Source organism: Podarcis liolepis (assembly GCF_965112155.1).
Source record: "Podarcis liolepis genome assembly, chromosome: 6".
NCBI lineage: Eukaryota > Metazoa > Chordata > Lepidosauria > Squamata > Lacertidae > Podarcis > Podarcis liolepis.
Genome location: NC_139559.1, coordinates 1,887,378 through 1,958,511, shown reverse-complemented (window position 1 = coordinate 1,958,511; position 71,134 = coordinate 1,887,378). Strand labels below are relative to the sequence as shown.

Below are 71,134 nucleotides of genomic sequence, written 5' to 3'. Positions count from 1 at the left end.
TCACTACACCTGCTTATTTCTTAAGAAGCTCTCATCTTTATCCTAAGTCCATCTGCTTCAGGATTGTCTCAAATGACTGGGAAGATTTCAGTTGGGGGCATCTTCAGCCCGACCTGGAGGTGCCAAGGCTTGAACCTGCAACTTGGCTACTCTAGCAAGGGTGATTGCGCTGCTCTGCCTCCAAGCTTCGGGATATGGGTTGCTGGAAACCGCAGGAGGGGAGGGGGCTTTTGCACGCAGGCCTTGCTTGGGGGCTTCCCATAGGTATCGGGGGGGGGGGGCAGATGGGCTACTGGCCTGATCCAGTAGGGAGAACTATCTAAAGGTAAGGGTTGTTTGACAATGGGACGGACAACTTCAGAAGGTGGTGGGGTGACCTTTAAGTTTTTGCCCAGAGGTTGGATGGCCGTTTGCCAGGGGTTATTTAGCTGCAATTCCTGCACTGCAAGGTGTGGGAATAGAAGACCTTTGGGGTCCCTTCCAACTCTATAGTTTTATGATTCTATGATGCCAAACAGGTGGGGTTTTAAAACATCCAATTTTGCTGAATCTCAAAATTCCATATGCTGGAACTTTTGGTGGTGGTGGTGGGAGAATAGTCTTGAACCTGTTAGGATATTGATGTTCCGTTCCACCTTAAAAGGAACAGACATGATTGTTGTATGTCACATGTCTGTTTACTCTCCAGCACTGCTTGCTGGGAACTTTGGTTTGTGTATAGCTTTTGCTTATGTTTTCTGTTTGCTTGGACACGAAGGGGAGAAGACATGTTTTTCCCTTTGTCCTGATGCTGAATTAAATGCCTGTAAATATGCTTTACACAGCCTCTATCTGCCACTTCTGTTGTGTATTATTCACTCTGCTGATTAGAGCGTGCTCAAGCTTCTGAAGGCTTCTGAAGCTGTGAGTCGCTGTTTGATGCTGTGCGAAGAACTGGAGATTGTCCAGCTGCCGACCGGTGGGCTGGAGCCAGCTGGGGGCCTGCAAATTGCCCCCGTTTCCTTGGACGCATCTCAACAGAACCAACAGATTCAATTTATAAGAAAGAAGATTCTGACTGAACATTAGGAAGAACTTTCTGGCAGTAAAAGCTATTCAACAGTGGAACAGACTCACAGAATCCTAGAATTGCAGAGTTGGAAGGGACCTCACTTCCACAAGAAGTGGTGGACCTCCTTCCTTGGAGGTTTTTAAGCAGAGATTTGGTGGTCATTTGTCATGGGTGCTTTGGTTGAGATTCCCGCCTTGCAAGGGGGTTGGACTAGATGGCCCCTGGGTTCCTTTCCAACTCTACAGTTCTATGCTTCTACCACTGAGCCACATCTTCCCATCTCCGCTACAGAGGCCAAAACTAGGACCCTTCTCCATCCTCTGCTAGATCCTTCCTGATTCAGCCTGACCCTCCCTGCCACCGCATAGCGAAGCATCCATGTCTTGCGCAGCCTTGATGGGAAGCTCTTGGTTTGCATGCCCGCAGGCAGCTGCAAGAAGGGACGGGAAACAAATGAGTCTGTTTATGGAGCCCATAATGTGACCGGCCAAACAAGTCGCTCAGCGAAGCGTCTCCAGCCCTGTAATGGGAGGTTATTTACAGCCATCCCTTCTGGGTGCCAGGCAGGAGCGGCTGCGGAGAAAGACACCCGTCTGACAGTGCGCCAATGTCACCGTGAAGGAGGCTTAGCTGCACATGCAGACACACAAACACCTTCCTGTCCTGGGAATGAGAGAGGGCTCAGCAGGCGGGGGGGGGGGGTTCAGGTGGGGATGAGGTTCTCTACCGAGCGTTGATGCCAAGACCACTGTTTGACAGTGGAACAGGGTCCTTCAAATCATGGTGGACTCTCCTTCCTTGGAGGTTTTTCAGCAGAAGTTAGGTGGCCATCTGTCTGGGATTCTTTAACTGTGATTTCTGCATTGGAGGGGGTTGGAATAGATGGCCCCTAGGGGTCCCTTCCACCTTCCATGTGATTCTGTGACTGCCTATTCACCAGGAACGGCCTGCCTCTTCTTGGGCACAGAATTCAGGCCAGCTCACTTTTCCTTGTCTTCACTTGAGCCCACCCTCTCCCAGGCAGCCACCCTTCAGACCTCATCTCTTGAATTTCATGGCCCCGGCCATCACCACATAGGTGCGCAGTGAAGAACCAGGGCAATCCTAAGCTTGAGGGGCTCTGAAGGTCGTTCATTCATGGCATTGTGCTTTCCCCACTTCCCTACCAGTGGTGAACAGTTACGGATATAGTGTTGGTCACCTTTGGGCTCCTGCGGAGGAGAGGTTGTGAGGGGAATAAGGTGTTTCTGTATTTGTTGTTGTTGTTTAGTCATTTAGTCGTGTCCGACTCTTCGTGACCCCCTAGACCAGAGCACACCAGGCCCTCCTGTCTTCTACTGCCTCCCGCAGTTTGGTCAAACTCATGCTGGTAGCTAAGAGAACACTGTCCAACCATCTCGTCCTCTGTCGTCCCCTTCTCCTTGTGCCCTCCATCTTTCCCAACATCAGGGTCTTTTCCAGGGAGTCTTCTCTTCTCACGAGGAGGCCATGGAGTCTCAGCTTCAGGATCTGTCCTTCCAGTGAGCACTCAGGGCTGATTTCCTTCAAAATGGAGAGGTTGGATCTTCTTGCAGTCCATGGGACTCTCAAGAGTCTCCTCCAGCACCAGAATTCAAAAGCATCAATTCTTCAGCGATCAGCCTTCTTGATGGTCCAGATCTCGCTTCCATACCTTTTCCCCCAAATATATAAGTAGGACATCAATGAAGGAACCATGAGAGACTTTTGCCAGACAGTCTGCCTCTCCTCTACATTGGACCTACAGAGAGAGTCCTTGGACCTCTAAGGAGCCAAATTGACAGCTACGGCTATCTATTACAAACACCCCTTAAACAGGGCACTCCCCTTATTTTCTCCGGGCTCTGATGCCTCTCTCCTTCTGAGGGATCTCCAGCTATCAGAAGGACCACCACATAGAAGAAGGAGCAAGCTTGTTTACTGCCACTCTGGAATGAAAGATCCAAACTGATGGATTCAAATTCCAAGAAAGGAGATTCTGAGTGAACGTTGAGAAGAACTTTCTGGTGGTAAGAGCCGGTTGGCAGTAGAATGGACTCCCTCGGAAGGCAGTGGCTCTCCTTTGTTGGAGAATGGATGGCCCTCTGTCAGGGATTCTCTAGCCTTGATTCCTGCATCGCAGGGGGTCAGACTGGATGACCCTTGGGGGTCCCTGCCAACCCTACCATTCAATGATTTGCCAGTGCTCAGCCCTGGATGGCCAGAGTTTCAGCAATATCTCCTTCTCATCTTCTTCCATAAGCAAGATATGAGAGAAAGAGAGAGAGAGAGAGAGAGAGAGAGAGAGAGAGAGAGAAAGAGAGAGGGGGGGAAGGCTATTTCTGTAAAATTCTGCTGCCTGTCCCACCGACAGCCAGAAAGAACAAAACAAACCCCTTACCTCCTTCATCTCTTTCCTCCTCCTCCTCCTCAGCCACCCAGAGACCGGAATAGATGGCTGTGGAGCTGAAAGGCTCCAACTGTGGAGGTTATATCCCGGCGACAGCCGCATCCATCACCAAATTTTCATTATTAAGAAACATTCTGTACACAGGGACAGATTTCGCACCTTATCTGAACCCAGCAGCTGTGCCCTAAATTCTGAGCATGGCACTTGTCTGGAGGAATTCACTTGCCCGTGTTTAAAATTAGTGTTAGCATCTATCATTTCCCTGCACCAAATGGGTTTGTGTCGGCCGCTGGCAGCCCCCATCTGTCACCAGAATGCTCTGCTGCCCGCCTCCGCCCCTTATCCATCACTGCCAGCTCCTGGGACCCTCAGGTGGGCAGCTGTCACCCAGAGGGCAAGAGACTGGCCAAGGGTGCAGCTCCGAGGGGCTCCTTAGGTGTCCAGGGAAGCAGGTTTCCCTTCTCAACACTCTGGACCAAGACATACTATGGGCTCTGAGTGGGTTAACTGGCTGCGCCACAAATAGGGGTCTGGTGAGGAATCAATGTGAGCTCCCAGTGGCCGCACCACCAGTGCCTTATGGGTGAAGTCGCAATACTGACATCTTTACAGGAGAATGATAATGCTGCAACATTTAAAGCCCCAGAACTGGAGGTGCAGGGAGCTTCCAGACAAACCATTTAGACCATTTCCCCCACATATCCTTATGCTCAAAATAACAGCAACTACACAGGTGGTGCTGTGGGTTAAACCACAGAGCCTCTTGGCTTGCCGATCAGAAGGTCGGCGGTTCGAATCCCCGCGATGGAGTGAGCTCCCGTTGCTCGGTCCCAGCTCCTGCCAACCTAGCAGTTCGAAAGCACTTCAAGTGCAAGTAGATACCGTAAATAGGTACCGCTCCGGCAGGAAGGTCAACGGTGTTTCCGTGTGCTGCTCTGGTTCGCCAGAAGTGGCTTAGTCCTGCTGGCCACATGACCCGGAAGCTGTACACCGGCTCCCTCGGCCAATAAAGTGAGATGAGCGCCACAACCCCAGAGTCGGCCACGACTGGACCTAATGGTCAGGGGTCCCTTTATCTTTACCTTTACAACAATAATGCATTTATATGACACCCATCTGACTGGATTTCCCCAGCCACTCTGGGCGGCTCCCAACAAAAAATAGTCAAAAGCACAATACAACATCACACACTACTCAGCTTCGCTGAACAGAGCCTGCAGATGTGTTTTAAAAATCACAATATTAAGAACAGGGCAACCACAATATATCAGCCTTTTGCAATTCTCCTGCATCTCTTCTCCCTGTTTTTGATCCCTCCCAACACAGAAAATCCAAACTTTTAGGAAGGATCAGCAACACACACACACACACACACACACACACACACGTGTGTTTGGATCTAGGCCAGGGGAGGACTTTTTCGAGGCCACATTCCTTTTCTAAGCAAACTCGCTGCATTTCAATGGTGGGCGGGGCTGGAAGCAAAAGAAAGAGGAGAAATGAATGCAGTTTTTTACCTTGCTACAGCAGGTTGCTTCGAACACACAAAAGAAATGCAACTCATTATTTTCCATCCAGGCAAGCAAACGTCATGGTCAGCATTCAAGGACCCATTTTAAGCAGACCAGAACACCTGACTTGTGGGGCAGGAACAGCGCAGGATGCAACCAGGGTTGTGGTCTGGGAAGAATCCCAAGAGCCAGACAGAGAGAGGTCTGGAGGGACACATTCGGAGGGACAACCCCTGGCCGGCCACCATGCTCCTGTCCTCTAATACCCATGGCGGGGTAGGAGACCTGGAAAGAATTCCCATATATTTTGCATCTGTTGTCTTTATCCATGGAGTTTTCTTGTCAGGGATACTGGAGTGGCTTGCCAGTTCCTGCCCCAGGTGGTTCACATTTAGTCAAAACTCTCCACTATGGCCTGTCCTTCTTGGGTGGCCCTGCATGGCATAGTTCATAGCTTCTCTGAGTTATTCAAGCCCCTTCACCATGACAGAGGACGAGATGGTTGGACAGTGTTCTCGAAGCTACAAACATGAGTTTGACCAAACTGCGGGAGGCAGTGGAAGACAGGAGGGCCTGGCGTGCTCTGGTACAGGGGGTCACGAAGAGTCAGACACGACTAAACAACTAAGCAACAACAAATTTTGCATCTGGCAACTAAACCGCCTAGAGCAAAATATACATAGGTCAGAATGGAGTCTACACTTCTAGGTAAAGGTAAAGGGACCCCTGACCATTAGGTCCAGTCGTGGCCAACTCTAGGGTTGCGGTGCTCATCTCGCTTTACTGGCCAAGGGAGCTGGCGTACAGCTTCCGGGTCATGTGGCCAGCATGACTAAGCCACTTCTGGCGAACCAGAGCAGCGCACGGAAACGCTGTTTACCATCTGAAGGCAGCCCTGTTTCGGGAAGCTTTTAATGTTTGATGTATTATAGTATTTTAATATTCTTTTGGAAGCCACCCAGAGTGGCTGGGAAGGCCCAGCCAGATGGGCGGGGTATAATTAATAAATTATTATTATTATTATTATTATTATTATTATTATTATTATTCCCACCAGAGCAGTACCTATTTATCTACTTGCACTTTGATGTGCTTTCGAACTGCTAGGTGGGCAGGAGCAGGGACCGAGCCATGGGAGCTCACCCCGTTCCGGGGATTCGAACTGCTGACCTTCTGATCAACAAGTCCTAGGCTCTCTGGTTTAACCCACAGCGCCACCCGCCACTTCTAGAGTTAACGCTAAATACCTTACTTCCAGAGCCACTAGAGGGCCATGGAAATTTGTGTCCCAGGCTTTTTTGACTCGTCTCCCCATGTACTACCTGAGACCAAAGGGGTGCATTGGTTGCCAGATGTGAAATCTATGGGCATTATTTTCAGCACTCCTACCCCACTATTTCCCCAAACCTGGATCTTGGCATCTAAGAATTATGCCTTGATTTTTCTCTCCCTCTCCTTGCACCAACACTTTTTACCTGCAATACATTTCAGGGGTTAGGGAACGTTCTGTCGTCTGTCAAGTGTGGTCGCGAGTGGGTCAGGAGGGCCTGGCAAACCAGGCGCCAATTCTAACGCTCAGAAGAAAGGCCTTGAGGTCTTTTCAAGGACTGTGGCTGGATGATGAGATGGTGAGGTGCTGGGGTGTCAGAAGGTGTCAGAAGAGGGGTGGCTAGATAATGAAACAGCCAAGATGACACATTCTGCCTTTATGGCAGGCATGCTAATAGCAATGCTCTTGGGGCAGTAATGCATTATTGAATGAAGTCTGACTAATTGGGAATTTGGTCTGAGTCTCCGTACTGAACTCCCAAAGGGAATTTTCTCCCACAGCTGCCCCACTCACTGGATGGAGCTGCCTTGTGAAGAATTTCCAAGATCCTCACAACTCAGGGATGTGGTGGAATGGGGCTCCCTTTCAGAAGGGTCATGCTTCAAGCCCCTCACCCCACAGAGCACCCAGACATCTCTAGGTGAGGGGTGGAGATAAGGGGAGCTGGCAGAGGCATCTGGACAGTGGTCACATACCTTCCAGAGAAATCGATGGTTGGAAAGGATGCTTCAATCAGCAAATGGTTCGCTGGTTTGAGATGTTTAATCTTCCATTTGACCTTATCAAAAGCTTATTTGCACTGGGATTTAAAATTAAGTTTTCTTAAATTATCTGCTCCCGATTTTACACCGTATTAATTTCTCTTCAAGCAAAAGGGACTTATTTCCATACTCCTAGAGACAGGGAAGGGAGAGTGTCTATTTTCACCTCCCCATCTTCCAGCGAGGGGGCTGAGGATCGCTCAGCACCATTTTGGGGAAAGGGTTGTCTACGCAGGGCTTGTGTCCGAGGAGTTATTTCAGAGGGTGGTCCACTCTGCCCAGCCTATGGCCATTTCCCTGCTTTACTACTCTGAGATCCCTTCACTGGAGAGGCCACAGATGAAAGCTACGCTCAGGGCACTGCAGAGGGTGAAACTCTGGCATGCTAGCTATGGTCATTGTCTCTGGGTGGACATTTCCCTGACCAAGGGGGGCTGGAGCATGTGCCTTCCAAAGTGATGGTGTGCTCATGTGGTTTTCAACAAGGCACAGCTGAGCATGTTGCTTGTACATACAAGATACCCAGTCCAGGTTCAAGCCCTGGCTTTTCCAGCTAAAAGGATCTCTTGGGTCAGCAGTCCGGGAGCTGTCATTCCTTGAGATCTCAGATCCTTCCGTCATGAGTCCCACTGAAATGTCTTGGAGGGACTGGTCAGACCTGGATGTGGAATGGGAAGTGATGGAGGCTGACAAAGAAGGCAACTGACAAGCTGGAAGGTGTGCAGAGGTGGGCGACCAAGATGATCAAAGAGTCTGGAAACTAAGCCTTGTGAGAAACAGTTGGAGGATCTGGGAATGTTTAGCCTGGAAAAGAGGAGACTGAGAGGAGACACGATAGCCATCTTCAAATATTTCAAGGGCTGACACTTGGAAGATGGACCCAGCTTGTTTTCTGCTGGTCCAGAGGGGAGGACCTGAAGCAATGGCAAGAAAGGAGATTCCAACTAAACCTCAAAAGCAATTTCTGTTGGCAAGAGCCATTCAAAAGTGGAAGGTGGTGGAATCCCATTCACTGGAAGTTTTTAAGCAGAAGTTGGGCAGCCATCTCTTAGGGATTCTTTAGCTGTCATCGCTGCATCACAGGGGTTTGGACTAGATGACCCTCAGGGTCCCTTCCAAAATGCAGTTCTTTGATTCTATGTCCCCAAAGGAGGAGGAGAAACAGCAGCAGCAGCAACAACAGGGGCTCCTCTGCAGGAATGGGAGACTCAGATATCCCACCCCCCACCCTTAGGTGGTGGAGTTGGGGAGACAAATGCAAGTGATGAGTGTTGGGGTGCTGTGCCTGAAAGTGAGGCCCCAACCCCCCTGCAATTCTTGGGCTGGAGCTGTTCCTTCCTTGCCGAAGGCAGGGCAGTGGCTGTGAGTACCAATGGGGCAGCCTCCCCATGGCTTGTCTTCGCCTCCATTATCTCTCAACTTTGAGTGGGTTAGCAGCTAATGTTTCTGAGGAGCAATATCCTTCACCATCTCCTGTTGCCAGGCAACCAGCCCAGGTGAGCTCTTGAACTTTATCTGGAGAGCTGGAATTTACTAGGGCGTCATGATGCAGAGGACCTCTCCCTCCATCACCAGCCAGAGCCACAAGCTTTCGCCAGGGCTGTCTGCTCCATTTGCCCAGCGGGTGCGAGATGCACCAGTGGCAAAGAGGTGATGGGATGGCCGCCTTCAAATATCTCAAGGGCTGTCCCATGGAAGATGGAGCAAGCTTGTTGTCTCCTGCTCTGGAGGGGAGGACCTGAGCCCTTGGCTTCAAGTTACAATAAAGGAGATTTGGACTAAACATCAGGAAGAACTTTTTGATTGTAAGAGCTGTTCAACCGTGGAAAAGTCTCTCTGGGCAGAGTGGTGGACTCTCCTTCATTGGAAGCTTTTAAGCAGAGGCTGAACGGCCACCTGTCATGGATGCTTTAGCTGGGATACCTGAATTGCAGGGGGTTGGACTAGATGACCCTTGGCTCCCTTTCCAGTGCGACAATGCTAAGAATATATGAAAGCCACAGAGCTTAATGCCAGGCTGCCTCTCAGTGCACACAGAAGCTGAGGAGCAAAAATAAGAAGGTTCTGCTTCCTTCTTTGCTCTTCTCCGTCTTCTCCTTGATTGACACTGTAATTGGTCTTTGCCTGCCACGGGCTAATTGAGGTCAGCGCTGATTGCAGTCTGCGCCTCCTGCACTTCTCTGCTCATCCAGTCATGCTGACATCTCCTCACTGCCTGGCACTCATCCTGCTCCTCACCTGGTTCTTCCCTGCAGTCCTGAGGTGCTAGGCACCCCCCTGGGGAAACATCTGTCCTTATGTGCAAGCAGCACTAGGCAAAACCCCACCACCTCCTCCTCTCCTCCATCAAGGGACAGGGCCAGCTCTGGCCACCCAAAACAAGAAATGGGGTTTGTGAGCTGGAGGAGTTTGCATGCCCGTTTCTGAGTGGCAAGGTCTGCATCTTCAAGGGTTGCCTTTGGGCCTAGTTCAGCAGTGCCAGCTGGCGCAGAAGGAGGCTGCCCCATTGCTGATGGGGGCATCTGGCGGAGAATATGTGGTGCCCTTGTTGAAACAGCTGTGCTGGCTGTCCACTTACTGCTGAGCCACGGTACCTCAGGGACCCCTGAACCAGCGGTTCTCAACCTGTGAGTCCTCAGATGTTGTTGGACTACAACTCCCATCATCCCTGAGCTCTGGCCTTGCTAGCTAGGGGTGATGGGAGTTGTAGTTCAACAACATCTGGGGACCCACAGGTTGAGAAAGGCTGCGCCTGAACCCTTCTGTCCCAGCTCAGTCACTGGGATCATCTGCATGAGCACCTCCGGTCGTTCCCTGCATTCCCAGTGCATCATCCCAGTCCTGTGGAACCCTCTGCCACTAGAGATTCAGCCAGAGTCTTCTGTGCCCACTTTCAAATGCCTGCTGAAAACTCTTCTATTCCTTCAGGCCCAGACAGGCAATTCAGAAGACACCCTTCCAAAAATAGTTAGCTGGTTTCTGAGTTTGACGATGTGCTTTTTATTATTCTATTGCTTTTGCAGCTGTTGCAAACCACCCTGATATAATATACTGTATATGTTTATGAATACTGGTGTACAAATATGTTTTCATAAACAAACAAATAAAGAAAACCATGTGTGAATCAGCCTGAAATCTGTCTGCGTGTAGAGAGCACCCAGCTGGGGGTCAGCTCTCTGTCTCTCTCTCCCCCCCCCCCCATCTCTCTATCTCCCTGAAACTGAGGCAGATCATACCTGCTGGCAGCCCTTCTTCCAGTGATTGAAGGAGCCCTCGATGAGGTACCTGCCAAAATGTTCCGGAGAGAGAAAAGGAACTGATGATTGCCTCCTCCTCAGAGAGAGAGGCCAGCTGCACGGTGGATAAGCAGAGGAGGAACAGGAGAAGGAAGAGCTCTGTGACCCCAATCAGGGAGAATGCTATTAATGCCTCCTTCTTCCCAGATACACCTGAAGATTTGCATTGATAGTGATTGTGCCCATAATGAGGCCTCCTGACCTCTCTTCTCCTCACTCGCCGGCCGTCTCCACCACATCGACCGCAGGGCTGGCAGTGGGAGAAGGGGCTGCTTGCGCCAAGTTCACGGCTGCCCTGCCCTGGCAGGTGTGGGGGTGATGTCCCCAGCTTGGCCTTGTCAGAGCAGCCACAGCACCAGCGTCAGCATCTCATCGGGCAAAGGATGAAGGGGGGGGGGGACGGGACTTTGATTCGCATGCCTGAGGAACTGTACGCAGAATATGGCACAAAACAAAAATAGCAGTACAATGGTACCTCGGGTTAAGAACTTAATTCGTTCCGGAGGTCCGTTCTTAACCTGAAACTGTTCTTAACCTGAAGCACCACTTTAGCTAATGGGGCCTCCTGCTGCTGCTGCGAAGTCACAGCGCGATTTCTGTTCTCACCTTGAAGCAAAGTTTTTAACAAGGTACTATTTCTGGGTTAGCGGAGTCTGTAACCTGAAGCGTATGTAACCTGAAGCGCATGTAACCCGAGGTACCACTGTATATCTTTCTTAATGAAAACACACAGATTGCCCAGGAAAAGAGCAGAGGGCCTAATCGTGCCAGAACTATGGATCCATTCTGGCCAGCTTCTTCCACTTAGCCGATGGGCTTTCCAGAGGGGCTGTACCGCAGTGCCTGGCGGTCACATTGTCGAACTAGAGACCTGAGTTCAAATCCCCACTCGGCCATGAAGCTCACTGGGTCACCTTGGGGCAGTCGCTTTCCTCTCAGCCTGGCCCACCTCACAAGACTGTTGTGGGGATTAAACGAGGAAGGGAGAAAACCATGTGCGCTGCCTTGAGCTCCTTGGAGGCTGGGAAGTGCAATACAATTAATTTCAAAAAAATAATTAAATATTTGATCAGCTTTTTTGGCAGAAGCAGATGCTCTCAACTGGGTTGCTGCGGACCAGGAAGGATGCGAGCAAAGGGGAGCGCCGGGGGGGGGGGGAGGGCTGGGGTTGCGGGAGAAGCACATTCCCCCCCCTCCCGTGGCGCCAGAGAGGATGCAAATGACAGCCGCTGAATGATGTCTGCCGAGACGCTTCATTTGGGTGATGCATTTGAAAGGGGCTAATTAGAATGCTATTAATATTTATGGGGCCTTATGCGAATGCCGATAGTCGCTATTGGGAGGTATTAAGCCTTATCGCCTTGGCCAGGAGTTCGCGGGGTAACGGGAGGCAAATTTAATTGTTCCGCGGGGGGGGGGGGCGGACCCTGATAACTCCAGCACAAAGCCACCGGCAGCCAGCGCAGGGGGATCAGCCGGCCAAATGGGTTTTACGGCGGGCTCATCAGGCGTCTCTGGGAATTAATTAGCCGGATCACCCGCCAGCGGGCGGCAGGGGTGGTCTTCTCAACCCCTCCGACAGGCCCATAAGCTTTGGGGAGGACCCAGAAGGTCCACCTTGCACCCACGCTTAGTGCCCTGCCTGCCGGCTGCAATTCAGGCCCCAGGCGTGGGAGGGCTCGACGTGGAAGCGGGGGTCCCGGGTGCTGGAAGGGACCCTCTTGTGGAGAGCCTGCCAGTCAGAGGAGGAGTCCTGGGGCTGGTGGGCTCAGGGGTCAGACTCGGCACAAAGCAGCGCCCCAGGTTCCCCCGAAGTCAACCCCCAGGTCTGCCCATAAACCTCAAATCAAGTAAATAATTTCCCAGTAGTGATGTATGGAAGTGAGAGCTGGACCATAAAGAAGGCTGATCGCCTAAGAATTGATGCTTTTGAATTCTGGTGCTGGAGGAGACTCTTGAGAGTCCCATGGACTGCAAGAAGATCAAAGCTCTCCATTCTGAAGGAAATCAGCCCTGAGTGCTCACTGGAAGGATAGATCCTGAAGCTGAGGCTCCAAGACTTTGGCCACCTCATGAGAATAGAAGACTCCTTGGAAAAGACCCTGATGTTGGAAAAAGATGGAGGGCACAAGGAGAAGGGGACGACAGAGGACAAGATGGTGGGACAGTGTTCTCGAAGCTACCAGCATGAATTTGACCAAACTGCGGGAGGCAGTGGAAGACAGGAGGGCCTGGCGTGCTCTGGTCCAGGGGGTCATGAAGAGGTGGACACGACTAATTGACAGAACAACAACAACTAAAAGTAGAAATAATCAGAATATTGAAATTGAAAGGACAGGTAATTTTCTGAGCACTTGGGGGTCAAAGGAAAGTGATTTAAACAACTGTTGTTGAAACGTTTCGATCCAAAGCTGCTAGCTGGGCAGAGCCAGACAGAGGATGACGACAGGGGGGTGTCCTTCCTGCCCCCGATCCCAACATAAATCCTGGCTGCGCCCATTGTCCCATGGAAGAGAGCCGGTGTGGTGTAGTGGTTATGAGCGGTGGACTCGTAATCTGGTGAACTGGGTTCGCTTCCCCGCTCCTCCACATGCAGCTGCTGGGTGACCTTGGGCCAGTCACACTTCTCTGAAGTCTCTCAGCCCCACTCACCTCACAGAGTGTTTGTTGTGGGGGAGGAAGGGAAAGGAGAATGTGAGGCGCTTTGAGACTCCTTAAAGGGAGTGAAAGGTGGGATATCAAATCCAAACTCTTCTTCTTCTTCTCTTCTTCGTGACCCCCTAGACCAGAGCACACCAGGCGGTTGTCTGTCCTTCAGAGGTTGGGTGGCCAGGGATTCTGCAGCTGTGATTGGGCTAGATGGCCTTTGGAGATCCCTCCCCCCTCTGCAGCTCTGTGTTTCCAGCAGGGGCTAATGAAACCCACCCGCGCAAAGCCCACCTCCTCTTCTGGGTGCTGCTTAACTCCCCCCCCCCGCTGCATCCCTGGCTCCCCAGCCTTGCCTCGTTAATGCTCTGATAATCCATAACGAGGCCTCTCTTCACATGCTTGCTGACCTCACGATGGAGCAAAGTTCGCATCCATTTTCCTTCCCCTCATTTGTCTGTAAACCATGAAGAAAAATCGCCACCGTCTGCCCGCATCAGGCAGCCACTTTGATGTATGGCTGTAATAAAAAGCCCATTTTCGGCTGCCTGCCTGCCTGCCTGGTCGGAGGGGCGGAGAGCGGCAACCGGGCAGGGCCAAGAGCCCTCGGGTGGTATGGAGGGGAGGGGGCAGTCGGGGCAGGGCTGCGTGTGCCCACTCTGGTTTGGCAGAAGGGCTGACAAGAGGCAGGAGGTGACTCTGGGAAGAGAGAGAACAGATTCTGGAGAAGCTCAGCTTTAAGAGCAGAGCAGGCTTCCAGTCCTCATGAAGGAAAATGTATGTTTAGAAGTGCGTGGGCAAGGACTGTGGAAATCTGAGGAGCCAGAGGGATGGCTGAATAATGTTTGTTTGTGTGACTAAAAATTATGATAATAGTAATAATAATAATAATAATAATAATAATAATAATAATAATAATAATGGTTCTTTGGTTGCTATGCCCCTTCTGGGGAAACCCCGCCAGATGGGCAGGGCATAAATAATAATTATTATTACATCTTATGTCCAAGAAAACACAAACAAATTATGCAAACCAAGAGAGAACCGTGAAAATGTGCCTGATCAGTGCAGGTGGACATTGGAGCTTGTAGACGGTATTGGTTTATTTATTTAATGAAATTTATATACCACTTGATTGTAGGAAAAAACCTCAAACAAAAAAAGTAAAATAATAAAATCATCGGTAATAATGTATCATTTAGAATCCTAGAGTTGGAAGAGACCACAAGGGCCATCGAGTCCAACCCCCTGCCAAGCAGGAAACACCATCAGAGCACTCCTGACATATGGTTGTCAAGCCTCTGCTTAAAGACCTCCAAAGGAGGAGACTCCACCACACTCCTTGGCAGCAAATTCCACTGTCAAACAGCTCTTACTGTCAGGTAAGAACATACAAAAAGTTTAAACCACAAAAGAATAGACCAGCAGCAAAGTACAACTCATGCAAACTTTCTGAACATCTGGGCGGGCTTGTCTAAATGTCTTCAGCAGGCGCTGAAAAGAATACAACGAAGATGCCGGCCTGATAATCAAGAGGCAGGGAGTTCCAAAGTGTCGGTGCTGCCACACGAAACGATCCGAGTTCTTAGAAATGCGGTGCAGAGATTAAGTGTTACCTGCAAAAGGACACCCAGTGAAGCCAAACATTGGAAGATTCCAGAGAGAAAGAAAAAAGTCATCCTTAATGCAGGGCAGCGTTAAACTATGGAACTCCCTGCCACAGGGAGGCAGTGACGGCCACCAAGCTGGAAAGCTTTCAAAGAGGATTGGACAAATTCGAGGAGGAGGCGAGGGCTGTATCCCAAGAGGCATAGGGCTTTGTGCCGCAAAACCAGCACCTTGAATTAAGCCCGGTAGCTGACTGGTAGCCAGCTAATTGATAGCATTAAACATGTTTCATTTACAAACAACAGCCCACAACTAATCACTCACCGAACATTTTTACTAATAACAAGATCTAGGAGAAAGAGGGGATGAACCATCAATCTCAAAAGTACATGTTTTATTTGTTGTTGTTTGAAATGAATTGTTTATTACCCAAAATAAAGTGGTAAAAAATAACAATGAGTGGGTGTCTTTAGCCCAGGGCCAAATTGGACATTAGGAATTGTGGGAACAGTTTTTAGGAATAAGCAGCAGGGGCACCCAGTGGCGAAGCCCATGCCAGCGCCACCCGGCACCAAAGGGACCTCAGCCCCCAGAGCAGGGGTTGGCAACCTGCAGCCCGTGGGCCACAAGCAGCCCACGGGGGTCGTTTAAATGGCCCATGAGCCGCCCCCGAACCAAGCCGCCAGTTGGTGAGTGCCCACGTGCTGCGCTAAACCAGTGCAGCCCGGAGCAGGGACTCACTTTCGTGGTGCTGGAAATCACAGAATGACTCCCAGGCTGCGCACCTGGTCCTTCAGGGGCCCAGTTGCCCCATGCAGGTCCAGTGGATGGAAGAGGCCCCTGCCCCTTCATTAAGGCTGCATTGTCAGGCTGAGTTTTGGGCTGGCGTTCAATTGAATCGGTGCAACATTCCCCACACCAAATCCCCATGCCAGGTAAAGCTGCACCGGTGGAATTCCTTCCTGTCGTGAGGATGCTGAAGGCACCCGAACGGCAGCTCAACCTGCAGTAACCAAGATATGTATATGTGTGACACTGCTGCCCTCTAGTGGACTCAGGCGGAAGTGGCCAGAGACCAGAGATCTTGCACTCTGCAAGTGATTCTCTTCCAGTTGATGTGGCGTTCTTGTCACAGAACGGGCTTTTGTGGCATAAATGTCATCTTTCAGATTTGAAAATAAGGGATCAGCAGCCTCACCTGTCCCGGGGACAGTCTATGGGATATCTAACAATCCTCCCCAACCATTTATTAAAAACAACAACACCGAAATAGAGCTTGGAGTAGCCTTCGATTTTCCTTAACTATCGTTAAAATCCACCCAACTTGGTGGTCATCATTACACCTGGTAGTAGCATATTAACTACATGCAACATGTGAAGACGTCCTTCCTTTTCCCTTTCCTGAATCTGCTGCTCTCCAGCTTCGCTGGGTGAGCCCACTGGCTTCCAGTATTATGTACAGAGGGTCAGGAGGGGGGCAGTGAGCATATCCCAGTGGGCGTGTGCATGAGCACACACAGGTGTGTTTTCACTGGGTGGCCTGTCTGAATAGAATTACATGCAAAAGCGGCCTCCCACCTGTCTGCAGGAGCATCTGAAACATAGCTCAATGCTGCCACCTGCTGACCAAAGGGGACACAACCTCCTTGGCTGCCCAGATTTTCCCACTGTACGTGAAAGTATGGTCTCATTCACGCCACAGACCAAAAACACTTTTGTAGCACTTCAGTTAGTCACAGATTCTCCCGAAGAATGCCAGGAACTGTAATTTGCCCCTGAGAGATCTGGGATGTAATCCACTGGGAGCAGTCAAGTATAACATTCCTTGTTTTGCTAGAGTGGACATGCAAGGGAATGTTTGGTCCAGCCAGTCAGAAGTTCCTGCTCCTCCTGGCCTGGAGCATCCTTCCTCTTGCATGTGACTAGCAGGTGGGCTTGACCTTTCCAGACCTGGTAAAAGGCCAAGTCACACGGCCACCTTTCTCTTTTTGACCTTCCTGTTCATCCTGCAAACTTCCAGGACTGCCACAGCAGTTCCCCAGGTCATCTCCCATATGGGGTAAACCTGTTTGTACATGCTTGTAACTTTAAGCCTGACGCCTGCCTTCAGGGATTACACTGTGCTCTGCCTGATCATGAGCAAACCTACTTTTTGTTGTTACTTATGAATAAGACGGTGAAGCCTTTATTCTTTTAGGAGGGATTCAAAAGGGGATCTTACCAGGAACACACAATTCAGTCTGAGCTAGATTGAATTGTATAACAGTAAATGGCTCAGACGAGTCAGCAACTTGTTTTCTGCTGCGTGAAAAGTGGAATGCACTCTGCTAAATGAAGGAACTTGCTAGTGCCAGTTATTATAGAGGCTTTAGCGAGCCTGAGCTAACGCATCCGCTGTGAGTTTAAAAAGGGGGATGTTACTCTGCTAAATTGTGAGCTTGTTAACACAAGTTGGAAAAGGATATAATCAAACAATATATCCTCTCCTGCATCCCTGAACATTCCCACAGAGAGGACAAGCCCAGTGTCATTAGGACCTTTAGGAAAGGAGAAGGTCCACCCCAGGGCCTGCAGCCAGCATGCCAGGTCAACCCCAGCATTCAGCCCCAGGACTGGATCTCAGCCTCCGCTCTGCTCCTCTTCCACCTTAGCCCAGTCCTGGGAACGCTGACTCTGCAAGGTGGTAGCAGCAAGGACACAGTCTTCTCCTCAGCGTGTCAAAGAGCTTTACCCAGCAGCTCTAAGGAAGATTTGGGAGGGCTGCTGGGACCATTTCAGGTGGGCGCCTGGAGCTAGGCTAGCCCTTGTTCTGGAGATGCACCCACCCACCCATTTCACCTCCCTGCTACAGATACCAAGAGCATTCCCACGAACAAAGGCCAACTGTGTCACAGAATTAAGGAGGAATCTGCTCTTGGTCCTCTTTGCCCGCTCTTCATGTACAGGAGTCCAACTGGACTCTTCCTGGGAGCCCAGGAAAGCTACCCAAGACTTGTACTTGGCTCGTGGTTCTCCATGGAAGACACATCAAGAACATGAGCGAAATGATCAAACATCCACATCATGCCACATGAGCGAAATGATCAAACACCCAGCAATAAGGGACCATGGGAGAGGTTTCTCTCCAGCTAACTATCTGTCAGGTCTTCAGGTACCCAAATACAGACGGTCTTTTACCCTCGCCAGATTCAACGTTCTCCCTTCTGCCTTACTTCAGGGCAGATTTGAGGGTAAACCATATACAGCACGGGTCTGCCTTTGTGGCTCGTTGGAAGTTGAAACTGCTCCACACGTACTATTACGTTGCCGTCTTTATGAGGATATACGTTTTACTTTTATTACACCTGCTTTGCAAAAGTCCAGGAAAGTATCGGAACACCATAGTTTAAAACTACTGCTAGAGGACAAGAATCCCAAGACTACATTAAATGTAGCCAAATTCTGTGTGTCTGCAATCAATCACAGGAAGCAAGTGGTATCCCATAATGACCAAACCCCTAAATGTTAACTACAGGGAGCACGCTAATAATTAATTTTAACTTTTATATTTAAATCCTTGTTATATTCATACTGTCCTTTGTATTTCTGATTTTTTTATTTTTTATGATCTGTGATATTGTGTGTGTTGAGGCTGGTCTGTGACCGTATTAATAAATTCATTCATTCACATCAAGAACAGTCCAGGAGGATATATAAGAATGTAAGGAGAACATTTGCAGGATCAGGCTAATGGCCCAACTAGTCCAACATCTGGCCAACCAGATGCATCTTCTGGGAAACCCACGAGCTGGAGCTGAGCACAAGGGCAACTTTCTCCAGCTGTGGTTTCTGGCAACTGGGATTCAGAAGCATCGCTGCCTCCAACTATTGTGGCTAGCAGCCTTTGATTGCCTTCTCCTCCTCCTCCATGGATTTGCCCAGTCCTCTTTCAAAGCCATCCAGTTGGGTGCCCATCACTGCCTCATGGGGGAGGGAGTTCCATAGACTAACTCTGTGCTGCCTACTGACATGCTTTTCGTCAAGAGTTTCTGCTCAGCTTCCCCCCTTCTCCCCCTCCCCTCACAGTCACCCCAAAGATCAAAGAGCACCAGGGAGTTCTTTAAACTGAAGTGACCCCCCCCCCAAACACAGAGGTGGCCTTTCCCTCCCTCTCCTTCCCCTTCTGTCCTACATGTGTGTGGAGGGAAAACGAAGCTTTAAAGCAATTAAGAAACCTAAGGATGGCCAATGTGCAAATCTAGGCTGGGTGGAATGCAAGGTCTGCACAAACTGATAGCAGCAGGCACCCCTGAAAAGATCAAGGAGGCTCTGGCAAGCTTGTCTCAAGGTAGGCTTGTCTCAAAAGGAATGAGCAGGATGGGGAGCAAAGAGCACAAGACCCCCTTTGTGACCTTGCTATTGTGTGAGTTGAAAATTCCTGCTATTGCTGTGTCACAATGTAGTGGTCACATAGGATTGCTATGAGGAATTATGAAAAATGAAGCAAACCATTGTGTCAGCGGTGAAAGCATCACTTTGACTGGGTTTGGGTCATTGACATGATTTCTGATCGATCCCACAAGCCACTGCATCTCTGCCCCATTTTCTCTATGCCTGACCGTCACGTATTGAGCATTCTAACACAGACCAGTTGCTTCACCAGGCATCCCGGGTACATAAAAATAAGGAGATAGCTTTGGAGGAGTTAGATTTGATGTAGCTTTTGTTTAGGTAGATCTTAGGGCCAGGAACAGAGTTCACACTGAGGTGGTAAAATGCCTGTCTTTCCCTTCCTTACCTCCAGGGTTTGCTAGATGCATTCCTCCTTGGTTCCTGTTTATTTAGCCTGAACATGTATGCATGCTCAGATAGTAAATAGTTCTTTGTGGTTAAGAGGCTTCCTCTGATCTGACTTTGTCCCCACATGGGGATTTTTTTAATGCTCAGAGGAAATCTGATTGGTTCTTACAAATGCTGTGTTAAAGTTCTTTTCTTAATAAAAACTGCCTGGGCCAGGGAGTGAGATGCACACTTTCTCCCAGGGTCTTGCTAGTCAAGCCTCGTGTCTATTGTATTAATCAGGGTCCAGTCCTTTCTTCCTAATTAATCAGGGTCCAGGGATGTGGGTGGCGCTGTGGGTTAAACCACAGAGCCTAGGACTTGCCGATCAGAAGGTCGGCGGTTCGAATCCCCGCGACGGGGTGAGCTCCCATTGCTCGGTCCCTGCTCCTGCCAACCTAGCAGTTCGAAAGCATGTCAAAGTGCAAGTAGATAAATAGGTACCGCTCTGGCGGGAAGGTAAACGGTGTTTCCGTGCGCTGCTCTGGTTTGCCAGAAGCGGCTTAGTCCTGCTGGCCACATGACCCGGAAGCTGTACGCCAGCTCCCTCGGCCAGTAAAGCGAGATGAGTGCTGCAAACCCAGTCAGCCACGACTGGACCTAATGGTCAGGGGTCCCTTTACCTTTACCTTTAGTCCTTCCTTTGCCTTCAGAATGCAACATCACAATGTATGCTTAGTAGAAAGAGGAGTGTGTTTTAGCTCTTGGTGTAAGTCAGAGCACATTGCAGTCCTTGAATGAAGATGCACCTTGCTTGAGAACCGTCTCTTGAGTCTAACCCAGGCAGCTCAAACTCTGACATTTCCCTAACACACACACCCTTTGTGTGCCATGGAGCTGGCTGAGTTACCCCCCCCCAAGGGCTTGCCAGGAGCCCCGCAGCACCAACCTGACCCCGCAGCCTCTCACCTTTCACAGGCTCCTTGCACACTTGACCACACTTGTTGCCGCAACACTTCTTGCCCCCTGGGCAGTCACAGTCCTTCTGGCAGGTCATCCGGCAATCGGCAGGGTCCGGAGGGGGGCAGAAGCCGGGCTTCTCTGCAAGAGATCAGCCAGGTGTCTGTGACGTCTTGGGTCGTGGAGGGGATGGGTCCAATGAAGCATTTTTGTTTTCAAAAGCTGCGTCCCAAGGAACTCAAGGAGGCTGACACGACACTCCTCAAAAATGGTAATTCAAAGGCATAAAGCCAGTCCTCAGATTGAGTAATAAGTCCAGCGCAGGGGGAGAATGGCCATAGCTCAGTGATAGAGCACTTGCCTTGCATGCCAAGTTTCCTGGGTTCAAATTCCAATGGCATCTCCAGTAGGGCAAGGAGAGGCCCCCTGTCTAAGACCCAGAAGAATGAACGGTCTGACTCATTGCAAAGTATTCTCCTATGTTCTCAGAAAACGACAACCCAAAAGGCCTTTTTGATCAACCGCGTCCTCACCAAATGCGTGGAACCAGATGACGACGACATTTTAATTTATTGCCACCCACCCTAAGGTCCCAGGCTGGGTTGCGACAATTTAAAATGGCACATTAAAGCTTTCAATTACTAAAAGAAAATATAACGGCAAGAAATAGGGTGGGTCCTGAAAGATACATCTCAGGTGTCAGCGATCCACTGTGGAGACAGAGCGCAGCCTCAGTCGCCCTCCCGGCATCTGCCCAGAGACCCACCTGGGCCCTTGCAAGCCAGCTGGCATTCCTCTTCGGTGGGGAAGTTATTCAGGTTCCCCCTGCAGCTGCCATAGTCGAAAGGGGTGCACTCTCTGCTGGTGGAGTTGAAGTAGAACCTTTGGACGTAGGTGTTGCAGGGACCCGGCTTCTGGGGAAGCTGGCAGATATCTGCAGCCAGAGAGCAGAAGGGGCCTTGTGTTTTGAGCTGCGAGAAAGAATGAAAGGGGTGGGGTCTGGTGGGGGGGGGGACACTGTTGGATATGCACAAATCAGTTTGCAGGTTCTGGGATGAAATAAAGCCTAGTTTCACCCCTACGCACTGCATAAGTGTTGGTGCTGACCTTGAAAGCCCTAAACGGCCTCAAAGGCCCAGTATACCTGAAGGAGCGTCTCCACCCCCATCGTTCAGCCCGGACACTGAGGTCCAGCGCCGAGGGCCTTCTGGCGGTTCCCTCCCTGTGAGAAGCCAAGTTACAGGGAACCAGGCAGAGGGTCTTCTCGGTAGTGGCACCCGCCCTGTGGAACTCCCTCCCACCAGATGTCAAAGAGATAAACAACTACCAGACTTTTAGAAGACATCTGAAGGCAGCCCTGTTTAGGGAAGCTTTTAATGTTTAACAGACCACTGTATTTTAATATTTTGTTGGAAGCCGCCCAGAGTGGCTGGGGAAGTCCTGCCAGATGGGCGGGGTATAAATAAATTATTATTATTATTATTAGAACTTAAGAGCAGCCTGCTGGATCAGGCCCATTTGGTCCCGCCCATTTGGCCAACTAGATGCCCTAGCCCTCTCCACTGTGACTGTTCAATCCTCTTTTAAAACCGTCCACCTTGGTGGCCATCCCTGCCTCCAGTGGGAGGGAGTTCCACAGTCTAACTCTGTGCTGTGTGACGAAGGACTTTCTTTTCTCTGTCCCGAATCTCCTAACATTCAGCTTCACTGGAGGCCCGCAAAATCTAATGTCATGTGCTGTATTTCTGACTCGAGGTAGAGGCAGGAGGAAGAAATAGGAGGCCACCGGCGATGGCGAGAGCGCGTATCCCCACAGGGTCTGCCCCCACCCTAGTTTCCTAATCACTGTACCCCGACTTTTCTTTCCATGAAGCCTCTTCTCTCTGTCCCTAGGGATTGGGACACCCTTTCCCCATGTCCTGCAGAGAGAGAGAGAGGGAGGGAGCCCTGATAATAATAATAATAATAATAATAATAATAATAATAATAATAATAATAATAATAATAATTTTTATTTATACCGCATCCTCCCTGGATAGAGCCGGGCTCAGGGCAGCTAACACCAGTAAAATTAAAGTAAAAACATAATAGGAAAAAAAACCCAATTGAAAATACAGTTTAAAATGCAATTTAAAATGCAGTCTCATTTTCAAAGTAGCCCATAGATCAAGACCATAAGGAGAGGGAAACATAAGGGTCAGACTGAGTCCAAACCAAAGGCCAGGCGGAACAGCTCTGTCTTGCATGCCCTGCTGAAAGATGTCACATCCCGCAGGGCCCTGGTCTCTTGGGACAGAGCGTTCCACCACATCGGGGCCAGTACTGAAAAGGCCCTGGCCCTAGTTGAGACCAATCTAACCACCTTGCGACTTGGGACCTCCAAGGTGTTGTCATTTGTGGACCGTAAGGTCCTCCGTGGGGCAGACCAGGAGAGGCGGTCCCGTAGGTACAAGGGTCCTAGGCTACGTAGGGCTTTAAAGGTCAAAACCAGCACCTTCAACCTGACCCTGTACTCCACCGGGAGCCAGTGCAGCTGGTATAGCACTGGGTGAATGTGATCCTGTGGCAAGGACCAAGTGCTTACCTGGGTCCCTGCAGGTCTCCTCACATTCCACCAGCGTTGCAAACCTGTTGGCGTTGCCCTTGTGGCCTCTGTAGGTGAACGGGTAGCAGCCTGCTCCAAGGCGGCTGTAGTAAAACAGGTGGATGGAGTGGTCCCCCTCTCCGGGATTGCTGGGCAGCCGGCAGATATCTGGAGCCGCAGAACAAAGAGAGATGGGAGGGAGAAATGGAGCTGGGACTTCTGGGCAGGAAAAAAAGCACGTCAAGACCATCCTGGCTGGAGTCCTGGGAGTCCTGCTCCCTGCCTTGCAGGCTTTCCCCAACTGGCCTGGGAGGGCAGGGCCAGGACTGACTCCAGCTGCAAAAGCTAGGGCTGCTGAACAGATTCTCGGGCTGAGGTGTTGCTGGGGGGTTTTTGTTGCAGGCTTGGGGGGGGGGGTTGCTGCTATTTATTTATTTTTTTGCATCTTTATTTGAGACCTTGTTGTGATGTATGTGGAAATTGTTCACTTTGCTTGTGTATTTTTTAATGCTTTATTTGTTATTTATGTGGGAATGTTCAGGGAGGCAGGAGAGGATATATTGTTTAATTACAGTGGTGCCTTTGGTTGCGAACCGGATCCGTTCCAGAGGCCCGTTCGCAACATGAAAGGAACGCAACCCGCAGTGACGCGTCTGTGCACGCGCAGGTTGCGACTCGCCGCTTCTACGCATGATGTCATTTTGCGCTTCTGCCCATGCGCGAGCAGCAAAACCCGGAAGTAACCGTTTCCAGTACTTCCGTGTCGCCGCAGGATGCAACCTGAAGAAACGTAAGATGAAGCGAACGTAACATGAGGTATGACTGTATATCCTTTCCAACTTGTGTTAACAAGTTCTATAATTTAGCAGAGTAACATTCCCCTTTTTTAATACTTGTGCAGCGGATAGCGTTTATGCCAGGCTTGCATAAGCCTCTAAAATAAGTTACCTGGTAATTCCCCTTTTATTCCCTCATGAAAAGAATAGACACGACACAGTCTTCTATAAAAGTATAAAAAGAGTTTACTCACTCACTCATTCTTTTCACAGATGGATCCCAGAAGGCAGACTTAAGTTACAAAAGTAATATACACCTGGAAACTATTCCATAAGGAGACAGTCCCTTTGTGCTCTCTTGGCTGGGCATCTTAGGCTAAGCAAATGTTGCTTCTTCGACGAATGGAATCAGTGAAAGAGAGCGAGATGGCGGCCTCCGCTGAGGTATTTTGTTACCTGCACAGGTGAGGCCACGCCCACCCCTAGTCACATGCAGAGGAAGTCTGTCCCAGCTCAGGAGGAAACAGGAAGTTCTGACTGGCTGGTCCAGACACCCTCTTTTTATGTCCACTCTAGGGATGTTGTATTTGACTGCTTTGTGTTCCACATCCTACACTTTAGAACTACAGTTATACCTCGGGTTAAAGTCGCTTCAGGTTGAGCGTTTTCAGGTTGCGTTCCACGGTGACACAGAAGTAACAGAACAGGTTGCTTCCGGGTTTCGCCGCTTGCGCATGCGCAGACACTCAAAATGACGTCACGTGCTTGCACAGAAGCGGTGAATCGCGACCCGTGCATGCACAGACGCAAGTTGCGTTCTGCTCAGGATGTGAACGGGGCTCCAGAACGGATCCCGTTCACATCCAGAGGTACCACTGTACTTTTCTTATGTTGCCATTATGTATTTTTTCATGTTGCAAGCCGCCTTGAACATAGCTTGAACTGTGGAATAGTGGCATACAAATAAAAATATGTATGTATCCTAGGAGCTGCTCAGCCGAACATTCGTTCTTGCCCTTGTAGGTGGGTGGGTGACCTATGAGCACAAGGTGGGAAGATTAGCCAAGGCCACAATGTGTGGGGCAGCTGCTGCTCCCCAGTTTGCCGCTGTCCTTGTAGGAATCCCTGCCCCCACCCCAAGAATAGCCTTAGCCTTCAGCTTCCCCTATAGAGAATGGAGCAAGTTCACCCACCTCCCAGCCTTCGGGTGGGCTGTGTCTACCTGGGGCAAACACTTAAGGCCACTTAATAGCTTGCTGTGTGTGGGGGGGGTGTCTTGCAGCTGCATACGAGGCAGGATTACCGTATTTTTCGCTCTATAAGACGCACCAGACCACAAAACACACCTAGTTTTTGGAGGAGGAAAACAAGAAAAAAAATATTCTGAATCTCAGAAGCCAGAACAGCAAGAGGGATCTCTGCGCAGTGAAAGCAGCAATCCCTCTTGCTGTTCTGGCTTCTGGGATAGCTGCGCAGCCTGCATTCGCTCCATAAGACGCACACACATTTCCCCTTATTTTTAGGAGGGAAAAAGTGAGTCTTATAGAGCAAAAAATACGGTAAACAGTTTAAAATCTGATGGTTTTGGTTTTCATTTATGTATAGTATAGAGGTTTTCTTTTCCTTTTTCCTTTTTGTTTGTCAGTTTTTGGTATGTATGTTCATGGCTTTTTGTATTTTTGTGCAATCTTCAAATATGGAAAAGTGTTAAAAATAAATAAACAGTTTGAAATTGTAATGACAATAGAAACCATAAACGGAACAAGAGAGCAATCACAAATGCTAATAAATAAGTAAATCTAAACATGGGTTTAGTGAGCAAAGTGACCCTTTTGCTCTAGGAACAGAGGAAGCTGCCAAGCCATTGGTCCATCTACTTCAGTGTTGTCTACACTGACTGGCAGAATTGTTTCTCTAGGATTTCAGGCAGGCATCTCTCGCAGTCTTGCCTGGGATGCCAGCAGGGATCTCACCTGGGCCCAATGCTCTGCCACTGTTCCTTGGCTTTGGCTTTTGCCCGGTTAGAGTGGAAGCAGGTTATTTCAGGGGACAATATCTGATAAAGCCACTTCCGCCTACAAAAGGAGGTGGGGTTGCAGGCTTCACGCTCCCACCACACGCGCTGCGGCTGGCTCTCAGCCTCCGCACAATTGAGGGAATCCCCGGCTGCGTCATTCCCTGGACATTCCCTCTTTTGCCACCTCCAGCTGTTCCTGTTTCCCACCCTCCCACCCTTTAAGGTTTTTGTTCCTGGACCTTGCTATGGACCTTCGTTGGTTGCCGTTGAATTTTCCCACGTGGGAAATTGGCACCGGCCACTTGGTTTTCGCCTACCTCGTAGCAAATCATCACAACTTTCTTGGTATTGGTGGTTAGGCATTGGTATTGTTCTGTAGATGGAAGAGGGGAGGTAGTGCCATCACCTGCCCCACATATTGAAGGGTAGTCCATTAATGGATTCCAGGGGGCGTGGCCCTGTCCGAAGCCTCGGGAGATAAGGGCCCAAGACACGCCCCCTAGCAGTGATCCCAGGGGAGTTCCTAGTTGATGTGCAGCAGCAGGACTCCCCCTACTGGTGGTTAACCCTTCCTGGACTTCTAGAGGACGGGCTGAAGTGAGAAATAGTCGGTTACAGTGGCATAGCGTGGGTTGTCAGCACCCGGGACAAGGCAAGTAATTTGCGCCCCCTAACCCATGGATTTGCACCCCCTAACCCTAACCCCCAGATGTTGCGCCTGGTGCGGCCGGCCCCCCTGCACCCCCCACGCTACGCCACTGGTCGGTTAGGACCAATGTCTAAACGAATACCGCTCATCACCTGTAACCAATAATGTTGTGGCCTTATTTAGCCCATTAATCATAATAATTGTGTCATGTGTCTTTATTTCCTTGGGGGGGGGGGCGGGAACTTGCCATGCAATGAACCCACGACAAGAAGCTTGGGCCAAGAGACTCTTTTGCCTACCTCTCGGATGGGTGGCATGTAAATAATAAATTCATTATCATTACCCGGCTTCTTGCAGGCGTGCTCACATTCCGAGAGAGATTCAAACCGGTTCTCGTTGCCCTGACAGCCTCCGTAGATGAACACTTCGCAGGTTTTAGTGGCGGGGTTGTAATAGTACCTGGGCATGGCAGCCTTGCAGGGGCCTGTCTCCTTAGGCAGCTTACAGATATCTGGAAGGATGTGAGAGGGTCAGGCAGGAGGGTTGAAGTTGCTTGGGCAAGAGTACTGGGAAATAATTCATAATGAACTGAAAAACAATGTTTAAAAGTACTTTCCCAAAAAAACCAGAGTCCTTTTTGTTGGGGATAATTCAGACTGAAATTCCCAGGTGTCAGAAAAGGTTATTTATGTATGCCCTTACTATGGCCCACATTTTGTTAGCCCCCAAATGGAAATTGAGCAAAGTCCCGACTAAAGAAAGGACGCCAGTATTGCTGTGGTCTAAACCACAGAGCCTAGGGCTTGCTGATCAGAAGGTCGGCGGTTCGAATCCCCGCGACAGGCTGAGCTCCCGTTGCTCGGTCCCTGCTCCTGCCAACCTAGCAGTTTAAAAGCATGTCAAAGTGGAAGTAGATCAATAGGTACCACTCCGGCGGGAAGGTAAACAGTGTTTCCGTGCGCTGCTCTGGTTCTCCAGAAGCGGCTTAGTCCTGCTGGCCACATGACCCAGAAGCTGTACACCAGCTCCCTCGGCCAATAAAGCGAGATGAGTGCCGCAACCCCAGAGTCGGTCACGACTGGACCTTACGGTCAGGGGTCCCTTTAACTTTACCTGACTAAAGAAGAATGCAACTGAAACAGTTGAAATATGCCCAGCTTGAGGACCTAACATATAGAATAAGAGAACAAGAAGAACACATGTTTAAAGAAGACTGGAAAATGTTTATTGAGTATGTGGAGGAATATTGTGTTTATTTGAAAACGTGGTCAGCATAAAGATAAATTCAGCAGTGTAAATAAGTTTCGATGGATTTAATAATGGAATACTGAGTGGTTTAGTTTATATAAAATATGCTTCTATTGGGGGGGGGGTAGTGATGGCCACCAACTTGGCTGGCTTTAAAACAGGATTGGGCCAAATCATGGCCTGATCCAGAAGGCCTCTTCTCATGTTCCTAGGATGCTCATGCTCACAGTGGTGCCACCACCAGCCCCACTCTATTCTTCTGTTTTTAAATCATTTTAACAGATTTTAGTACTGTTATCTGCTCTTGCTGTAACCCAGACCTGAGACCTTATAATGAAAAGGACTTAAGAAATTAAAGTAAAAGCAACAAAAGCAGAAATAATAGCGGCAATGATAAGGTGGTCTGCCCCGAGTGCATTTAAAGTAGGAAACCAAAATATTTCCTTTTGTGAAGTGCTAAGTGGGGTGCTCCATGATCAGTGCAGATGGTGACAGCAGTCACGAAATTAAAAGACGCCTGCTCCTTGGGAGAAAGGTGATGGCAAACCTAGACAACATCTTAAAAAGCAGAGACATCACCTTGCCAACAAAGGTCCGTATAGTAAAAGCCATGGTTTTCCCAGTAGTGATGTATGGAAGTGAGAGCTGGACCATAAAGAAGGCTGATCGCCGAAGAATGGATGCTTTTGAATTCTGGTGCTGGAGGAGACTCTTGAGAGTCCCATGGACTGCAAGGAGATCAAACCTCTCCATTCTGAAGGAAATCAGCCCTGAGTGCTCACTGGAAGGACAGATCGTGAAGCTGAGGCTCCAATACTTTGGCCACCTCATGAGAAGAGAAGACTCCTTGAAAAAGACCCTGATGTTGGGAAAGATGGAGGGCACAAGGAGAAGGGGACGACAGAGAATGAGATGGTTGGATGGTGTTCTTGAAGCTACCAGCATGAGTTTGATCAAACTGCGGGAGGCAGTGGAAGACAGGAGTGCCTGGCGTGCTCTGGTCCAGGGGGTCACGAAGAGTCGAACACGACTAAATGACTAAACAACAACAAAGTGGGGTGCGGATTCTGGGCAAGGACTGCAGATTCCCAGGGCTGCCCCAGGAGGTTGGCTGTGCACTGATGCAGCTTGTATCACCAGCAAATGTCATAGGATCATAGGATCTCAGAGCTGTAGAGTTGTAAGGGACCTCCGAGGGTCATCTAGTCCAACCCCCTCAGCAATGCAGGAGTCACAGCTAAAGAGGCCCTGACCGATGACCACCTGTCCTCTGCACAATGCTCCCCCCTTTGTCAATAAATAATAATAATAATAATAATAATAATAATAACAACAACAACAACAACAATAATAATTTATTTATACCCCACCCATCTCCTCTGCTCCCCTTCCTTGGTCTGACCTGGGTTGCGGCATCTCCAAATGCATTCCATCTGGGTCTCAAACTGGTTCTCGTTCCCTCCGCAGCCTCCATAATAAAACATCTCGCAAGTCTTGTTTTGTGGGTTGTAATAGAATTTGGGGAAGAGGGCCAAGCAGGGGCCAGAATCCACAGGGAGCTTGCAGATATCTGGGTGCAGAACATAGAGGGGGGGGACAAAAGAGAGGGACTCTCAGACACCCCCACGGAAATGAACTGGTGGCAAAAGCCCAATCCTGCACATTGCAGAAGTGAGTGTGCCTGGGATGTGTGGCGCACTCTGGAGCCAGGATCTCTGGTCCCCCACTGACTCAACACATTTGGCAAGCTGGCATTTCTATACCACTTGAAAAGAGAGGGGCTTTCGGTTGCCCCCAATGAAGTTAAAGGAACCACCAAACAACAGGGAGTATTTACAGCTAGAGAGAGACAGTGTGGCACAGTGGTTAAAGTGGTTAGACTAGGACCTGGGAGACACCAGCACTCAAATCCCATGACTCAGCCATGAAGCTCACTGTTAAACAAAAATCTCCAAGTGGGTCTGAACTTCAATGTCTAAAACTCCTGGTAGAAGACAAGGATCTGGAGATTACTCTCAGGGTGGCCAAATTCTGTGTGACTGCCATAAAACGTAGGGAACAAGCTGTACTACCAAAATGATTAAGGTTTTAAATGATAATTTTTGGTTATATTTTAGTGATCAAGATTTATTACACTTACACATACACACACACACACCGTATTTTTTGCTCTATAAGACGCTCCAGACCACAAGATGCACCTAGTTTTTGGAGGAGGAAAACAAGAAAAAAAATATTCTGAATCCCAGAAGCCAGAACAGCAAGAGGGATCGCTGCACAGAGAAAGCAGCAATCCCTCTTGCTGTTCTGGCTTCTGTGATAGCTGCGCAGCCTGCATTCGCTCCATAAGATGCACACACATTTCCCCTTACTTTTTAGGAGGGAAAAAGTGAGTCTTATAGAGGAAAAAAATCAGTATATCTTAATTGCCGCTACATCTGAATTGCCTCTGTTGTACTCAACTGCAATTCAATGTATCCCTGTTGTGTTTTATGATTTTCCTGATATTGTAAGTGACCTGGAACTGGTCTGTGACCGTAATAATAAAATTCATTCATTCACTGGGTGACCTTGGGCCACTCACTGCCTCTCAGCCTGCCCTGCCCCAGAGGGTTGTTGTGGGGATTGAATGAGGAAGGGGGAGAAACTTGAGTTCCTTTTTTTCAAGGGAAGGGTGTGAATGCAATTAGTAATGTATTAAGCCAAGAAAGACCCTAAAGCACTGGTAAGTATTTGCACCACTGTGACATCTGTTTATTTTGAGCATTCATAATGTGATAGGAGTTTTATGGTCTTAGACATATTGCTCATTTAAAAGTGAACAGTATTGCACCAGTAAAAATCAACCCAGTAAGACAGAAGTTGCCCCATAAGAAGGTATGGGGCTAGAAGGTAGGGAAACGACCCCCAAGTCTGCCCACCTTTGCTCCCGCAGGTGTCCAGGCATTCCTCCATGGTAGCAAACCGGTTGGCGTTGCCCTGGCAGCCTCCGTAGGGAAAGGGCAAGCAGGTCTCCTTTGACGGAGAGTAGTGGTACATGCGGGAGTAATCGAGACACGAACCCGAATCCCGGGGCAGCACGCAGATATCTGCCGGAAGAGAGCCGAGAGGAGGAGTCAGCAGTCCCCACCTTCCCTTCATAAGAACATCATGTGAGCCTGCTGTGATGGTCACATGGGATTGCTATGAGGAATTATGAAAACATGGAGCAAGCCATTGTGTCCGCGATGAAAGCATTGCTTGACTGGGCTTGAGTCACTGGCAATAATTTCTGATCAAATCCCACAAGCCTCACCATCTCTGCCCATTTTTTCTACTGCCCATTTTCTCTACACCTGACAGGCACATATAAGCATTCTGAAACACAGACCGGTTGCTTCACCAGTTGCATCCTGGGCCATAGAGATAGTAGATGGCTTTGATGTCCCTTTCCTTGGTTTTGTTAATCTTAGGGCCAAGAAATAGAGTTTCACATAGGAGGTGATAAAGATCCCTATCTTTCCTTGCCATCCTTCCTCTCATGTTTACTGCTTGTTTATGACCCCCGGGGTTGCTGAATGCATTCCTCCTTTTTAGTCCTGTTTTATTTACCCCAGAATGTATGCATGCTCAGATTAGCTCTTTGTAGTTTTAACTTTGTCCCAACGCGGGGTTTTTGAAATGCTCAGAGGAAATCTGATTGGTTCTTAGGAACACTGTGTAAAGGGTTCTTTTGTTAATAAAGCGGCCTGGACAAGGGAGTGGCGACACACACGTCCTCCCAGAGTCTTGCTGGCCAAGCCTCGTGTTTTGTTTTATCAGGGTCCAGTCCTTTCCTTTGGCTTCAGAATGCAACAGTTTGCTGGATCAGACCAATGGGGGTCCATCTAGGCCAGGACCCTGAAGCACTGCTGCCTCCGACTGTGGAGGGCAGAACAGAGCCATTGTGGCTAATATCTATCCATAGCCCTCTCCTCTTCCACAAATTTGTCCTATCCTCTTTTAACGCCACCTATGTTGGTGGCCATCACTGCTTCCTGTGGGATCCTTTGCTGAAGAGGCTCTCTGATCTTCCAGACAAGTCTAAACTTAATTCTCTCCTCTTAGGCAAAGATCATAAGTCGACCTGGCAGGCAGCCAGATTCTGCGCCCAGATTTGTAGGCACAGATCATCCTCTAGTATAAAATAGCTTGCTAGGGAACTGCTGAAGTCGCCCTTTGGGGTGCCTCAGGGTCAATTTTTATGGTAGCCCAAATCTCAGTTGTAGGGGTGTATGACTATATCTCAGTTTTAACTCATGAGCTATTGCTGCAATCTGCTCTGATTGTATATTTTATCTTTATGAACGCTGTTTTTATTGTGTTATGTTATGTGAGTCTTTGACCGTAGTAGATTATCTATCTCACCTTGCCATTCTAACCTACTCTGTCCACCCCCCAAGATGATCAAGGCAAAGTGAATGATATGCCTCCTGTGGCAGGGAGTTCCACCGTTTAACTGTGCACTGCTTGAAGAAGGCGACATTTAGAGTTTAATGGAACAGGCTACTTTGGTGATATTACAGTGCTGCTGATTGTACGCATTGTTGTGCTTAATGAATACCAAGAATGTAAGAAAAGCCTGCTGGGTAAGGCCAATGGCCCATCTAGCCCAGCCTCCTGTTCTCCCAGTGGCCAGCCAGTTGCCCATTATGGGAAACCAACAAGCAGGATTTGAGCACAAGAGCGACACTCTTCCCTCCTGTGGTTTCCTGGAACTGGGTTCCTCTAACCATGGAGGCAGAGCAGAGCCCTCATGTCTAGCGCCCGTCAATAGCCGTCACCTCCTGATTTGTTTGTTTTAATATGGTGCGCCTCCCCCCCCTTACCCCCCTGCATTTTAAAGGCCTTGTCTTCCACATTGTTGAGCACTTTTTCTTTGGCAAGTACAGTCATACTTCGGGTTACAGATGCTTCAGGTTGTGTGATTTCGGGTTGCACACTGCGCCGAACCCAGAAGAACCAGAATGGGTTATTTCTGGGTTTCGGCGCTTGCGCATGAGCAGAAGCACTAAATTGCACTTTGCACATGTGCAGAAGTGCCGAATCACAACCCGTGCGTGCGCAGATGCGGCATTGCGGGTTGCGAACGCTGCGGGTTGCGAACGTGCTTCCCACACAGATCATGTTCGCAACCCGAGTGTCCGCTGTACAATGACGATGACAGCTGCATTGGCAGGAGTCCCGCCTTACCTGGGTTCCGGCACTGCTGTTTGCATCCCTCCAGAGTCTCGAACCTGTTGAGGTTTCCCCCACAGCCTCCGTAAACAAAGGGAAGGCAGGACTGCTTGCGGTGGTTATAGTAGAACATGGGGAAGTAGGCATCACAGGGACCGGGGTCTGCCGGGAGCTTGCAGATCTCTGCCGCCGCAGAAGAAATAAAGACTCATCAGAACAAGGGCACCGTGGGAACTGTGAAAGAGTGTCATGCCCACCCCTCTTAAAAGAGCTGCCCCAGTTGGGTCTAAACATAAAGGTAAAGGGACCCCTGACCATTAGGTCCAGTCACGGACAACTCTGGGTTTGCGGTGCTCATCTCGCTTTACTGGCCAAGGGAGCCAGCGTACAACTTCCGGGTCATGGGGCCAGCATGACTAAGCTGCTTCTGGCGAACCAGAGCAGCGCACGGAAACGCCGTTTACCTTCCTGCCAGAGTGGTACCTATTGATCTACTTGCACTTTGACGTGCTTTCAAACTGCTAGGTTGGCAGGAGCAGGGACTGAGTAATGGGAGCTCACCCCATCGCAGGGATTTGAACCACCGACCTTCTGATCGGCAAGCCAAGAGGCTCTGTGGTTTAGACCACAGCGCCACCTGCGTTGGGTCTAGTCGATGGTAAATGGATCAACAGGAATCTGCAAGTTTCTTGCATGGTCTCCCCCTAGAATTGCACCATAGAATTATAGAGTTGGAGGTCTTTCGGCAGAGGTTGCGGGGGGCAGGATCTGTCAGTGATCCTTTAGCATTAATTCCTCAATTGGGCTACTAGATCACCCTTGGGATCCCTTTCTACTGCCAATTCTATGATTCATTTCTAGGATCATCACCATCAGTATATTTATTTGTATCCCACCTTCCCCCAGATGGGGACTCAAGGCAGCCTACAGATGAAATAGAAATGGCTAAAAACATAGACGGGAATAATTAAAAAGCAAATCAACACGAATTAGAATTATCCAGCCATGATCTATTAAAGCATGCAAATAATTGCAATAAAAACATCACAGCACCAGCCCTGTGGGAATGTTCAGGGATGCAGGAGAGGATATATTGTTTGATTACAGCCTTTCCAACTTATGCTAAGAAGTTCCACAATTTAGCAGAGTAACATTCCCCTTTTTAAACTTGCAGCGGATGCGTTTGTCAGGCTCACTAAAGCCTCTATGATAACTGTTCTGTTATTTCCCCCTTATTCCCTCATAAAAGATAAGGTACGACACAGTCTTCTATAAAAGTATAAAAAGAGTTTACTCACATTCTGTTCACAGTAGGATCCCAGAAGGCAGACTGTGATGGCCTGGGAATCCGATTCAGAGGCTGAACTGGAGGAATCCCAGCCTGCACAGGAGTCCCCGCCTCCAGGGTCGGCTGAGCTGGAGCAGGGCCTTGACTCTGAGGCACCTGCACCTGTGCCGGATCCTCAGGAGCAGGCACCAGGTGAATCCACTCTAGCTCCGGAGGTGGTTGAGGACACAGTGCTTACAGGTGCGCCTCTCCCAGCCCTGTCAGGGGAAGGTGAGTCTCCCCCTGGGTCCAGTAACCCTCCAGCCTCTCCTGAGCTGCAGAGGTTCAGGGCAGAGAGGCGGAGGGAACTGGTTTCTCCCAGGAGGAGTGCTCGCCTTAAGGCCAGGAGCGGCGGGTCTCCTGGGGGCCGGGACCGCCCCTGGCCTCAGAGAAGATAAAGGCCAGTCAGCCCAGTCCCAGGTTGCGGGAGCAACGTCATTGAAGAGCTGTTTCGGCCAGACCTAGTCCTGTTCCCCCAGAGTTCCTGTCCTTGCCCGGCTCCTCGCTGTGGACCCCGCTTCGCCCGTGGAGGACTGTCTGCCGACACTCAACTCAGGTCCTGGACCTCGCCCCACGGTAACCTCCCCCTGGGACCAGCACACAGACTTAGCTTAGAAAAGTAACATATACCTGGAAACTATCTCATAAGAAGACAGTACCTTTGTTCTCTCTTGGCTGGAATCCAAGAAGGCATCTTTGGCTAAGCAGATGTTGCTTCTTGGATGCATGTAGGCAAAGAGAGAGAGATGCTGCCCTGCCCTGTGCTTTTGTCATTACCTGCACAGGTGAGGCCATGACCACCTCTAGTCACACACAGAGGAAGTCTGTCCCAGCCCAGAAGGAAACAGGAAGTTTACCTTCTGGCTGGACAAACATTCCTCCCCATGTGAAAACATGTTCACTCTAGGTATGTTGTACTTGACTGCTCTTGTGTTTCACATCCCACAAACCCTTTCCTTAAAGACAATCAGTTCCCAAAAGCCTGGGAGAAAACACAACGGAGAAGGCCCTCTCCCATATCCCCACCCATTATGCCTGTGAGGGTGCTGAGAATGGTCTCCCCCAAAGATCTCAGAGGTTGGGCAGGCTTGCATGGCAAGGAGACAGTCCTTCAGATCGCCTGGGAGTCCCTCCCCGCTCTACAGTTTGATGAGTCCCTCTCCTTAACTCCACGGCAGCAAGGCTCCCCTTCGACAGCCAAGCCTTGCCGGTGGCTGCTTCTCCCTCGGGGTCTCACCAGGGTACAGGCAGGTGTTCCGGCATTGCTCCAGTGTCCGGAACTGGTTCTCGTTGCCATCGCAGCCGTGGTAGGTGAAGCGCTCGCAGGTTTTGTTGGCGTAGTTGTAGTAGTAGCTGAGCTTGTGTTTATTGCCGCTGCCGCTGTCCTCTGGGAGCTTGCAGATATCTGGGGAACAGGAGAGAAGAGGGGAGGAGGTAGGAGGGATCGTACTGAGGATCCCGGGTTTTATTCCCACCATCTCCAGCCGAAATGTTACAAAGCTTACAGTTCTGACCGCAAGCCGGATACCCCTCTAGGGTTCTGTTGACACAGAGACCCAGGCGTTTCCTAAAACTGGCACTTGATGGAGCCATAGAAAGCCATGGAATATTATTCAAGTTGTGGTGATTCAGGCGATAAAAATGACAAGGGGATGTAGCAACTCCTCTAGGAAGAAAAGTTGCAGCATTTGGTATGCTACAACAGCAGCAAGAGTCTTGATAGCACAAGGTTGGAAGAACGAGGAAATCCCAACGAAAGAACAGTGGCAAGAAAAACTGATGAGTTATGCAGAGCTGGTGAAATTGACCTACAAATTGCGGGACAAGGACAACTGTGACTTTAAGGAAGAATGGGAGCTTTTTACAAATTATCTAAAAAGACAACAAAAAGGACTCCTTGGCAGGTTTTGAATACACATACACAAATTTATTGGTTGATAACAGGGGAGATACCTGTAGATAATGTAAGGATATGTATAATTTCATAACATGCAGAGAATAATATGTGCTGAGAAATCAGAGAGAGGAGCTGAGGGAAGTCTCGGGGGGAGGGTTTGAAGGAGGGAAAGGGGGGGAAATAATGAATATATGTTTTGATAATTTGTTATGTTGAAATTGTTAATATTTTTTTTTTAAAAAAAGAAAAGTTGCAGCATTTGGGACTTTTCAGTTTAGAGAAAAGAAGAGACGTGATAGAACAAGGTCCAATGTGTGGCTCGAGACCTTTGGCAACATTTGACAGCCCTCCAGCCTTTGCACCATCGTCCTAAAGCCAGATAAGTGAGGTGCTGGGCTTTGGGAAGGAGGCAGGAGGCTCTGGCAGGGTACAGGCATCTCACCTCCTTCTTCCCAAAGCCTAGTTAGCACTTAGGCAGCTTTGGAAAGGAAGAGGGAGGGCTCTAGGACTCTGCCAGAGCCTGCATCTCCTTTCCAAAGCCCAGCACCCTAGGAAGGCTGGAGGGGGGCATTAATTTTTGGCTTTCCTCGCCCTCAACCTGTGCGACAAGGGAGTGTGCAGCCTGTAGTGTGCGCACTTCATATGGACTTATGGACATGCAATGAAGCCAGATGTTGGAAGAGTCAGAGCAGATAAATGAAAGTCCTTCTTCACCCAGTGCATAGTTCTACAGTTTAGCTCCCTCCCACAGGAAGCGGTACCTGCATCCCCCTCTCGTTTCCATCTGCCTGCATCTGCCTCTCACCTGGGTTTCTGCAGGTCCGAAGACACTGCTCCTGAGTGGAGAACCGGTTGCCGTTTCCTTCGCAACCACCATAAATGAACATCTGACAAGTCCTGTTGCTTGGTGAGTAGTAGAACATGGGCTGGTAGCTTTTGCACCGACCTGGGTCCATGGGGAGGCTACAGATATCTGCCACCAGAAATCAAAGAGGCATCAGAGGAGGGCAGTATGAGAGAGTGGGGTGGGGTGGGGAAACTGTGGGCGGGTGGGGGTCTGGGGAGGAGACTTCATGACTGAACGGCAATGTCACCACCTGGAATTTCAGCAAGCGGAAGAGTATCAGCTTGTGAGAAGAGGCCTTGTGAGATCCAGGAGGGGAGAAAGTGGGGCAGGTGGCTCCTGAGATCATAGAATCATAGAGCTGGAAGGGAACCTTGTGGGTCATTTAGCCCAACCCCCTGAGATGCAAGAATCTCAATTAAAATCACTGGCTGGAGAGTGGTTTTCTGAAGTCCAGCATCTACAGTTGTTTTGGCTATTTGAAGGTTGCTAATAAGGGGTCCAGATCTCTCCCACCCAAGGACGCACCATTCTCATCACAATTAATTTAAAAATAGCTTCGAAAACCCCTTCTCTGCTTGGCCTCTAGCACTGACAAAGAGTTCTGGAGATCCTGAAAGCTTGCAAACAATTACATATGTTGAATTTTGATTGGCCTAATATGCATTTAGGATGGCTTAGGAACTGCTATACTTATTCCCCTTGCTTTCTCCACTGTGCTTTGAAGTGAACTGCCCTGAGATCTTATGATGAAGGCCAATATATAAAATGAATAAGCTGAGTGGGAGGAGGCAGGCAGACTCCTTGGAGGCCCTGCAGAGTATCCTGCCCTGGCTGACCTGCACACAGGTCATGCACGCTGCCCCAGGCACCCGATTGGCTTGCTCCACTGCTGGTTCAGGTCCTCTAATCTGGAGCATCAGAAAACAAGCTTGCTCCATCTTCTAGGTATGTGAAGATGGCTTTTCACCTCTCCATGATGCAGGACTAAGGAGGAAACTGGTTATTTTTTATTTTGTTTCAATTTCATGGGAAATCTCTGACATCCCTCAGTGCAAGGCGCCAACCCGCCTTCCCTTTGTGCAAGCATCAAAGTGATGTGGCCTTGTGGACTTGGAAACCCAGGTACTCTCCAAAACTCACTCTGGATATAGGATTGCAACCAGTGTAAACCAGGACCTCCAATATCCACCCCATTAATTCGGCTCAGAAAGATGCCACGGTCAGACTTCCGGGTTAGCGCCTCAGGCAATGGCGGAATTCCTCTGATTGGAAGGAATCCGCTCCGTGGAAATCAGGGTCTGGCCGCCACGGCGAAGGCGGAGACCCACTAAAAACCACAGGTGGGAGAAGCTTGTGGACGTGGGATTCGTCTGGCACCTTTTGCACCTCCCCTACACATGGGGAAACCCGGTTTCGAGGATCCGGAGCGACGAGGGGTGAGTAGCGCGGTGCTTTGAATCAACTGCTTTTTTCATGGAGTGAAGCCGCATTGCTGTTGCCGGAGAGCGCTGACTTTTTCCTGTGGACAATTTGATTTTAAAACAACTACCCGTGAGTAGAACGGAAAATTGGATTTTTAAACATCTTAATTTGGCACCGAACAGGGAGCTTTCAAACAGGAAGTCCACCTCCCCCTTTTGTAAATAGATTGAAGCAAAGAGGCTGCAAGCTAAAGCCTTGGAAAGTCTCTTATAAAGGATTAAACTTCCATCGGTTAAATCATCAACCCCCCCTTGGAAGCAAGAGAAGAGGGGGGAAATTTAAGATCGTGTAAGCCTGCAGGAGAGAGTGAAGAAAGTCAAATTACCACCGCTCAGAACCTGGAAACGGGCTGCTAGTAAGCATTGAAGTTTTGGATATGCTCATTGACTGTGAATAGATCGTCTGCTGACAGTAAGTTAAAGAAGAGAAATACATTGCTTCCATTGTTTCCTTCTGTGTTTAAAAAGGAGTAAAAGTAACTGAAAATTGAAACTAACTTTATTGTTTGAACTGTTCTTAAAAGGATTGATACAAATAGAAATTGTTTCCCCCTAGAGGAAGCCTTTGAAATTGTTACAAGAGCTGAGCTGGGAGAATTTCCATCTCCACCTGCAAGATAAAACTGTGAGAATCTGGAATTGACCTTGAACCGTTAAGAATGTTGACAGAAGAAGCCTTAGTGGTTGCATTTTGTAAGATTAATGATTTACTGGAACAGCTTTACAAGAAGACAGATGCGAGGACTATAAAAATTGATAACTTGGAACAAAAAGTGACTAATTTGGCACAAAAAGTCAATATTAATACAGAAACTATTCAGGGATCGATACAGGGATCTATTTTGACATGGCAAATCGAGGAGAAGGCGGGGGAGAAAGTTTTTGCAGTGGAACCTAAAGTGGCACAAGTGGAGAGGAAGAGTCCCCTAGCCGTACAGTTGCAACTCGATGATTATAAGTTGATGCCTTTCAAGACTGAATTTAGAGAAAGTCAGACTTTTAGGATTGGAGCCCCGCTTAGACTGGAGAAAGAAAGTTGGACAGATCCTCTCATGCAGGGGTTTATTGACCTTTGGGACCTGGACTTGTGTCAGGAGGAGACTGGAGTTGTGGGGAATGCCAGACTTGGAGGAACTTTGAAACACGACTGGAAATATCTTTTGAATTTCAGTTCTAACTATGGAGATTTGGCTGACTTGTTGAGAAGGAATAAAAACATTGCTAGATGGGAATTTCCCGGAGATCTACTTTTCAGCACCAAAGGAAGGAAAAGAAGAAGATCAGGAGAAGACAAAGTAAAGTGCATGTATAAACATGAAGAAGATTTGCAGAAGGGACCTGGAGAAGAGTTAAGAGCCTCGGACAGAAGATCACCAGGTTGATGGGCTATTTGGAATTGACAGAAATGACTGGCAGAACCCGAGACCAGGGAGAAGAGACGGTGGAAGAATATTGGAAAAAGTTTAAAATCTGTATATGGAAATAATGTAAAATTAATGAGTGTTAGAAAAATGTTGGAAGGGAATTATACGGCTTTAGTAGAAATATTTTAAGGAATTAAGTATAAATAAGTATTATAGTATTAATGGAAAATAAGGTTAAAATATGTTAAGATAATTACATGACAGAAATAGAGAAAGATGGAAAGGATTTGCTGAAACAATTAATAGAAATGGAATACAAAAAGGGAGGTGAGAGGAGGTCGATGAAACAAGGGAATGAAAGAGAGGATATTGAGATGGTATTATATGTGTTTTTTTGAATTGTTTTCACTTTTGTTTTGTTTAATGTGTTAATCTTAATGTCGCGTTTTGTATTGTTTATATATTGTATTGTATTGTTTCTTCTTTTCTTCTTTTCTTCTTTTCTTTTTGTAAGGTTTAAAAACAATAAATATTATTTAAAAGAAAAAGAAAAAGAAAGATGCCACGGTCAATGGAATTAAAAGCTGCTGAGAGATGAAGGAACACCTAGATGGCCACCCCCTTCCTTCCCCCGTCCTTCTCCCAAGAAGGCTGACAGGGCCAATTCAGCCCCATAACCAGGCCTGAACCCAGACAGAGATGAGCCAAGATGACCAGTTTCATCCAAGAGTACTTGCAATTCTTGCTCTGCCTGCAACCCTCTTTCCATAAAATTTGCAACCAGGTGATGGTTGTCACCAGCCAGTAGGTCTGATTCTTTCCAATCAGAATGAATGCTCAGTAAACCAGACCGTTGCATGACCTCTGTGGGAATTTTGTGCAGATTCGCTTCTCCTGATTCATTCATTGCCAAATAATTCATTCATTACTGATTCATCCTGAGGCTGTTAATAGTGTGCATATGGAAGCAAATGGGATGAATACAAGCAAACTGTTCTTGAAATAAAAAATACTCCAGTCCAAAAATATGGTTCAAAAGCTTTACTTCAGAACTTAACTCCAAAACAAACTTAGAACAATAAAGTTACACTCAGATAGATGCATGATATCTTATGCTGATCCCAACACTACAAGAAGGAGGATTCCACCTAAACATTAGGAAGAACTTCCTGACAGTAAGAGCTGTTTGACAGTGGAATTTGCTGCCAAGGAGTGTGGTGGAGTCTCCTACTTTGGAGGTCTTTAAGCAGAGGCTTGACAACCATATGTCAGGAGTGCTCTGATGGTGTTTCCTGCTTGGCAGGGGGTTGGACTCGATGGCCCTTGTGGTCTCTTCCAACTCTATGAGTCTATGATTTCTATGATCTTAGATTATGAATACAGTGGTGCCTCGCAAGACGAAAAGAATGCGTTCTGTGATTCTCTTCGTCTAGCGGTTTTTTCGTCTTGCGAAGCAAGCCCATTGACGGATTAGCGGATTAGCGCTATTAGCGGCTTTTAGCGGCTTTTAGCAGCTTATCTGCTGATCGGATCAGCTGATAAGCGGCTTAGCGGCTTAGAAAAGGGGGGGGGAGGAAAAAAAACCAGCAGGAACTCGCAAGACATTGTCGTCTTGCGAAGCAAGCCCATAGGAGATTCGTTTTACGAAGCAACTCCAAAACGGAAAACTCTTTCGTCTAGCGAGTTTTCCGTCTTGCGAGGCATTCGTCTTGCGGGGCACCACTGTATCTCCCATCCAGAGCTGAAATCAAAGCTCTGCCTCTCTTGCAAACAACCTCCGTCATTAGCCTGAGGCTGTTTTCCTAGAGTGAGAGTTCTTTCTCTTCAGTGGCTTCAGAACAAAGACTAGCACACCCAAAACTGAGACCTACAGATTAACATATGCATAGGCTGGCGATTGCATCATTTTCATGTGATTTAAGTTAAATACCAGTCTCACTTAATCATTAGCCGTTAGGCTTTCTACTTAGCATCAGTAGAATTTTCCATGCAGTGCTACACAGTATACATACAGACACATTACAGAGTCATTTTCCATTTCAGTGTACAATTAAACAATTATACTTAACAATTCACCCATCCATCTGTTCCTGATCTGCAAACCAACCTTCCAACAGAGCTCGACATCTCACCTACCAACTTCCCCACAGACGTCCGTGCAATCCTTCCTGGTGTAGAAGCGATTGGCGTTCCCTTTGCAGCCGCTGTACTTGAACCTCCTGCACCTCTTGGTGGGGGCGTGGTAGTAGAAGTAGTCCAAGGACAAATTGCAGGAGCCAGGATCCCTGGGGAGGCTGCAGAGATCTGCCGGAAGACAGAAGAAAGGAAGCAGGGCAAGTTGAAATAATGGGAGACCACCAACTTGACCTCAGAGAGGAATGAACCAAGCAGCCCTGTGGCTTCATCAGAACTGGCAGGGATTCTAATTTGGTTCATGAGGCTGTTCCCTTCCCCCAGCAAGCCAAGCCCACCTGCCCCACAGGTAGGTGATGCCAGGTGTAGGGCAGGTAAAGGTGCCTTAAAATGTGCTCCGAAACAGTCCTCGGAGGGGCTTCGATTGGGCCCCTTTTATTGATTTACTTATTCCTTAAAAATTATACACTGCTTGATTGTAAGAACAAAGACACCTCAGTGTGGTTTACAAAAAAAGAGAAAACGATATAACTATTGAAAAATCAACAACAACTACTTAAGACATTCAAAAAGTTAAAGAGCAATAGGCTAACAACAGATTAAAACTTGCACCAACTTTCTAAACGTCTGGGCAGATTTGTCAAAGAAACATTTTTAGCAGGTGCCGGAAAAGGTACTGTGAAGGCACTTGCCTGAGACCAACAGGCAGGAAGTTTCAAAGTGTAGCTGCTGCCACGAGTTCTTGTAAATGCAGATCAGGGGAGCAGCAATGTTCTGGACTTGAAGTGTGTTGTGGTTCTGGACTGTCAGTAGTTAACACTCCAGGAGTGTTCTTATCAACTGGGTGCACTGCCCACAGGATCCGTGCTTGTTTTACTTTGATCTATGCTCTGTGGGATCTGAGCTCTCTCTGGAGAGCAGTCTGTCTGAGAATGTGAGCAAGGTCGTTTCGTTTTTGTTAAGAGGCAGAAAGCTGGGAACATGCAGCTAGATTCCGTAGGTTTTCTTTTCTGTTTTGAATGCTTCTAAACAAAGAGTTTTATATTAGAAGCACTGGTGTCGAGCTGAGTTATTGAGGACACCACGTCGACACAGAAAAGCCATTTTATGCTGTGTGTGAACTCTGCTATTATCCAGCAACTGAGGAGAGTGGCAGTGCGCGGAGTGGAAGCCTGTGGGCGCCATTGGAATTTTGTTGGAGTGGCAATAAATCAAATTTATTGCAGGGCCATTGCAGCCAACTCAGTGGGTTAGAAGATATACGACCCAACAAACTTTAACAAAGTGGTCGGGTGGGCATATTTGGGGTAAGGCAATCTTGTAGGTAAATTGGTCCCAAGCCCTTAAATTGGGCATCAGATGCAATGCCAGGGCGGATTCTGCTTAGTAGCTTCCAATCAGAGCTCCTAAGCCGAGTTAATCCCAGATGTAAGACAGGCTTGAAGTCAGTTCCCATCAGTGGATCAAGCTCTGCAAGGAATAGCTGCCCTCTGGCGCTTCCCACTGGGAACTGGGGAGTGTGGCCCATTCCGGCCAAAAGTGGACCTTGAAGACAATGCCAATTATTGTATTATTGTTGTTGTGATTAATTAAATTTGTATACTGCCCAATATCTGCAGGTCTCAGGGTGGTTCATAAGTGTGTTCAGGACCCAGTGGAATCCGCTATACTCCAAAGTATGGATCTCTTGGAATCCTGCTCTGCATAGTAGCTGTGACTTGCGCTTTGGTGCAAAGGAAACATGGGGAATGTCTGGCAACTGCCAGGTAGGCAAATGGGTTTTAAGAGGCAGAGAAAAAGCCCAGAGCGGATCACCATCTCCAGCTCAAGAGCTCTGCTTGTCCATTTCCCGGTACCTTTCTCAAGGCCGACACACTCGCGGCCGCATCCTGTGAAGCAGCATTTCTGTTGGTGGTCACATTCCCGGTCGTCCTCGCATTTGTTAGGGCAAGAGGGAAACCGCCTCAGGGCATCTATCTTTGGGCACACCCCAGGATTTTCTGGGAAGAGAAGGGCTGGTCATTAAAATCACATCAAACCAAAACGCACAGTAAAACAATAACAATAACAATAACAATAACAATAATAATGGGAGTGCAGTTATCCAGAGTGTGGTGGTCACATGGGATTGCTATGAGGAATTATGAACAATGAAGCAAGCCATGGTGTCCACGATGAAAGCATTGCGTTGACTGGGTTTGAGTCATTGACAATAATTTCTAATCAAATCCCACAAGCCTCTCCACCTCTGCCCTTTGCTTTCTCTACACCTGACAGGCACTTATAAGCATTCTGAAACCCAGGCCAGTTGCTTCATCAGGCATCCTGGGTCATAAAGATAGTAGGTAGCTTCTTTGATGTAGCTATTGTTAGTTTTGTTAATCTTAGGGCCAGGAAGAGAGTTCAGGAAGAGAGATCACAAGGAGAAGGTAAATACTGTTTACTGCTGTTTATGACCTCCGGGTTTTCCTAAAAGCATGCCCCTTCGCTTCCTCTTTTATTTACTCTGAACTACATACGCGGGTGGCGCTGTGGGTTAAACCACAGAGCCTAGGACTTGCTGATCAGTAGGTCAGCAGTTCGAATCCCCGCGATGGGGTGAGCTCCCGTTGCTCAGTCCCTGCTCCTGCCAAGCTAGCAGTTCAAAAGCACGTCAAAGTGCAAGTAGATAAATGGGTACCGCTCCGACGGGAAGGTAAACAGCGTTTCCATGTGCTGCTCTGATTCGCCAGAAGCGGCTTAGTCCTGCTGGCCACATGACCCAGAAGCTGTACTCCGGCTCCCTCGGCCAATAAAGCGAGATGAGCGCTGCAACCCCAGAGTCGGGCACGACTGGACCTAATGGTCAGGGGTCCCTTTACCTTTACATATGCATGCTCAAGTAGGAAAAAGTTTCTTTGTAGTTAAAATAATTTATTCTGATCTGACTTTGTCCCACGTGGGGATTTTGAAATGCTCAGAGGAAATCTGATTGGTTCTTATGAACACTGTGTAAAAAGTTCCTTTGTGAATAAAACGACCTGGGCCAAGGGGTGGAGAGGAATTATTATATGCACTCCTCCCAAAGTCTTCCTGGTCAAGCCATGCGTGTATTTTATTAATCAGAGTCCAATCCTTCCTTGCCTTGGGAACACTACAAATAAGAATAAGAATAAGAATAAGAATAAGAATAAGAATAATGCCGCGCTCATCTGGGTGGGTTGCCCAAGCTCCTCTGTTGGATTAATGGGAAACACTTAAGCAGAATCTGAGCGGAAGAGCAACTCTCTTCCGTCCTGCAATTTCTAGGAATTGGTATTCAGAAACATTGCTGTTTCCAGCTGTGGTGGGCAGAGCAGAGCCATCCTATCTAGCAGCCATTGATAGCTCTCTCCTCCTCCGTGAATCTGCCTAATCCAGTTGGTGGCCATCCCCGCCTGCTGTGGCAGGGAGTTCCACAGTTTAACTCTGCACTGCATGAAGAAGGACTTTTTTCCTCTGTTCTGAATCTTCCGACGATGTCCCTCTTCCCTGGATGCCCACGAGTTTTAGTGCCATGAGAGTTGGTGTGTGGAGGTAACGCTCTGCTTTGCGAAGGCAAACCTTGCACCAGACGTGCGACAATATGTCAAGGAGCGTTGCGCCTGCTTTCCCTGACCTTTTGCCTTCCTGGCTAGAAAACAGGGTTTCCCCCCTGACTTTTCGTCCTCTCACAATTTGTTTGCTAGACATACCACTTGGCTGGAGCATGACGGGGGACGCAGACATAATCAAGTATCGGGGGGAACATTTGAGGGAAACACCTGCTGACACGTGTATTTGCTAACACTGGAAACGTGCTTAGGTGGAAATACGTTAAGTTCAGGGTGGTTTCACGACTGTTTCCAATTGTTGACTTCTGCTAATAAAAGGAGCCTTGGCAGAGCTAGCCGGCAGCTTGCTTGGAGCATCCTTGCTAGCTTGCTTCTGCACAGCTCACCTGCATTCAACCTCCTGTCGTCTCTGTTATTCCTACAATGGAGGAAAACTTTTCTCTATTTACTCACTCCATGCCATACTTAATTATATAAAACTTCAGTTCTGTGTCACCTCTTACGTTTTCTCCAAGCTAAAGGTAAAGGTAAAGGGACCCCTGACCACTAGGTCCAGTCGTGGCTGACTCTGGGGCTCATCTCGCTTTATTGGCCAAGGGAGCCGGCGTACAGCTTCCGGGTCATGTGGCCAGCATGACTAAGCCACTTCTGGAGAACCAGAACAGTGCACGGAAACGCCGTTTACCTTGCCACCTATTTATCTACTTGCACTTTGATGTGCTTTCGAACTGCTAGGTTGGCAGGAGCAGGGACCGAGCAACGGGAGCTCACCCAGTCGCGGGGATTTGAACCACCAACCTTCTGATCGGCAAATCCTAGGCTCTGTGGTTTAACCCACAGCGCCACCTGCGTCCCTTTCTCCAAGCTAAAAATCCCCAAATGCTGCAAGCTTTCTTCATCGGCGAGTCGATCGGCTCTGTCCCTATGATAATTGCAGTTACCCATTTCTGAACTCTTCCCAACTCTATCCTTTTTGAGGTAATGCAACCAGAACTGTACACACCACAGTGGTGCCTTGCAAGACGAAAAGTATCCGTTCCGCGAGTCTCTTCGTCTTGCGGTTTTTTCATCTTGCGAAGCAAGCCCATTAGCGACTTAGCGGATTAACGCTATTAGCGGCTTAGCGGGCTTAGCGGATCAGCTGATAAACGGCTTAGCGGATCAGCTGTTAAGCGGCTTAGCGGGTCAGCTGATAAGCGGCTTAGCGGCTTGGGAAAAAGGGGGGGGGGAGGAAAAAACCCCCGCAGGAACTCGCAAGACATTTTTGTCTTGCGAAGCAAGCCCATAGGAAATTCGTTTTGCGAAGCACCTCCAAAACGGAAAACCCTTTCTTCTAGCGGGTTTTCCGTCTTGCGAGGCATTTGTCTTGCGGGGCACCACTGTATTCCAAATGCAGCCGCACCAAAGGTTTCTTTCGAGACGGTCATGCCATTCCTCCAGAGGACGCTTCCATCCCTTCTCCCAGCCCACCTGCAAGTACCAGCAGGGTCTGCCCCTTCCTCCGGTTCCCCCCCCCACTTACCTGGCTCTGCATCAACGCAGCTGGATAAGCAGCCCCAGCGGCAGCATTTCTTCCCCTTGCCACACCTTTTGTCGTTGACACACCTGATGCCGCACCTTGTAGGGGGGAAGGGGTTGGAGCTGGGGCAGTAGCCAGGATTCACTGAGGGGCAAGGAGAGGGAGCAGATTAGGCCATGAAGAATACATCCTTCCACAATGGTTAACTGAGGACTGTTTTTAAATTTTCATGGTTTTCACTGTATGGCTTTATATTGCTGTAAACCGCTTTGATGTATATTTTCATGACAAATAATAAAGCTAAGGCAAGGAGCCAAATATCTTCTCATTCAGCGGCCTTTAGTTCTGTGTACCACCCTGAGACCTCTCGGTATAGGGCAGTATATAAATTCTAATTCTAATTACAACAATAGCAATAACAATAATAGTCTGTCCTCTTTCTGAAGAAATGCAGCACTCCCCATTTTTCTTCCCACCATCGGCTGCCGCCTACAGAGGACTATTTTCAAATGAGAAGTGGAAAAGAAGGAGCAAATAGCACAGTAACCATCATAAATGTGGCCCTCCAGACCTCTCTATATGGCCCTTTGGACCCTCTCCAGGAAACCCTTCCCTGCACCTGCTTCGTATACATCATTTTGTGGCAGGACAGGCATCCGTCCTTGACCTCTGACAACGTCCCTGCAAGGGTATGTAGAAAAGGGAACTGTTCAAAAGGTAAACATTGCATACACTGCCCACCTTTGCCTCTGGCCCCACCCACCCCTGGCACGTGGCCCCTGGAAGGCTGCCCAGAAGGGAATGCGGCCCTCTCTCTCCCCTTTCCTGGAATCTGGAGACAGAGAGAGCTGCTTGCTCTGTGCTGGATCCCAAGCTGTGACGAATGGAGAAGGAAGACCTCCTGGAAGTGTGTTCATGCTGTGACTCCTCCATCCTATGCTCAGGTTGCATACCTGTGCAAATCATAGGTGCCGACTCCCTGGGGCACTGGGTGCCTGAGCACCCACAAAGCTCCCCATGAAGAGGTTGGGCACCCACAAATTGTTAGAATATTCTGTTCCAGCTTAAAATGAACAGGCATGATTGTTGTGTATCACATGCCTGTTTACACTCCAGCACAGCTTGCTGGGAACATCCGTTTGTGTATAGCTTTTGCTTATTCTGTCGTGCTTGGACATGAAAGGGAGAAGACATGTTTTCCCTTTGTCCTGATGTATGCTGAATAAACTGCTTGTAAATATGTTTTACATATGCCTCTGTCTGTCCTTCCGTTGCGAAGAGTTTGTTATCTCTGCTGGCTTGCGTGCTCAGCTTCTGAAAGGCTTCTGAAGCTCTGAGTCACAGTTTGATGCTGTTCCATGGACCGGAGTTCGCCCAGCTGCCAGCTGGTGGGCTGGAGTCAGGTGGGGGGCTGCCAATTGCCCCCGTTTCCTTGGACACATCCCAACCCAAATTTCAGCGCCAGGGCCATGCACAGTGCATGGCACCCAGGGCCCCAGGGACCCATGGTTGCGGGGCCAAGATGGCACTCCTGGTGCAAATTAAAGCATATATCCTCAATGCACCACAGTCTCCGCTGACCTTTGTTCCAAGGAAACAGAACCTGTGTAAGTACCTGGAGTCTCACTGGGTTGCTCATAACAATACAAGATGGTGGGAGCGCTCCCCCTGAATACTGGAATTCCCAAGGGCCAATTATGTGCACGGACAAAAACTCTGAAACATAGGGAAACTTTCCCCCTAATGAGTTCTCCATAAATGTAAATACTGAAGCAATTTACAAGCTGAGAAGGGACAAGGGGAGAGGACTCACCGTTGACGGGCAACACGCACCTCCGCTGGCAGCCATACCTGCAACACATCTGCTCTCGGGGGCAGTTGCTGTGTGATGTGCACTGAGCGCCACATTCCAGCTCTTGCTCCTTCAAGTTGGTGGGGCATCTCATGGCTGGGAGAGAAAGGAACAGCGTCAGCGGAAAGACGGCTGGCGCTGCATGGGAGGCAGGGATGGGGGGAGGGCAACTGACCAACAGCACAAGAGCCTAACCCTCTCTCTCCTCCTTCCAGGCAGTTTGTGATTTAAAGCTGCATGTCTGAGCACCCTTTTTTTCTTTTGCTCAGCAGCTTTCCCCTCGAAAACCCACGTTTTAAAGCTCTGTTTTAGCAAACAGCAATCTGCAGGAAAATGATGTTTGCTCCCATTGAGCAATAAAGAACAGGTTTGGGGGCAGAAAGTTCTAGGGTGTTGTTGTTGTTGTTGTTTAGTCATTTAGTCGTGTCCGCTTCTTTGTGACCCCCTGGACCAGAGCACGCCAGGCACTCCTGTCTTCCACTGCCTCCCGCAGTTTGGTCAAACTCATGCTGGTAGCTTCGAGAACACTGTCCCACCATCTCGTCCTCTGTCGTCCCCTTCTCCTTGTGCCCTCCATCTTTCCCAACATCAGGGTCTTTTCCAGGGAGTCTTCTCTTCTCATGAGGTGGCCAAAGTCTTGGAGCCTCAGCTTCAGGATCTGTCCTTCCAGTGAGCACTCAGGGCTGATTTCCTTCAGAATGGAGAGGTTGGATCTTCTTGCAGTCCATGGGACTCTCAAGAGTCTTCTCCAGCACCATAAGTTGGCTTTAAAAACCCCAAATGCTCAGACACAGAGCTTTAAAAAGTAGACAGGTGTCTGGAAAGAGCGGGGGGGGGGGGGGAGGATGTGTGCATAAGCCCTGAGAAGAGATATGAGAGCCACCTTCAAATATATCAAGGGCTGTCACATGGAAGGTGGAGCAAGATTGTTTGTTCCCAGTGGAGCAGACAGCCTTGGAAGGTGGTGGCCTGTCCGTCCTTGGAGATTTTTCAAGCAGAGGTTGGCTGGCCATCTGCCAGGGACACAGGATTCCTCCAGGTGTGGTCTGGCCAAGGCAGAATAGAGGGTACTATGGCATCCCTTAATCTACTGAGACCCCTAGATCCTTCTCACGTGTACTACTGGCACACCAGGTGCCGTCTTGTAAAGAGTCCCCAATAGTGGCACCCTTGGGAGTTTTAGTTTCCAATGCAAAAACAGCACTAGGAGGAGGGGGAGCAGGACATCTGGCGCTGCATGGGAGTCAGGGATGGGGGGAAGGACAACTGACCGGCAGCAAAGGAGCCTGCCCACAGACCCAATAGGGAAAGTGGCGGACATACCAGGGGGTGTTGGCAGAGGCACACCAGGAGGTGCTGGGTGTTCCTCAGATGATGATGACACTGAATCTGAATCTGTGGAGAAAGGAGAGATTTCCAAGGATTTGACCTCAACACAGTTAAAGCAACAGCAGCCCATACCAAGTTCTTCAGGCAACAGTAGCACCTGTGAAAAGAATCTAGGGGTCTTAGTGGAGAGACAAACTTAACAGGAGGGATTTCAGCTGGATTACGGGTGGCAGGGATGGTTAACGCCCCTTCCTACACGCCTGTTCATGATCAGCTCCCCACCCCCACCTTCCCAAGAATAGCAGCAACAGCAGCAGCAACAACAACAACTGCTATTTGCATTTTGGAACCCTGTAAATTAAGCGCAAAGGTCCTTGCCAGGGCAACATCACACCTAGTTTTCAAGCCCAGCTTCAGGGTTTTGCTCCATGTCCACTCACCTCCCTGAGCTGAGGCAGGTGGCACTCTGGCCCAGAAGGCTAAGAGACCCACGAGGAGGAAGGTGCACTGGGTCTTCTTCTTCATCATCTCCATGGCACTTTGGCCGACTCCAGCGTCTGTTTGTTTTATACCTCCCATCGGAAAGATGGGAGGGGAGGAGGAAAGAGAGGCACAGCAGCCGGAGCCAGCCCCACCCCTGCTGAAAGAAGGAGCAGGCTGCGTTGCTGCAGATTCACACACCTGAGCTGCTTCTCCTGCCAAGAGAGCCATTGGACGTGCATGGTGCCACACTCCAGGAAGGTGAAGAAACAACACCAGAGTGCAAAACCTCATAGAAAAAAAATTCTTAGTAGCTCTATCCTTTTGCTTTTGAATAGATTTCTTGCTCTAAAAATAAAATTTAACAGGTTATGATCTAGAAACGCGACCATACCGAGTGACCGTTTTGATAGAAGTACTCTATGGCAACTATGTCAGATGTTTTAACCACCCCTGGTAAAATGCCGTTTAAAATAGTCAGCAGGTGCTTCATGAAATCCATCCCAGCACATCGGCCCAATGGCTTTGGATAATTGGCCAAAATGAGCTTTTGAGGCATTAGAACCAAGTTCCATCCTTTTTTTGGACACAAAGCTTGCCGATCCTGCGGCGAATTCCGGTCGATGTTTAGGGTCACCAACTCGAAACCTCATAGAATTGTAGAGTTGGAAAGAGCCCCAAGGGATATCTAGCAATCACAGCTAAAGAATCCCTGGAGGATGACCTAACCTCTGCTGAAAATCCCCCAACCACCTTCTGAGGTTGTCTGTCCCACCGTTGAAGAGCTCACAAAGTTCTTCCTGGTGTTTAGTTGGAATCCCCCTTCTTCTCTGATATATTTTCTCACCGAACCCTTCCTGTTCATTGTCAAACTGGAGGTGACAGGAACCCTAGGTAGGTTCTCCGGAAGGTTCTCTCTGTCCCTGTGATTACACCTGCAGAACAATGTTTTGAACCCCTCTATTTATATTGCGCTCTGTAGGGCTGAGGGCCTCAGCTTCCTCTGAAAGCTGGACTCCAAAAGTTCCTGAATGCTGAACCACAGAGGGAAGATTCCAGACTTCCAACCAGGCTCAGAGCTACGTAGAGACTAAAATTAAGAACAGTCTGTCTGAGCATGTGCAGAGATCATTTCCCACTCACTATGGAGCAACCCTAGCTTGTTTCCACAGTCCTGGCCAGGTATGTAGCTGTCAGAGTTGGGAAATGCTCTCTGCTTTCTTTTTATTTTTCTTATCAGTAAGGCAGCTCTAGTGGGACGCGGGTGGCACTGTGGGTTAAACCACAGAGCCTAGGACTTGCCGATCAGAAGGTCGGCGGTTCAAATCCCCGTGATGGGGTGAGCTCCCCTTGCTCGGTCCCTTCTCTTGCCAACCTAGCAGTTCGAAAGCATGTTAAAGTGTAAGTAGATAAATAGGTACCGCTCCGGCGGGAAGGTAAACGGCATTTCTGTGCGCTGCTCTGGTTCTCCAGAAGTGGCTTAGTCATGCTGGTCACATGACCTGGAAGCTGTACACCGGCTCCCTCGGCCAATAAAGCGAGATGAGCACCACAACCCCAGAGTCGTCCGCGACTGGACCTAATGGTCAGGGGTCCCTTTACCTTAAGGCAGCTCTACCAAGGAGTAGCCCCCGGGTGCAAGTAGATAAATAGGGACCGCTTACAAGCGGGAAGGTAAACGGCGTTTCCGTGTGCGGCTCTGGCTCGCCAGAGCAGTGATGTCACGCTGGCCACGTGACCTGGAAGTGTCTCCGGACAGCGCGGGCCCCCGGCCTCTTGAGTGAGATAGGCGCACAACCCTAGAGTCTGTCAAGACTGGCCCGTACGGGCAGGGGTACCTTTACCTTTACCTTTACCTTTACCAAGGAGTAATCTCAAAGATGTCATATCCTCTTCCAAACCCGGGGTCTTGCCCGGGAGGCTCCCAGCAACATGAACCCCATGGGGCTTGTTAGAACATAGGAACATAAGAAGAACATCTGCTGGATTCATGGGCGACCAGGTGCCTCTTCTGGGAAGCCCACAGGCAGGATTCAAGCACAAGAGGAACTCTCCTCTCCTGCAGTTTCCAGTAGCTGGTTTTCAGAAGCATAGTCCTCTTGGCTAGTAGCCATCAATAGCCCTCTCATCCTCCATGAATTTGTCCAACCCTCTTTTAAAGCCATCTAGGTTGGTGGCATCTCTGCCTCCTGGGAGGGTGAGTTCCCTAGTTAACTACGCGCTGCATGAAAGAGTCCTTTCATTTCTCTGTCCTGGTCTCTGTCTGAACTATTGTCAAAGGTGATGGGAAGGCAGGGGTGGCCACTATCGTCCCATGAGAGGAAAAGGGCAGGTCAGAAGGATAGACCCGCCCTGTCTGGAGGATCCAGACCCCACAGAGAAGGCCAGGAGGACTCCACAATATGGTTTGGTGGCGGACACATCTGGGGGGGGAAAGTGTGAGCTGAAAGGGAGATTGGTTTGATTTGGGCCATTGCTAGATCACACTTGCACCCATTTCACATGAACGGCAGAGCCCCCAATGGGAAACCAGTAGGCGGGATTTGAGCCAAGAGTCTTCTGCCATCCAGTTGTCTCTTGCAACTGGTATTCAGAAGCATTGCTGCTTCTGACTTTGGAAGGAGAGTTGAGCCATCAAAAGCCTTATTCTCCTCCATGAATTGGTCTAATCCTCTTTTAAAGTCATCCAGGTTCGTGGCCATCACTGTCGCCTGATTTTTGAGCTCTGTATATTTTGGTTTCATATAGCTCTTTGGGCTAAAGTGGACTAATGAACAATGATGCCGACAATGATGAACTAAGCCATGGGTAGGCAAACTAAGGCCCGGGGGGCCGGATCCAGCCCAGTCACCTTCTAAATCCGGCCCGCAGATGGTCCGGGAATAAGCGTGTAGAATGTGCCCTTTTATTTAAAATGCATCTCTGGGTTATTTGTGGGGCATAGGAATTCATTCATTCCCCCCCACCACAAAATATAGTCCGCCCCACAATGTCTGAGGGACAGTGGACCGGCCCCCTGCTGAAAACGTTTGCTGACCCCTGAACTAAGCGATAAGTATCAAAGACGTAAGACAAAAACTGCGTCTTGGAAACGCAAAGCCACCTCGGAAAAAAAAGAAGGAACTCTTGTCGTCGGCTTTCTCTTTCCAGACAAAGGATTATTCTGTTCATTTCTGAGCCTCCACCTTTCCATGGAGAAAGTCCTGACCCAGTTCTTAAAAATAATGTCCACACTTTGTTCTAAGGAAACAATAGATAAGGAGCAGACGCAATTCTGGTGAACAAAAGGAGAAAAGTGTGTGACTCCTTAGAAGCATCTGATTGGGCAAGAGGAAGCGAGATCCTGAGGGGCTGAATAGGCGGCACCCCAAGAAGGCAGGCAGGGAACTGACTTGGGGACCCCACTTCTGTTCCCTGCTCTGAGAATCATTCCCCACTGAGACCCAAAGAAGCCTCAGGCTTAGCAGAAGACCAACGATTGGCTACAAACACACCCACAGCATACTTTGAAAGCCAGGAACCTTGGAACAGGAGCTTCCCCCTTGCAGACCTACAATTCCCAGCACCTTTAACAAACTACAGTTCCCAGGATTCTTTGGAGTGGGTGTGGAAAATGTGCCTGAAATTTGCTTTCAGTATATGGGATTGTTTGTTTATTTATTTATTTATTTACACCCAGACCCTTTTCTCTAGGGAGATCAAGATGGTGCCCAGGTGGTTCTTCCCCACCTCATTTCATCCCCCCACCACCCTGAGAGGTAGGGTAGGCTGAGAGGCAGTGACTGGCCAAGGTCACACCCAGTGAGCTTCCTGGATGAGTGGGAGATCTGAACACTGGTCTCCTAGGTCTGACTCTAACCACTACATCGTACTGTCTCTGACCAATGAGAGGCCTTTTCACCACTTCTACCTCAAGGTCATCAGCTGCCACCCTTTATTTACTTATTGCAATGGTTGCATTTATATCCTGCCTTTCTGCCAAGGCTCCCAAGGTGCTTTGCCTCTCCCGATATGCCCCGTGGAGGACCTTAAGGCCCATAAATAGCAACACCTTAGAGGCCCCGGGCCCTAAGGAAGTCAGATTAGCCTCAACCAGAGCCAGGGCCTTTTCAGCACTGGCTCCAGCCTGGTGGAACGCTCTGCCTCACAAGACCAGGGCCCTGCAGGATCTGATTTCTTTCCGCAGGGCCTGTAAGACAGAGTTGTTCCGCCTGGCCTTTGGCTTGGAATCAACTTGATCCCCTTCCCCTCTTTCCTTTTTCCTTTCTCCTTCTGTGCTGGAACTCCTATTTGGGGACTTCCTTGGCTTTTTTCTGGCCCATGTAGGACCAGTCTGGATAGTTAGCCTTGGTGAAGACTTGACGTTTTCATCCCCAAAAAAGTTTTTGATTGAGTTCCACTGAAATGAGGCTGCATTTTAATGTTTTAATGTTGTGTTTTAATTTTGTTTTTAAGCTGTATTCTAATCAATTGTTTTTATATTTGCTGTTAGCTGCCCTGAGCCCAGTCTTGGCTGGGGAAGGCGGGGTATAAATAAAATTTATTATTATTATTATTGGAATTTCGACAGTGGAATTTGCTGCCAAGGAGTGTGGTGGAGTCTCCTACTTTGGAGGTCTTTAAGCAGAGGCTTGACAACCATATGTCAGGAGTGCTCTGATGGTGTTTCCTGCTTGGCAGGGGGTTGGACTCGATGGCCCTTGTGGTCTCTTCCAACTCTAGAGAGCCAGTGTGGTGTAGTGGTGAAGAGCAGTGGACTCGTAATCTGGGGAACCGGGTTCGCTTCCCCGCTCCTCCACCTGCAGCTGCTGGGTGACCTTGGGCCAGTCACACTTCCTGAAGTCTCTCAGCCCCACTCACCTCACAGAGTGTTTGTTGTGGGGGAGGAAGGGAAAGGAGAATGTTAGCTGCTTTGAGACTCCTGAAGGGGAGTGAAAGGCGGGATATCAAATCCAAACTCTTCTTCTTCTTCTTCTATGATTCTATGAATGATATAGCTGCACCACTGACCTGGAGTGGCAAAGAACACCGTCCAACTGGTGCAGGGCCTGGTGCCTCCCATGCCTCCAGCCTTGTGATGGGGAGGAGGTGGTCTTGGCTGGAGCAGGTCCTGATCTTGTTTCTGCCTGTGTGACTGACTCTCATGAGCACCTATAGCTACATTGCCTGAGAGTGTGAGGACATGAGGACACAAGGAGAGCCTGCTGGATAAGACCCAATGGCCTTTCTAGCCTAGCATCCTGCTCTCACAGATGCTTGTGCCAAACCCCCGAGCAGGACCCAAAAATAAGAGTCTCACTCTCCCCTTCTTGTGGTTTCCAGCAACTGGGATTAGAAGCATTGCTCTTCCTCTAATCCTTTATCCAATCCTCTTTCAAAGTCATCCAAGCTAGAAACCATCCCTGCTTCCTGCGGGAGGAGTTCCATAATTTAACTGGGACGGGACTTGGGTGCTGCTGTGGGTTAAACCACAGAGCCTAGGGCTTGCCGATCAGAAGGTCAGCGGTTTGAATCCCCGCGACGGGGTGAGCTCCCGTTGCTCGGTCCCTGCTCCTGCCAATCTAGCAGTTTGAAAGCACGTCAAAGTGCAAGTAGATAAATAGGTACCGCTCTGGCGGGAAGGTAAACAGCATTTCCGTGCGCTGCTCTGGTTCACCAGAAGCAGCTTAGTCCTGCTGGTCACATGACCTGGAAGCTGTATGCCGGCTCCCTCGGCCAGTAAAGTGAGATGAGTGCCGCAACTCCAGAGTCGGCCACGACTGGACCTAATGGTCAGGGGTCCCTTTACTTTTACCTTTTTACATTTCTACATTTCTGCTTGTTCTGTGCCAAGAAAGCATAGGCCTGTGCGGTTTTCCATTTGCCACACTGTCTTCCCTAGGAGAACCTACTCTTCACAGTCATGCCTTGGTTTTCAAACAGCTTACTTCTCGAACATTTTGGCTTCCGAACGCCACAAACCCGAAAGTGACTGTTCTGGTTTGCAAACTCTTTTCGGAAGCTGAACATCCGACGGGTCTTCCGCTGCTTCCGATTGGCTGCAGTAGCTTCCTGCAGCCAGTTGGAAGCCACGCTTTGGTTTCCAAACGTTTTGGAAATCAAACAGACTTCTGTTCAACATCTAAGATACGACTGTAGTACTGAATCAGAACAAGTAGCAATCTGTTAAAAACCCGGCTGAAGTTTGCTCCGATTCTGTGTTAAGGAGTGTTTCTTCCCATGGGGAATCAGAGGGAGAAGCAGAAATGCATATGAGCACATACCCAGCATTTCCCTAATTGAAATTGGGACACACATCTTTTGGTGCTGCGCAAATCAGCTGGCTCGGACGTCTTTTGGCAGCAGTGACCCCTGTGAGAGCACGGCACCACTGGCAGCACAAGCGGCGGCTCGTTCCTGGATCAAATCAGAAACTAGGATGGATTAGGTAATTCCAGGTTTCCCACTCTGCTGTGGTTGACAGCTGCTGTTTCCCTTACAGTGCAGAGCTAGAGAACAGGAGCTCTTTCTCACTCGCAGGTCTTCCTGGCATGCTACATTTCCCACTGTGGTTCTGCCCAGGGCCTGCAAGATCTCCCCCCCCCCACCGCATTGTTCTGAACCGCAAGTGACTTTGATCTTGCACAATACCTTTGATAGCATCACAGAGGCATCAAGATGTTCTGAGATGTTATGTGCAACCGATAGGGATCTTATTGTGAGCAGGGAACACTCAGTCTCTGTCACACAGACCTGGCTGCTGGGCCTGCGCATGTCTATCTGCAGCAGGTTTGAAATCTGCCTGCAGGAGGAACTCTGCAGGGATCCTCTCTGAAATATACTCTGAGCCGAGTGTGAATTTCATGCTCTTTATTCAGCTCCTAGTAGCAATGAATGAAACTCCCCCCAAAACGTGTTTCTCTCTCTCTCTTTCTCTCTCTCTCTCTATGTGTGTGTGTGTGTGTGTGTGTGTGTGTGTGTGTGTGTATATATATATATATATATATATATGCTTTCGTATATATTTATTAAGGTTTTTTAAAGTAATACAGTAAAAAAAGAAAAAAGAAAAAAGAAAAATACAAAATAAAGACAGTTAAAAAAAAAAGACACATATTTTCTGTCACTTATTTTCCTTTAACTTATTTCCCGGACCTCCTCATACCTCCCTTTTTTGTATTCCACTTCAATTTATTGGTTCAGCAAATCCTTACCATTAAATTCTAACCCATTTATAACCCTTTTTTCATATTCTCTTAAAGCATTACAGCTGGAAACCCCTTAATTACTATCCAACATCATTCTATCCTTCATTAATTTTACAATATTTCTGTAGATAATCTTTAAATTTCTTCCAATCTTCTTCCACCGACTCTTCTCCCTGGTCTCGGATTCTGCCGGTCATTTCTGCCAATTCCATGTAATCCATCACCTTCATCTGCCATTCTTCCAAGGTGGGTAGATCATGTGTCTTCCAATACTTTGCAATGAGTATTCTTGCTGCTGTTGTAGCATACATAAAAAAAGTTCTGTCCTTCTTTAACACCAATTGGCCGACGATGCCCAGGAGAAAGGCCTCTGGTTTCTTCAAGAAGGTATATTTAAATACCTTTTTCAGTTCATTATATATCATTTCCCAGAAAGCCTTAATCCTTGGGCACGTCCACCAAAGGTAAAAGAATGTACCTTCAGTTTCTTTACATTTCCAACATTTATTATCGGGCAAGTGGTAGATTTTTGCAAGCTTGACTGGGGCCATGTACCACCTGTATATCATTTTCATAATATTCTCTCTTAGGGCATTACATGCCGTAAACTTCATACCTGTGTTCCATAACTGTTCCCAGTCAGCAAACATAATATTATGTCCAACATCTTGTGCCCATTTAATCATAGCAGATTTCACCGTTTCATCCTGAGTATTCCATTTCAACAGCAAGTTATACATTCTTGACAAGTTCTTAGTTTTGGGTTCTAACAGTTCTGTTTCTAGTTTTGACTTTTCCACCTGGAAGCCAATTTTCTTATCCAAATTATATGCCTCCATTATCTGATAATAATGAAGCCAATCTCTCACTTTGTTTTTTAATTTCTCAAAACTCTGCAATTTCAATTTGTCTCCTTCTTGTTCCAAAATTTCCCAATATTTCGGCCATTTGGCCTCCATATTGAGCCTTTTCAAAGCTTTCGCTTCCATCGGTGACAACCACATTGGGGTTTTATTTTCCAATAAATCCTTGTATCTTATCCAAACATTAAACAATGCTTTCCTGACAATATGATTTTTGAATGCTTTGTGTGCTTTGACCTTATCATAGAATCATAGAATCATAGAGTTGGAAGAGACCACAAGGGCCATCGAGTCCAACCCCCTGCCAAGCAGGAAACACCATCAGAGCACTCCTGACATATGGTTGTCAAGCCTCTGCTTAAAGACCTCCAAAGCAGGAGACTCCACCACACTCCTTGGCAGCAAATTCCACTGTCAAACAGCTCTTACTGTCAGGAAGTTCTTCCTAATGTTTAGGTGGAATCTTCTTTCTTGTAGTTTGGCTCCATTGCTCTGTGTCTGCTTCTCTGGAGCAGCAGAAAACAACCTTTCTCCCTCCTCTATGTGACATCCTTTTATATATTTGAACATGGCTATCATATCACCCCTTAACCTCCTCTTCTCCAGGCTAAACATGCCCAGCTCCCTTAGCCGTTCCTCATAAGGCATCGTTTCCAGGCCTTTGACCTTATCATACCATAAATATGCATGCCATCACAAATACGTTGTTAAAACCTTCTAAATCCAAAATGTCTGTATTTTCAAGAAGTAGCCATTCTTTCAACCAGCAAAAAGCTGCTGATTCATAGTAAAGTTTAAAGTCTGGCAGGGCGAATCCACCTCTTTCCTTTGCATCAGTTAATATCTTAAATTTTATTCTGGGCTTCTTGCCCTGCCAGACAAATCTAGAAATATCTCTCTGCCACTTCTTGAAACAGTCCATCTTGTCCACAATTTGCAATGTCTGAAACAAAAACAACATTCTAGGCAATACATTCATTTTTATCACAGCAATATGACCCAACAGTGAAAGCTTCAAGTTTGACCAAATTTCTAAATCTTTTTTCACTTCGGCCCAGCATTTTTCATAATTGTCTTTAAATAAATTCCCATTTTTTGCTGTCATATTAATCCCCAAGTATTTCACTTTCTTAACCACAGTCAAGCCTGTCTCATTCTGAAACCTCTCTCTTTCAATCGGTGTTAAATTTTTCTCTAAAACCTTAGTTTTTAGCTTGTTCAGTTTAAATCCTGCCACTTGACCAAATTCTTGAATCAGTTCTAAAACTCTTTTAGTACTAGATTCTGGCTCCTGTAACATCAATACTAAGTCATCTGCAAATGCTCTCAGTTTGTACTGTTTGGCTCCGACCTGTATACCTTCAACCAACCGGTCCCTTCTAATCATATTTAGCAGAACCTCCAGGACCGATATGAAAAGCAGTGGGGAGATTGGGCAACCTTGTTGTGTCCCTTTTTCTATCTTAAATTCTTCTGTCACCACATTGTTTACAATTAGTTTAGCCTTTTGTTCAGAGTATATTGCACCTATACCATTTTCAAAACGTCTAGCTATATATACATTATTTACACAATGGGCCGCATGTGATTAGCTAATTCCGGGCTGCTCCTGTAGGCCAATCAGGTTGCGGCTTCACTTCCTCCAGAAGCCTGATTGGCTGCTCCTGCAGGCCAATCCGTTCACTGATTCACTTCCACCTGGAGCTGGATTGGCTGGCTCCTGCGGACCAGTCAGACTGCTGCATTCTGGATCCTATTGTTCTAGGATTCAGCTCAATACATAACTCTTTCTTTCTTTCTTTCTTTCTTTCTTTCTTTCTTTCTTTCTTTCTTTCTTTCTTCCTATAAATGATTTTTATTGGTTTTACATATAATCACTTTATGCAACCTCTTACTTCATCTCTTTGGCTCGACTTCCCTCCCTCGCATCTGGTGGTTTGCAAAATTAATCTTCACATCTTCACATTTCGCTTCGTTTCCTACCCTTGTTATATCATTACCTAAAATATTATATTACTCAACCTGGATAGGTAGCAATTTCATCTTACAGATCTTCAGATAACCTTGCTAATGATGTTAATTGCTTCCAGTTGTATTTCAAATATAATATAAATTTGTTCCAGTCCTTTTGGAATGCTTGGTCTCGCTGGTTCCGAATTCTTCCTGTCAGTTTCGCCAGTTCTGCAAAGTCCATCAACTTCATCTGCCACTCTTCTTTTGCTGGTAACTCCTGTTGTTTCCATCTTTGGGCTAACAAAATTCTTGCCGCAGTTGTTGCATATAAGAAGTTTTTTTATCTTGTCTCGGTATCTCTCTACCCACTATACCCGATCAAAAGGGCTTCTGGGGATCCTCTCCTTTCTTAATAAGTTCCTCAAAGGCAGGGTCGTCTTACCCATAGAGGCTAGTGGCACGGGACGCCAGGGCGCCAAGTTCTGGAGGGCGCCAGGGAAGAGGCAGAGTGTGATGGCCTGGGAATCGGATTCAGAGGCTGAACCTGAGGAATCCCAGCCTGCACAGGGGTCCCTGCCTCCAGGGCTGGCTGAGCAGGGGCTGGGGCTTGAACCTGAAGGGCCCTCATCTGTGCCGGATCCTCAGGAGCAGACACCAGCTGAATCCGCTCTGACTCCGGAGGTGATCGAGGACCCATTGCCTGCAGGTGCTCCTCTCCCAGCCCTGTCAGGGGAAGGTGAGGTTGCCTCTGGGTCCAGTAACCCTCCAGCCTCTCCAGAGGCTCAGGGCAGAGAGGCGGGGGGGGGGGGGAACTAAGTTCCCGCAGGAGGAGTGCTCGCCTCCAGGCCAGGAGAGGCGAGTCACCTGTGGACCGGGGCCACCCTATGCCTCAGAGGAGATAAAGGCCAGCCCGCCCAGTCCCAGGTTGTGGGAGCAACATTGTTGGTTACCTGCTCCTGCCGGCATCCTGTCCTGCTTTCTGCCAGAGTTCCTGACCATGCCCGACTCCCTGCCTTGGACCCTGCTTCAGCCTCGGACCAGACATGGACCACGCTGAATGGTACCCCCCCCGGGGACCAGCACATGGAGGCTGGACGCAGCGCCTCCCGGCTGTTAGGATATAGTTCCATTCCACCTTTAGAACAGATGTGTGGCTTGTTGTAGGTCACATGCCTGTTTACTTCCAGCACAGTCTGCTGGGGACTTCCATTGTATATTGATTTTGCTATACTGCTTTTTGCTTGGACACGAAGGGAAGCAGACATGTTTTTCCTTCATTCCTGATGCTGAATAAACACCTGTAAATATGCTTGCATATGCCTCTGTCCGCCACTTCCATTGTGAAATGTTATTCACTCTGCTGATTAGAGCGTTCTCAGTCTCTGAAGGCTTCCGAGGCTTGAGTCGCTGATAGATGCTGTTCCAAGAACCGGAGTTCGCCCGGCTGCCGGCCAGTGGCTGGAGCCAGCTGGAGGCCTGCCAATTGACCCCGTCTCCCCGGACGCATCCCAACACCGGCATCAGCTCACTACCCTTGCCATGCCACGCCGAAGCAGCGCTGCGCTGCGCTGAGCCCGGAGCCTCCGTCTGCCCTGGCCACTGCGGCACGAAGCGGCCAGCTGAGCCGGGAAGTGCCGTGTCCAGCCTCCGCCTCTTCCCCGCCGGAGGAGCCGCCCTCCAGGTGCTGCCTGCTTCCTCCAGCCCCACTGGCAGCGCCGTCCTCCCTACAAAACTCTGGGAAACGGGAGGGCAGCGCCAGAGGGAACTTTGCACCACATCACCGGATATGCTTAAGACGGCCCTGCTGAAAGGGACTCTCTTCTGTTCCCGTTAGTTTAGCTATTGGTCCTGACTCTGCTGCTCCTCTCCTGCCGGTACAGAAAGAGCAGAGCAGCCTTCTCCAGCCTGAGGCTCTCAGGATCTTTTGGAGCCCCAGCAATGGTTGCCAGGCAGGGTGGGCAAGAGGAGTGTCATCAGCTCATTCCTGTGGAACACTCTGCCACTGGAGATTCTGTGCCAACTTTGTTACTTCTGCTGGATACAATCTTGCTTAAAATGTATATAGGAAGTGCAGTGTAAGCGATGGAAGTCAATGAATGAAGTTTTATTATTGAGATATTTGTAGAATAAATTTGGAAGAAATTCTTCCAACTTTTCTTCTCCTTCTTCTCTTTATTTTTTCTTTTTCTTTCTTCTTTTCTTCCTTTTTCTCTTTTGTTCTTTTTTTGTATATGTGTGCTTATCTCAAATGTATATGTATGTATGTATGTATGTATGTATGTATGTATTTGCAATATTTTGTTTATATGTTGTAATGATGTTAAATAAATTAATAGAAATTAATAATAAAACAAACTTCTGCTGAATATATCTCTATTCCACAAGGTCTGGGCAGGCAATTAACAATACATCCATCTGCAGTGGTTAATGGTTAACTCTTCCATGGTTTTTATTGTACAGCTTTTATGTTTTATTCTTGTAAACTGCTGTGATGCATGTTTTTAATGATGCAGTGATCTATATATATATATTTTTATAAACGAACAAGCATGGTGCCTTCCAGCGGTTGTTGGGCTCCATCACCCACCCGCCCTTGCCAGCATGGCCAAGGGTCAGAGAAGAGGGCACTGTGATGCTGGCACCACTCCAGACTGGAAGTCGCCCGGCTGCAGGACTGCATTAGGCGCCACCTTGGAAATAAAGTGCACTTGCCTCTTCCCTCACAGTTCATACCAGGCCCAAGGACCCCTTTACACTGCCCTGCTATGCGGGGTGAGGGGTGGGGTGCTTGCTTTTCTGATGTGGGGAGGGGCAGCAGGAAAAGGTGGGCTTTGGACAGGCTGCAGACGTGGGCAACTCCAAGAACTGGACTCAGGGGGTTCTGGTGTTTATCCTGGAGAGTGAAGATGATCAGAGCAACCTCCCCAAAGATGGAGGGAGGGCAGTTGTTGCCAAGCAGTGATAACTAGAGACTGAGTTTCCACACAATGAACCTGGGCAACCAGCGGCAAAGTCCCAAGGGCGGATTTCTTTTGCAGCCCAGGTGCTCAGCATCTGACCTGCAGAGCTGCCCCCAGCAGTTAGTACATCCTGGGATCTAGGCTGAGAAAAAGCTTGACCTCTGGAACATGCTCACCTCAACATGGGGAATTGCAGTTGTCCTATCAACCAACCCTCAGGTCTGCAGCTGTTGAATAAAGGTAAAGGGACCCCTGACCATTAGGTCCAGTCGTGACTGACTCTGGGGTTGCGGCACTCATCTCGCTTTACTGGCCGAGGGAGCCGGCGTACAGCTTCTGGGTCATGTGGCCAGCATCACTAAGCCGTTTCTGGTGAACCAGAGCAGCGCACGGAAATGCCATTTACCTTCCTGCCAGAGCGGTACCTATTTATCTACTTGCACTTTGACGTGCTTTCGAACTGCTAGGTGGGCAGGAGCAGGGACCGAGCAACGGGAGCTCACCCCGTCGCGGGGATTCGAACCGCCAACCTTCTGATCGGCAAGTCCTAGGCTCTGTGGTTTAACCCACAGCGCCACCCACGTCCCAAGCAACTGCTGAATGCCGAGTGCTAAATTGGCTCAGAGTAAGGCCTCCCTCATCCATGATCCATGCAGATGAGGAGGTTGAGCTGGTCTGTATCACTGGAACGTGGGGGGCTGAGGAGGGTGGAGTTTGTCTTACCCAGCTGCCTCAATATGGTTCGGAAGCTTCAGCTGGTGCAAAATTCGGTGGTAAGGTTGCGCACTGGGTCAAGACGGTTTGAGCATACAGTCTCGCCTGGCTCCTCAATGCCTTGGGAGTCAAATGTTCCAGCTCCCACACGACCGAAAACCGGAAGTGAGTGTTTTGGTTTTCAAAGTTTTTTGGGAAGCCGCGCGTCCGGCGTGGCTTCCGCTGTTGTTTCTGGCAAACCTGCGTAATCAGAAACCAATCGGATGCCACGCCTTGGTTTCTGAACTTTTTGGAAGTCAAATGGACTTCCAGAATGGATTTCATTTGACTTCCGAGGTACGTCAGTATTGCACTGATCCTGGCCTGACTGCACCGGCTGCCAATTAGTTTCTGCTTTTGACCTATAAAGCCTAAGTGCCTCAGGACCGCAAGACCTCTCCCCATATTAACCCTGCGATTGCCACTGAAGGCCCTTCTCCATGTGCCTCCTCTGCAAGATGTCCGGAGGGCGGCAACACGGAACAGGCTTTTTCTGGGGTGGCTTCCCACTTCATTGACATCTTCATTATATATCTTTAGGCATCAGGCAAACATGTTCTTCTTCAGCCTGGCCTTGGGCTGGTTAACATCCTGGCCTTTTAAATGTCCTTGTGGGAGGGGGGTTGTTGGTTAGCTTTTGTTTTATTGTGTATTTTGTGGTCTCATTTTGTATTTTTTATGTTGTGAACCACCCTTTGATCTTTGATTGAACAGCGGCATGCAAATTTTATAAATACAGTGGTACCTCGAGTTACAGCTGCTTCAGGTTACATACGCTTCAGGTTACAGACTCCGCTAACCCAGAAATATTACCTCGGGTTAAGAACTTTGCTTCAGGATGAGAACAGAAATCGCACGACGGTGGCACAGCGGCAGCGGGAGGCCCCATTAGCTAAAGTGGTGCTTCAGGTTAAGAACAGTTTCAGGTTAAGAACAGACCTCCAGAACGAATTAAATACTTAACCCGAGGTACCACTGTAAAATAACAGATAATTCTAATAATGTTTTGGATGGTTATTTGTTGTTGCTGCTGTTTTAAAAAATGAACACTCCTGTTTTAATGCATATTGTATTTTGTATTTTATTGTTTTTGTAAATCACTTTGGGAAATGCCTTTGGTTGTGTGGAACAATGTATAAACCAGATTAACTGAGCTAACTAATTCTGCCTATCTGTTTGGTGGTTTGCCTCAGACGCCAAAATGTCTCCAGCTGGCCCTGCCCAGTTCCCCCCTGGTTCTTTGGACTACGACTTCCGCCAGCTCCTCCCCTCCAACAGCACTGACTGGCGGCTGATGGGAGTTGCAGTTTCAAGCATCAAGACAGCACCAGGTAAGGGCGAAAAAGGTGCTTGGGACCTTTTTAGTAGGAAAACCTACCAAAAATCTAAAATGGATGGCTGCCGAAAATGACACACCCTCAAATTTTGTAATTTTGATATGGAAAAAACTCTTTCAGTTTAGCAGGGATATGAGAAGTGTGAAGTGCAGAGCAAACTAGTGAGGTATCAGTGCACAGAGCTGCAACTTGCTCCCCCAGGAAGCAGCGATGGTGACCAACCTGGATGGCATTTCCGCGGGGCCTGTGAGACAGAGTTGTTCCGCCTGGCCTTTGGCTTGGAATCAACTTGATCCCCTCTTTCCTTTTTTCCTTTCTTTTTCTGTGATGGAACTCCTATTTGGGGACTTCCCTGGCTTTTTTCTGGCCCACGTAGGACCAGTCTGGATAGTTGGCCTTGGTGAAGACTTCACGTTTTCATCCCCAGAAAGATTTTGATTTGAGTTTCTACTGAAATGAGGCTGCATTTTAATGTTGTATTTTAATCTTGTTTTTAAGTTGTATTTTAATTGTTTTATACCTGGTGTTAGCCGCCCTGAGCCCAGTCTTGCCTGGGGAGGGCGGGGTATAAATAAATTATTATTATTATTATTATTATTATTATTATTATTATTATTATTAATTGAATTGGATAAATTCCTGGAGGAGGAGAAGGCTATTGATGGCTACTAGCCCCAATAGCTATGCTTTCCATAATCAGAGGCAGAGATGCTTCTGAATCTGAATTCTCTCCCCTCCTTGCTCTTGTGTTCGAATCCTGCCTGCTGGTTTCCCATTAGGGCACCTGGTTGGCCACTGTGAGAACAGGATGCTGGACTAGATGGGCTCCCATTGGCCCAATCCAGCCAATTCACCTTATGCTCTTATGTTATGTTCTTATGTAAGCCTTTGGTCTGATCCAGCGGCCAGACTTTTATGTTAACTCAAGAACCAGATTCAGAGGATGCAGCCGAACATCTCATGTCTTTATTTTTGGAGAGCAGAGTTGACCCCACCAGCCTCCCTGAAGGTGGAGGTGGGAGGGAGGCGAGGGCCCCAGGGCAGGGTACCAGGTTGGTGTCTCTTCCTCGGACTTTGAGGGGTCAGTCTGGAGAATCGTGCAGACAAGGGAATATGTCAGTGAATGACTCAATCAGATGTTGTGGTGGAGTTTGCTGTGGAAAGGAAAGAGAGAGAGTTAAAGGGCAGGAAGGAGACTCTTGCCTTGAACTGGCACACAAGAGTCCGTGGCCAGCAATGCAGATGTTGGAGACCCTGCCTCCTGTCTGTTTCCCAAGCCAGTCCCGTTCCTGAAGGACAGATCCTCTTTGTTCACCTGGTTTACTTGAAGTTCCGCAGACCATTTTGCACTCCAGTCTCGTGTAAAACCGATTGTCATTCCCTTTGCAACCGCCATAAACAAACTTCTTGCAGGAGGAAAGAGTTGAATTGTAGTAGAAGAATTCTGAGTAAGCACGACATGGGCCAGTCTCACTGGGCAGCTCGCAAACCTCTGGGGTGGAAGTAGAAAAAGTGGTGGTGGATGCACACACACACAATTGTATAGCAAATGAATGCAGAATATAAAGTCAACATAATACACCCCTCACCGCCCATAAAAAACCAAGAGAGCAAGAGCATTAGCACCATATAGAAATAACTCATACATCTATGGGAGGCAAAAGCTGCCTCTCCCCATATGAACCTACTCGGACCCTGAGATCATCTTCTGAGGCCCTCCTTCATGTGCCTCCTTCTCAAGAGGTCCATAGGGTGGCAACGCGAGAACGGGGCCTTCTCTGCAGTGGCTCCCCATCTATGGAATGCTACCCCCAGGGAAGTTTGCCTGGCGCCTTCATTATACACCTTTAGGGACCCGGCAAAAACGTTCCTCTTTAACCAGGCCTTTGGTTGATTGACATCCTATGGCCTTTTACAATGTGTTGGGGAGTCGGGTTGTTCTTGCTTTTATTTTTATTATCTATTTTGTGTTTTTATTTTGTGGTTTTATGTTATGAGCTGCCCTGAAATTGCGGATACAGGGCAGTATAAAAATTTAATAAATAACAGCAGTAATAAAGAGTAAGTACGCACGCAATAACAGGAACTGGACCTGAACAGAAGGGCAGGAGAAAGTCATGCAGCCTAAATTGTCAAATGGAGAAAGCCTTTACAGCCCCACACTTCCAGCCCCACGCACACTGCCGTAGTTGAAGGACAATATCGCCAGATTCCTTCTGAATGGAGAGTTTGGTCATGTGCCTGAATATTTACCCTACAACTTCCTGGTTTGCTCAATCTATGAAGACTGAAGAGCAACCTTGTTTAAAGGTTTAAATCTCATAGTTGAGCCATTGATTGGGTATCGGATTTTATTGGACAGGCCCCCCAATACCTCTGAAAAAGAGGCTCGTTTTGCCCTTAGATCTGCAATTTTAAGGACATAAATTTGTGGGAATGGTAAGTTAAATTATTCAGGGGAGCAGACCCTTATCTGACAGAATGCCTGATTTTAATAAATATTTTAGCTGTGCAGTGTTTACACGGTTCTGTTTAATGTATTTCATTCTGTTTTATGTATTTTGTTTTGCAGTGGCTTTGGCTAAACAAATAAATAATATTCCTAAAAGCAAACTCAATGCACATTGAAAGCACATGACTTTCCCCAGAGCATCCTGGGAGCTTCAGCTTTCCTTCACAGAGCTATCTTTTCCAGCCCCCTAAAGAAACTACATTTCCCAGGATTCTGTGGGGGAAGTCACGTGCTTTGAATGTGCATTGAAGAGATGCTTTGAATGCATCGTGTGGACCTGCCCTCTTTGAGCACAATTGTGTCCCTCTGACATGTGGGCTGTGACTCCCTTTCAAGGAGGTTTTGGCAGTGCATGAAAGGCATGCGCTGTACCTGGGCTGATTTTCCCACAGGCCTTCTCGCATGCCTTCTTGGTTTTGAACCTGTTGCTGTTGCCCCCGCAGCCGCCGTAGATGAACCGCAGGCACCTCTTCTGCGACGGGCTGTAGTAGTATCGTGGCATGTAGCCGTAGCACAGTCCACCATCAGGAGGCAACTGGCACCGGTCCCTACGGACTGTAGGAAGAAGAAGGCAAGGTTTGGGGAGTGGACTGACTAGCTCTGCACTACTGCCCAGGTACCCCGAGAGGAAAAGGTGTGGGGCAAGGGGTGTGGCCAGAGGCTTTGCCAGTACCTGAGTCCAGGCAGCCCAGGCTGCACCCATTGAAGCAGCACTTCTGTTTGAGGGGGCAGTCTCGGTCGTCTTTACAGGTGTCATTGCAGGGCGCAAAGGTGTACACCAGTTCCCTTTTGGGACACACGCCAGGGTGCTCTGGAAGAAAAGAGTTGGAGAAGAGAACTACTGTATTTTTCGCTCCACAAGACGCACCTGACATAAGACATGCCTAGCTTTTAGAGGAGGAAAGGGGGAAAGCCCTGTTTTTTGAGAATCAGCTCAAAGTCGTTGAGCTTACTTTGCAAAGGGAAAAAATCCTGTTTTTATGGGGTTCAACTCACAGTTCTGCAGCTTCTTTAGGAAAGAAAAGGGAGCTGTTTCTACAGTTTCCAGACAGATAATCTAATCAGCCAGTCACATGTCGCTGGGGGAACAAACAGCCTCCGTCTGCAGAACATTCAACAATAGAGGCCTGGGCAAGGAGCCGGAAAGGGAGCCAGCGATCGACCACACATTCACTCCAAAAGACGCACAGACATTTCTCCTTACTTTTTAGGAGGAAAAGGGTGTGTCTTATGGAGCGAAAAATACGGTAGCTTAGCTGTGCTTCCTGAATCACGGGGTGGGGGTGGGGGTGGGGGTGGGGGTGGACTAGATGGCTGTCCAACTCTACAGTTGCATGATTCTACAAGGAGAAGCTTTGTTGGTGTCCAGTGAGACGTGAACGTAGTCAAGAACATAGGAGGAACTCTGTGGTAGGATCAGGCCAAGAGCTTCCTGTTCTCATGGTGCCCAACCAGATGCCCCATTGGAGAAGTCCACAAGCAGGACCTGAGGGCAACAGCCCTCCGTTTCCAGCAGCTGGTATGCAGAAGCACACTGCCCCTGACCAAGGAGGCTCTACATCCAGCCATACTTTGCTGAGGAAGCCCGATGGAGAGTCTGAGTCTCTCCATAACAGGCTCTGCTTCCTCCTCCCACCAGCTGCCAGGACAGGCTCTCTCCCTCCTGATGATCTCAATGGGCTTTCAGAGCTGCAAACACAAGACCTAGTATTTTTGCAAGAATAAGGGTTCTGAAATCAGGATGGTGGAAATGTAGTCCCCCCTCTCTCACACACATCTCAGGCCTGGAATGCTTAAAATACATGCTTTTGCAAATAAAATTTTCCTTAATACAACACATTTATGTATGTTATTTTCACAAACATATGCCTTTTTAATGCACACTTTACCCTGTCATATGCATTTTTGTTGACATTCCTTGGTTGGGGAACTGTATTGCAAAATTCGGAGATGTGTGAATTTTGTAGGATGGCTGTGTTTCAGTTGGCATATTGTGTTGGAAAGCATGAAGGAAAGAGGCTTGATTTTAAGTGTGAGCTGAATCTCATTTCTTCCCTGCCCTAAACCATAACACATCTTGATACTGAAGGATGGAGCAATCTGTCAGGGTGGGCTTTCTCTTTTCCAAACTTATTTCTCCTTTACCCTGAACATTCTCTCCATTTCCCTATCACTTTGCACAACAGTTCATGAAAACTGGGGTATGCAATGCTGCCAATGTTTGCAAGAAATTCCCTCTGATACAGTGCAGTTTTGTACATTATTTCTACTACAGTCATACCTCTTCTTCCGTTTGCTTCACGTTGTGAATTTTCACGTTGCGAACGCAGCAAACCCGGAAGTGGCCATGCCACACACGCAGAAGCATTCTGTACGCTTTGTGCATGCTCAGAAGCATTCTGCATGCTTCGCACATGAGCAAAACCACTCTATCGCGCTCCACACGTGCACAGAAGTGCTGCTCTAGTCGAGGACTTTTTGGGGTGCAAACAGCACCCCGGAACGGATCGCATCCTCAACTAGAGGTACCACTGTACTGTTTTGCACCCTTCTCCTTTCGGTAAGGAATTTTCTGTTGCAGAGTTGCATCACAAAATCCAGACAATTGTGAAGTTTAACAGAGAGCTGCATTTCGGTTGGTGTCCTAGTTCAGCAAGTGTGAAATAGGTTGTTTTGCCTTTAAATGCAGACTGAATGATACCCTCCACCCCCAATCCCCATTGGCACCCTTGGGAGTGGAGAGTCAGGGAGTGGCACCCAACCACTTTGTTCTTTCATTCTGATTGGGTTCCCACGCATCGCCCAGCTGTTCTTTGTCCTTGCTGGAAAAGCCGTACCTTCCTCAGCCTTTACACACAGCTGGTGGCATCCGTATCTGCAGCACTTCCTCCTTGGGATGTGGAGACCGAAGCCACAGTCCAAGTCGGTTGCACAGCTGGTCAAGCAGGGGCGGTCCAGCCGGCGTTGCGT

At 48.4% G+C, this 71,134-nt stretch overlaps 2 protein-coding genes across 2 annotated transcripts in view; both read right to left on the bottom strand.

Moving 5' to 3' along the window:
* Positions 1-14,355: 14,355 nt before the first annotated feature.
* Positions 14,356-50,653, bottom strand: LOC310709775 (papilin-like; the record flags this gene model as incomplete). Its single annotated transcript, XM_083509817.1, has 15 exons — positions 14,356-14,618; positions 20,338-20,469; positions 21,095-21,262; positions 22,913-23,080; positions 26,698-26,865; positions 29,005-29,172; positions 30,524-30,691; positions 32,814-32,981; positions 35,363-35,530; positions 36,828-36,995; positions 41,851-42,018; positions 43,704-43,847; positions 46,942-47,082; positions 48,752-48,886; positions 50,560-50,653. 15 exons carry the CDS (start codon positions 50,651-50,653, stop codon positions 14,608-14,610), a joined length of 2,169 nt encoding a protein of 722 aa, XP_083365943.1. The 3' UTR covers positions 14,356-14,607.
* Positions 50,654-66,604: 15,951 nt separating this feature from the next.
* The window catches only part of LOC310708819 (actinia tenebrosa protease inhibitors-like), an 8,572-nt gene continuing 4,042 nt past the window's right edge, over positions 66,605-71,134 (bottom strand). The window contains exons 4-8 of the mRNA XM_083507681.1: positions 71,002-71,134; positions 68,838-68,975; positions 68,537-68,719; positions 66,968-67,144; positions 66,605-66,806 (exon numbers count right to left, since the gene is read on the bottom strand). The exon at positions 71,002-71,134 is cut by the window's right edge and continues 23 nt beyond it. Coding sequence (XP_083363807.1) covers positions 66,781-66,806; positions 66,968-67,144; positions 68,537-68,719; positions 68,838-68,975; positions 71,002-71,134 — 657 coding nt within the window. The 3' untranslated portion in view covers positions 66,605-66,780. The remainder of the gene's footprint in view (positions 66,807-66,967; positions 67,145-68,536; positions 68,720-68,837; positions 68,976-71,001) is intronic.